General features: G+C 46.9%; 1 protein-coding gene across 1 annotated transcript; it reads left to right on the top strand.

The window, feature by feature from the left end:
• Positions 1 to 2,337: 2,337 nt before the first annotated feature.
• Positions 2,338 to 35,013, top strand: PSAT1 (phosphoserine aminotransferase 1). Its single transcript, XM_047831000.1, has 9 exons — positions 2,338 to 2,468; positions 7,703 to 7,763; positions 8,679 to 8,748; positions 11,264 to 11,469; positions 12,282 to 12,454; positions 14,640 to 14,809; positions 22,205 to 22,333; positions 32,804 to 32,941; positions 33,875 to 35,013. Exons 1-9 carry the CDS (start codon positions 2,409 to 2,411, stop codon positions 33,978 to 33,980), a joined length of 1,113 nt encoding a protein of 370 aa, XP_047686956.1. The 5' UTR covers positions 2,338 to 2,408; the 3' UTR covers positions 33,981 to 35,013.
• The last annotated feature ends 27,754 nt before the right edge of the window (positions 35,014 to 62,767 follow it).

Genomic DNA, 62,767 nt, shown 5'->3' with positions numbered 1-62,767 from the left:
GGAGATCCTTCCTGTCCGTGTCTCCACCATCTCCGGGGACCGTAGAGTCTCTGATTTCAGCCTGTGGAGTGGGGAAAAGAAGTGCAGAAACACACCATTTCCCCACCCCGGAAAGGGACATCCTCGGTTCCATTCCACTGATGGGACCCAGGCACGCGATCTGCCTGGACGCAAGGAGAGCTGGGAAATGAGGAGACTGGCTGGGCCGCCACTTCCTGGCGACGACTCTGTTCCATGGAAGGAAAGCAGGAACGTGTGGTGGGCCTGTGCAACTCCTGCACAAACGGGTGGGCACGTTCCAACTCACCACAATTTCACCACCACCTTTCTATTCCCAAGTGGCCCAGGATACACTGGAATTTGTGGTGCAGAATTAAGGTATTTGTGCCCAGCGTGTGAGGAAGAAACAGAAAGAAGTGGATTCTCTCTAGAATGAAAAAGAGATTCCCTTGGGCTGGGAGGAAGAGAGACAGAGAGAGAGAGCCAGACGTCAGCATTACCTGCTTGGGCAGAGGGTCTGTGTGCCTCAGTTCCCTGTAATATCATCTCAGAAACTGGAAAGCCCTAGAAAGAATGACCTCGTGGCCTGTCTCGGCCGATAGGATGATCGCCACCTCCAGCCCACCCGAATTTCCTGTGTTCCTTGTGGGACACAGACGTGGTTTAATTGACTGAAGCAGCCATATAAACCTGAATAGTGGAGACAACTCAGCCAAATTTGGGGGGATGGAGACCAAATGGCTGGGTGCTCCCCTCTCCATCCCACACCGTAGGGCGGTGTAAATCCCTGTGGTTAGGGACTCCAGGAAGGAGGAAGGCCAGCTCCCCCACTCCTTCAGTGGATTGGCTGCTCAGGGTCTACAGATAAGTCTTTATATAAAATAATGGATAAGTGACTATTCTTGCACATCTTAGTTTATGGACTCAGATTCACACCTTTTTACTCAGTTTTTCAATTTCTTAAATGAGGGTGCTGTGGAAGGCAGTGGCCTTGTTCATTTGAGCTTTTTCTAGAAATTTTGCCCTCCAACTCACAAATCCAAAGCAGGACCTCCACCCCCAGCCCCATCCCACCCACATACCACAAAAAACAAACAAAAGCCAAAAAAACCCCAGTCATTTTACAAGCCTTTTCAAATGGGGCGGTAGGTCCCCCTGTGGGTGGTGTTACAGGAAGCCCCAGTGTGTATTCCTGGAGCACTAATTTTGCTCAAAGATTTGGTAACATATTCTTTATATTCAAAGAAACTAGGTTAAATTATGGAGTAGAAAGCAGACTTCGCAGTTCAAAAAATAATGAAATTCCAGAATTCAAAGAAATGTCTTTCTTGTGGGGAAGGGGAGCCTCCCTGTTTCAGAACACCATGCGGGGCTCCACGGGAGTTCTTTTGAGAAGGATGCGTCTGTGGAAAAGTTTGAGCAGCGCTGGCCTGGCGCCCGGCTTGGCTTGGGCTGCAGACTGACTCTGGGCCTCTCCCTAGGCTTGCACTGACTCCCTAGTGGTTTCGCATTGCCGTTAATATCTCCTCACGTTTCTAAACCCACAGCTTGTCAGCACCGGTGCAACCTGAGAGCGAATGCCAGGTTCGTACTCGCTCTTTTCACAAAAGGAAATGGAGAATCAGCAACCTGAAAGGACTTGCCTGGGGGGGGGGGGGGGGTCCAGGTTTCCCAGGCCAGTTCTTCTCCTCGAGTGCTTGGCCGCTCCATCCTTTCATTCTGCAGGAACTCCTGGTCCATCTACCCATGCAAGGAATCTCATTCCCCCTCCCCCCCGCACTCCCCCTCCCGTCCGTCCATCCTTCACCCTGTAGTTCCATTCTTGAGAGCCCTGCCTCTCCAATGCGGCATCCGGGGCTGGTTGGGGGCGCTTAGAAAAGTTTCGTGAATTAGTAACCGCTGGTTCTGAAGCATGCATCAGAGCCCAGACCAGGGGTGGGTGAAGAAGTGGTTGGATTGGGGAAGGAGTTGCTCCACGTCTCCCAGTGCGACCAAGAGAGAGGGGCTGTGGTTGGAGGGCGGAAACGGTCCGGATCCAGGCCGCAGAAGCACGAACCCACGTTGGCAGGGGCAGCCCTTTCCCGCCGCCCACGATCCTAGGGCGGGCACTCTGCCGAGCTGGGCGGCTGGTGCAATCTCCCGCGCGCCTTGCACTGATCAGAAAGAGAGGAGCTGAGGCAGTAGACGAGAGGAGGAGCAACTGCTCCTGGGCCTCGGCTGAGGCGCATGACCAATGGGGATGCGAGCCCCGTAGCGCGAACCAATTAGCGCAGGGCCTGCGACAGCGCGGGCCAATGGGGGCGCCGACTGGGCGCTGGGAGGAGGCAGAAGGTCTGAGCCAGCAGTAGAGTTGCGCTGCCCACGCGGTCAGTTCTCTCGTTTTCCCTCGCCTCCTGCGCTGCAGCATCATGAGCGCCCGGAGGCAGGTGGTCAACTTCGGGCCCGGGCCTGCCAAGCTGCCGCGCTCGGTAAGTCCCCACGAGCGCGAGCCGAGAGTGCGGTGCGGGCGGGAGCGCGCGCGGTTGGCAGTGTATCTCTGAGGCGGGGCGCTCGGATCCCCTCTCCCGGCTCGGAGTCTTCCGAGCGTTCTGCAACAGAGTGCATGCCCAGTTCAGGATCCCTCGCAAGTGGGCTTCTGGCAGAATGCATCTGGGGGAAAGGAAACTCGGCGACTTGGTTCTACAGCTGTCCCTGGCGCCGACTGCCCTGGGCGCGGCGTGCACGACTCGGCTCGCCCGTGCGGCGCACCTGCAGACTCCGGTGCTGTGCCTTCTCCTGGGCTGGGCCCGGGGCGCGGCGGGAAGGCAAGAGCTCTCATCTCTGCGTTCGCGTTGCCCGGCCGGCATTGAGAGCCAGGCAGTGCCGAGTGGATCTGTGAATGGGATACTTTGAATGAATGGTGAATGAGGATCGCGTTAACTGGAGGGGATGGCAAACTGGAGTCCCGCGCATGACCCCTCCTCGTAAGGAGTGTTTGGTTTAGCCGGCACTTGGGAACGTTGCTTTTCAGAAATGTAAATCTGAAAGCCTTCAGTCCACCCTTTCCTTGTTCCCCTAGAGAAGCTGCCCCTCCCTCCCCCGCCACCTTTATTTCAGCTCTGTTCCACGCGTAGATTTTTTTTTTTTTTAAACTGGCTTGTTTCCTAAAAGCATTCGAGTATTCAAATTCTGTTAGGCTTTGGGCTGCTTGCCCAGTTAGCTTCACTTTGTTTTGGAGGAAATGGGATGATTGAATTCTCCCTGGGGCCACAACCAGACTTTTCAAGTCCAAGTGGAACTGACTCCCTGCCTTCCTAGGCACCACGCCAGCTTCCAGCTCCTCCCCCAACACCCATTCCTCCTTTCCCCATCACCCACCCCCCCACTCCCCAGTTGTGAAGAAGGCCGTTTGTGATTTGCCTTGATTGACAAACTGCTATCGCTGCTGTTATATTTTTATTTTTCTAACCAGAATGACTGATAATATGTTGTTGCAACATGAGGCATAGCCAAGTGCTTTACAATTATCTATTGTTGAACAGAGTAGAAATCTCCCCGGGATAGAGCCTCCTCTGTGTTATACGAACAGAGAATCTTACAATTTTAGAAGGGAAAGGATTTCTTGCATTTCTAGGGGCAGGGCTCGCGGTAGCTGAGAGAACAGGGCTTGTTTTTTCTCACCTATTACAGTCGGTTTTAGGCGAGATTCCTTCCCTGTCAGAGCTGTGCAAACGTTTCTTGTACCTGCCTCACCTTTGTCCCTTCTCTGTTTTGGAATCTTCTATTTGTTCCTTGTGCAATTTCTTTCTTTCTTTTTTTTTTTTTTTAAGTAATCTCTCCCCACCCCCATGGGGCTCGAACTCAGGCCCCCTGAGATCAAGAGTCCCGTGCTCTACCCATTGAGCGAGCTAGGCACCCCTCCTTGTGCAGTTTCTTTATGCATTTTTTAAAACGGCAGTTGTGATGATCAGTAACGTAATTATTGTTTTCCTGGGAAGATTTTTGCCCTCAGATGCCCTCTCTGGGTGGGGGAGGGGGTGGGTGGAAGGAAGTGGCAGATGTTGCTTTTTATGAGTTTTGATTTGATTGAATTGTTAGGATTAGAGAAGGTTTTCAAACTTTACTGTTGACTGTGACCACAATGAAAAATATATTTTACAAAATGACAAAATACATGCATATAATTATAATGAAAGCCTTATATTAAGGTCTTATGAAATATTTGGCCTAAATAACTACAACATATATAGTTTTGTATTCTATTCCACTGTAGTCTGTTCTATTTCATTTAAAAAATTAGTTGTGAGGAGCACCTGGGTGGCTCAGTCTGTTAAGTGTCTGACTCGTGATAGCCGCTTAGGTCATGATCTCACGGTTCGTGGGTTCAAGCCTGTGTTGGGCTCTGTGCTGACAGCACAGAGTCTGCTTGGGATTCTCGCTCTCCCTTTCTCTTTGGCCTTCCCCCGCTCGCTGTCTCTCTCTCAAAATAAATAAATAAACTTTAAAAAAGTTAGTTGTGACCCACAAAAGCGATTGTACTCTGCAGCTAAAGAAACTCCACTGGGGTAGAGGGGCATGATTTTTGGAGTAGAAGTCTTTTAAAACTCTTTGTAATGATTTGGGTTATAACCTCATTTTAGGGGATACTGTCTGTAAGAGAAGTCCAGTCTTTTTTTGTAGTTTGTCCAAGATTTTATTTAAATTCAGGTTAGTTAACATTTAGTGTAGTATTGGTTTCAGGAGTAGAATTTAGTGATTCATCATTTACATATAACACCCAGTGCTCATCGCAAGTGCCCTCCTTAATGCCCCTCACCCATTTAGCCCATCCCCCCCACCCAGCTCCCCTCCAGCAACCCTCAGTTTGTTCTCCATATTTAAGAGTCTCTTATGGTTTGCCTCCCTCTCTGTTTTTATCTTGTTTTATTTTTATTTCTCTTCTCCGGTGTTCATCTATTTTGTGAGAAGTCCAGTCTTAAACAGGAGTTCAAAGACGGATTCACTAAAGTTTATTTGTTCAGCCAGTGCTAATAAGCGTCTGGTAGTTTACAGAATAATGACAAATCCTTTTTTCTAATGCTAGCTTTTATGATTTCTTTCTTTTCTTTTTTGAAAGTAATCTCTATACCCAAAGTGGGGCTTGAACTCACGACCTGAAAATCAAGAGTGTCATGCTCGCTGACCAAGCTGCCAGGTGTCCCAACAATGACAAATTCTTGACACCCGCGCCCCCCTCCCCCCCTTGCCAAAGGAACCTTTTGTTTAATTCTTTATTGTTAAAATGTTGTTTTTTTCAGGGACATCAGGGTGGCTCAGTCCGTTGAGCATCGGACTCATGATTTCAGCTCAGGTCATCATTTCACGTTGGTGGGATGGAGCCCGGCATCAGACTCTGCGCTGAATGTGGAGACTGCTTAAGATTCTGTCTCCTGCTGCCCCAAACTCCTGCTTGTGCGCGTGCGCACTCTCTCTCTCAAAAAGTTTTTTTTTTTAGACAAATTACACTCCAGTTTAGATTGTTTTATGACCGTCCTGTTTTAGCCTCTGTCTTTGGAGGAAACCTCTGATGGCAGGATGCCTCTACAGAGGGCTTATCTCACCTGTGTAATGTATGTTTTCAGGGCATTTTTTCCCTTTCTTTGTACTTCATGACAGTTTGCACATACACAAAGGTAGAGAGGGAATAATACAGTGAAATCCATGGACCCATCTCTGAGGATTTTGAATTCTGTGGACGTTTTGCCAGTCTTGCTTGTTTCAGTACTCCCTCCTCCAGCACGCTCTTACTCCCCACCGGCTCTGGGATGATTTTAAAGCCAATTCCAGGGGCACCTGCGTGGTTAAGTCAGTAGAGCGTCTGACTTCAACTCAGGTCGTGATCTCATGGTTCTTGGTTGGATCCGAGCCCCATGTCGGGCTCCGTGCTGACAGCTCAGAGCCTGGAGCCTGCTTTGGATTCTGTGTCTCCCTGTCTCTCTGCCCCTACCCTTTGCTTGTGCTCTGTATCTCTCTCTCTCTCAAAAATAAATAAACATTAAAAAATAAAATAAAAAATAATAATAAAGCCAATTCCAGGAACGCCTGGGTGGCTCAGTCAGTAGAATGTCTGACTTCGGCTCAGGTCATGATTTCATGGTTCTAGGCTCCGAGCCCCATATCGGGCTCTGTGCTGACAGCTCAGAGTCTGGAGCCTGCTTCGGATTCTGTGTCTCCTTGTCTCTCTGCCCCTACCATTCACTTGCTCTCTCTAGCTCTCTCTCTCTCAAAAATAATTAAACATTAAAAAAAAAATAAACAATAAAGCCAATTCCAGATATCATGTCATTTCACACTTTAACATTCATTTCTGATAGGATTTTATCTTCCTTCTTTAAGAAAAATAAATAAAGGATTGGTGTTTTTTTGTTTTTTTTTTTTCTCAGTGTGTAGTTACTTGCATTTTACTTACTTTGGAGGAACAAAACATCAATGGGGCTCCCCCCCCCCCCCCGAGCTAGCTTTGTAAGGTTTGGTGAGCCGTGCCCCATTTCCTGACTCTTTGGGATTGGTGGTAAATTGGGTCTCCCCCGCCCAGTTGTCCCTGTAAGGTAGAATGTGGTTAAGGGACTGCAGTAATCTTAGTAGAGGGGTCAAAGGGCTGGCCAGGTGCATAGCCCTCAGAGCCTTGGCTGATATTACTCATCTGCACATCGGGGATAGGAATATCCCCCTCATGGCTCTGTCGGTATGTCGTTACCTCCCCTGCCCATTAATCTTTCACAACAGGTGTTTCTTTTTTTTTTTTTTTTAAATGTTCATTTATTTTGAGAGAGAGCACATGCTCCTAAGCAGGCTTCTCGGAGCCCAACAGGGGGCTGGATCTCAGGAACCGGTGAGATTAGGACCTGAGCCCAAATCAAGAGTCCAGCGCTTAACCAACAGCCACCCAGGAGCCCCTTCATTCACAGCAGGCTCTTCCTAATTCCCGCACACCCACCCTGTTCCATTTGAGCACCTTAGACTAAAAAGATGGAAAATTGAGTTATCAGTTTAATTTCAGCCTCACCGACTTTTTTTGTTTTTCCTTGAACCCAGAACTTTATGCATTTTGTTGTATTTCTGCTTTCAGAGTGAGAAATGTGATAGTGGAGGGGATATTTTCTAGCACGTCCGTCTTTTCCCAAAGGTCTTATCTTGACAGCTGAGGGTTGTCATCAGAAAAATTCTTGATTTGAACTTTATTTTTTGAATCCAGGTGAATTTTTATACCTAAATAAATTCATGCTTTTGGAAAAGCTGTATTTTTTTTTAGAGTTTATTTTTATTTATTTTGAGAGAGAGAGTATAGAGAGCGAGTGGGAGAGGGGCAGAGAGGAAGAGAGAATCCCAAGCAGGCTCAGTGCCATTAGTGTGGAACCCGATGCAGGGCTCGATCTCATGAACCATGAGATCTTGACCTGAGCTGAAAACAAGAGTCTGACACACAACTGATTGAGCCACCCAGGTGCCCCAGAAAAGCTGTATTTTAACATCAATCGCATCACATAATTTCACACTTAACTTGTGTGTAAATTGCATTAGCAGGGCTCTGTGGGCTGGATGGGAGGAAGGGGATTGGCCGTGGGCACGACAGAAGCTTCCGGACCTCACAGACCCTGTGGGTGGACTCCCTCTCTTTGATGTCCAGAGGGAGTGCTCTGCACAGAATATCCAAATCATTTTATTTTCTCTTGTTTTTTCCTAGGTATTGTTAGAGATACAAAAGGAATTATTAGACTACAAAGGAATTGGGATTAGTGTTCTTGGTAAGATTTACTTTTTGACTCTGAATATCCAGGTTCCAAAGGAAACTGATTAAAATGCATCAAGCCTCGAATTTTTTCCCCTCGGTCTTCCTTTAGGCCTTCGTAGATCTATTTTTAAGTTTTAGTAATTTTGGTCGCATGATTGATGGAAGCAGTTTTGAAATCAGTACCCATGTTGGTGAGGGGTTCTTGCCTCTCCGCTTACCCTTTCATGGTTGGTTTTTGCTGTTCATAGCATCGGAGATCACATGCCTCACCATGCTCTGAAACTTTATAGTATTGCCTCACATTCATTGTACAGCCTGGGCTATACTTACAAATGAACTCAATAAATGTTTAAAGGTCTACAAGCCTTTGCTCAAGATCTTGCGCGTTAATAATTTCATTAAGTTTCTCTTACATTATTGAGGAAGAGAACCTTGGAATTTAAAAATTTCCTTTTGAAAATTTAATGTCCTTTTTCTTGTTAGGTAATTCCAAAGGCCACATAGTATTAAGAGATCATAGGGTTAACTGCATGCTTGTTGCTATTACTTGGGTTTCTGTGAAATGAGAGCCGCAGTGCGGAAATTTGTGCTGCTGTTCTCGGTGGGGGGGGGGGGGTAGCCTTTGTACACGGGTTCGTGTTTGTGAGAAATCACAGGGACGGAAGGATGAATTAGTAAATGGCTCATTCAATGGGTATGCGACTTGAAAAATCATTCCGCTGTGGCTGTAAGGCTCAAATGTTTGCAATTGGAAAATCAGTTTGGATTTTTCCCCTAAACTAAGTGAGCCTTGGCCCACAATTTGCAAAATCACTGCAATTTCCCGTTATTATTTTATTTGCAAATTGTGCACTTGCTTCTAAAGTTCCTTCTGTTAATTTGGTTTTGAACTGGAACTGCGTTTTCTTGTTTTTCTTTCCTTCCACAGAAATGAGCCACAGGTCATCAGATTTTGCCAAGATTATTAACAACACAGAGAATCTTGTGCGGGAATTGTTGTAAGTTCAAAATTTTAAAGACCAAATTCGTTACTTTTGTTTGATAATCCACATACCTGGGTGTCTGTTATAGTATTTACTCTGCTGTGTGTTAAGAATATTTCATAATTAAAAATAATCTTTTAAAGATTCTTCCAAAGTCACTAAATTAGTACATCATGCTTTTTTTGTTTGTTTGCTCTCCTGTGTTTGTGCGTTTTTATTTTATGTGGTGTTTCCAAAGATTTGGAATCATTATACCTAAGAAAGATTTTTCAGGCTTAATAGGGATTTAGATAACAAAGAAATGGTCATCTTGGTTAGTTTACTGGCTCTTAAAAATGTGGGTCTCAGACCACCTGTCAGAATCACCTGGCTGCGGGGAGGTATTAAAAAATTTAAGTGCAGGGCCCCTCTCTAGCCCAGCTGAATCAGAATCTCTGTAGAAACTTCATCTTTTGCAAAATTTCTGGGTAATTTTAAGAGTTCTTCACTCCAGGAACTTCTCAGGTGGTTCCTCTTAGCTTATCTGTACCATTCTCCTTACCCAGAGGAAACCTTACTTGTAAATAGATTGCTGTTTAAATGAGAGATTTATATATTATCTATACATATTCACATAAACGTTATGAATATGGTAATCTTGGGTGGGGGGGGAATCCACATTTTCGTTCTGCTCATAGAACTGGTGCATGTTCATGGAAGAAAGTTTAGGGGGAAACCTGAATATCACAAATTAAACTAGAATTTAAACTACTGGATAGTTAAACTATGGATAGAATTAAACTATCCATAACCCTATCAGTCAGAGGTAATTATTATTAATAATTTAGGGTTCATGTTTGCATTATTCCGTTAACAAGATTGGAATTATATGGACTACTTCCTTTTAAATTGCCTTGATGAAACGCTTCAAGATGGGGCAGGCTTGGGGACACCTTTGTGAGGAGCCCCTAGAAGCCCAGTGCAATGCGAGTGGTCAGAACCAGTAATCGTTCGCGTGACTTCACTCACCGGGTCTGCCTGCTGGGTCCCGTGTCCTGTCCACAGCATAATCCTGTGCTTCATGGAACCTTGGCCCCAGAAGATGTGGGCTGTGAGCCTCCTGGGACTGGACTCTCAGTTCAGTTTATGGGCCTGTCCTTTATTCTAACCAAGTGCCTACCTTGTACCCCTGTCTGCTCTGTCTCTATCTGCTGTCCTTCCATCCAGGTGTTGGCCTTCTTATCTGTCTGGCATCTGAATAACCTAGACCTGGAACCCTCTCAGCTGCTGAGAACCTCATGTTTAGAACCTCTCAATGAGACCTGGCAGTAGGCACTGGATGATCACAGGCAGACATAGTTCAGGACCAGATATTTGCACAGCACCCATTCCCCAGGACCCTCTCAGGTTGCCCTGCCCTTTGGTTCTTACCTTGGTGCTGGACCTGTCTGTAGCCATCTGCCTTCCATATACCTGTTTCTAAGCTCTGACCTTACTCAAAGGTTTGGGTCCAGTTTCCATGGTCTAGTCCCTCTGGAGCTGGGCTTCTCTTACTGCCTAGAGCCATTCCAACCATCATCTTCATTTTCTATGCTGGAGTCCAGAAATTTCCCTGTTAGTCTTGTTTTTTTTTTTAATGTTTATTTATTTTTGAGTGAGAGACAGAGTGTGAGCTGGGCTGAGGAAGGGGCAGAGACAGAGGGGAAAACACAGAACTCAAAGTGGGCTCCAGGCTCTGCACCATCAGCACAGAGCCCAACGGAGGGCTCGAACTCACAAACTTTGAGATCATGACCTGAGCTGAAGTCGCACGCTTAACCAAATGAGCCACCCAGGCGCCCCCCTGTTAGTCTTGATGTATGTCCATATGTGATTACATGCTTAGGCCTAAAACGTTATCTACGATTCTTATCACCGTCCGAATGGTTCAGAGCATGGACCAGCACATATCTATTTTTAGGACTTCTGGTTGTAAGTGACAGATGCCCAGCTCTTAGCTTAAGTGAAAGAGGGGGTGTGTTACCGTGTGTAACTGTAAAGTGAAGGAGTGATTTAGGTGATGTTCAGGAAGGTCTTTATCTTCATCTTTTGGCTCTGCTTTTTTAGGTGTTGGCTTCACCAGGTGGCCACCAGGGGTTGTAGGATTAGCCGGTTTATCCTTTCCCTCAGTAGAAAGCGTTCCCCTTTTCCTGAAGTTTGAGCAAAGGTCTCAGAACCAAACCCCACTGGCCAGCTCGGGTCATGTGCTCTTCTGCTGGAGCGAGGGTTGGCCTCCCTTGAACCATGTAGTCTGAGAGTGGTAGGAAGATGACCAGCAGGGTGTTACTGACTTCCCTCCAAACATTCCCCATAGGCTTCCACACAAAGCCCGATAATGGTTGTCCAAGGAGGGAATATTAAGTGACTGGATTGGGGAAGGCAAAGCCGCGCGCGGGGAGACTTTACCATATTTCTTATAGTATATCCACCCCGGGTAAAGTGCTGGTAGAGAGCATCACTCATTCTTACACCCTGTGTGTCTCTGTTTACCGTCACATGTACTTCTGCCCAGAGCCGTTCCAGACAACTACAAGGTGATTTTTGTGCAAGGAGGTGGGTCTGGCCAGTTCAGTGCTGTCCCCTTAAACCTGATTGGCCTGAAAGCAGGAAGGTGTGCCGACTATGTGGTGACAGGATCTTGGTCAGCTAAGGCCGCCGAAGAAGCCAAGAAGTTTGGGACCGTGAATATCGTCCACCCCAAACTTGGGAGTTACACGAGTAAGTGCTGGGATCTGAGTTCAACAGTGATAATGAAATGCTGACAAATGCTGATGGGTGGGTAGTCCCTTCTTAGATATCAGGTTACCCCCGCCAAGGGCAACCAGCAGTTTTTAATTCCTTCTTCTGGTCAATAGTTGGATTGGTACCATTCAGACTGGATGGTTATACTTGTTAAGACTGTTCACTGGCTGCTACAGAAAGTATTCATAGGTTCTCTCACCTGAAAACCTAGAGGCCGATTGGCTTCAGGAATGGCTTGATCAAGGGCCCCAACAGTGCCTGCAGGTCCTGGTGTCTCCCCTCGTCTCCTCTGTGGTGGCTCCACAGTCGGAAAAGCTGTACTCCCTTTTAGAAGATGCTCCTGACCTTCTGTTCTCCCAAGTTTCAGTGCCTTTGCTCAAGCATTTCCAGTTAGAGTCTGACGTCTCCTGTGTTCCATTCCCAATCAGTCATGTGACTGCAAGTGGAATTGGCCACACTGGAGCTACGTGGGCTGAGCTGGGGAGGCTGGAGCCCCAAGAAGAAACTCCGTGCACATAGGATAGATGGATGCTGGGTAATGAGAAAAAACTCGACAAATACCCACCACACCATTCTTGAAGAGGAGTTACCCCCAATAACTGTCAAAGGGGTGGGATTGATAATCTTTTTAGGTTGTTGCTGGGGATTATAATGCAAGATGGATAGGGTGGTTTCACTTGGGAGGTCTTTGGGATGAGCCTTTCACTGCTAGGGGAAGTGTGTCAGTCCCATCTACACAAAGAAGGCAGAATGAAAGTCCAGAGTCTCCACCTTTTCTTCTGTGGTAGAAATTCCAGATCCAAGCACCTGGAAGCTGAGCCCCGATGCCTCCTATGTATATTACTGCGCCAACGAGACTGTGCACGGAGTGGAGTTTGACTTTATCCCAGATGTCGAGGGAGCAGTGCTGGTTTGTGACATGTCCTCAAACTTCCTATCCAAGCCAGTGGATGTTTCCAAGGTAGAGTGTAAAAGGGCCTGGCGGGCACCCCAGTGTCTCGGATTCTGTGAGAGCATTTTAACATACGTACCAGGACACGGAAAGGCCCAGAGCGTCTTGGGCCAGCAGAGACCCCGAAGCCAGGGCAGCTCACAGCGATGGGCCGACAGTTGCTTATTTCCTGTGGGTTGTCAGAATGCTTACGTCTTGATGTTACCCCGTGTTAATGATTGCTTCACAGGGTCACACTGGAGTCCTCGGGGAGTTTATCTGCCTTCGAGGGTCCCTCTTAGGAAGTGTTTGGGCCAACGCAGTGGAAGTAGCTTGCTGTCTTCCAGGGAAAATGCAGATTATCCAAGCTCAGGGGATGTGTGAAGGAGCTGCACCTGGCCGTGAGCCCACCTCAACTCCCAGAGCATCAACAGGGCATATAGCCTTTCCTAGTGGCACACCAGGGTGGACGGGGAAGCACAGCACTCAGCTGAATGCAACCAGCGGGTGCAAAAAGTAAAGCATTTACTTTTTTTTTTTAATGTTTATTTATTTTTGAGAGAAAGAGGGAGACAGAGTGCTAACCAGGGAGGCGCAGAGAGAGAGATACACACAGAATCCGAAGCATTCTGAACTGTCAGTACAGAGCTCAGCGCGGATCTTGAACTCAAAAACCGCGAGATCACGACCTGAGCCGAAGTCAGATGCTCAATTGACTGAGCCACCTAGGTGCCCTGCATTTCCTTTTTTTTTTTTTTTTTAAATGCTTATTTTATTTTTGAGAGGGAGAGAGACAGAACGTGAACGGGAGAGGGCAGAGAGAGAGACGGAGACACAGAATCTGAAGCAGGCTCCAGGCTTTGAGCTGTTAGCACAGAGCCCAATGGGGGCTCGAACCCATGAACCATGAAATCATGACCTGAGCCAAAGTTGGAAGCTCAGCCAACTGAGCCACCCGGGCGCCCCCTTTAAAGCATTTAAAAACAAACTCACTAAATGGTAGCCTGCCTTTAAAAAAAAAAATTACGGTAAAATATACATAACATAAAATTTACCACCTTAACCATTTCTGAGTATGTAGTTCAGTGGCATTAAGTACATTCACACTGTTGTGCAAACAGCATCACCATCTGTCTCTAGAACTTTTTATCTTCCCAAGCTGGAACTCTGCTCAGTCGTCCCCCAGGCCCTGGTAGCCACCACCCTCTGTGAATTGGACTCTTCCGGGTCCCTCATAGAAGGGAATTCAGGCAATATTTGTCATTTTGTGCCAAGTTCATTTCACTTAATGTCCTCGGGGGTCATGCACGCGGTAGCAGGGGTCGCACCTTCATTCCTTTTTAAGGCTGAATAATCTTCCGTTGTGCGGTTATACCACATTCTGTGAATAATCCACTTTTTATGACCAGTTGCTGCGCACTGGCAATTCTAAACAGTGTCACCTATAAAGTACTCCCTATCAGGCCTGGCTGTCTTCCCTCCTTATACTTGGGATGCCGTTTGATATTTATAAAGCGTTCAAAGCGTTCATGGGAGGATGTGGGAGAGGGTTCTGGATCTTACATGACAAAATTTTCTGAAGTTCCTTTAAACATCTGTTGCCTAAACTTTCTTCTCTGTCAGGCAGCTTGTCTATTATTTCTCAACATCTTCCGATTGTCCTTTTATACAAACACGAATGCATTCAAAACTGTGTTTCTTTTGGTTATCAAGAACAGTTAGCCCCATTTTTTAATACTTTTTTAAAAAAGGTTTCTTTATTTATTTGAGAGAGACAGAGGCAGTGTGAGTGGGGAAGGAAAGGGAGAGACTCCCAAGCGAGAGCCTGACGGGGAGGTTGAACTCATGGGACTGTGAGATCATGCCCTGAGCTGAAACCAAGGGTTGGGACACTCAACCGACTGAGCCACCCAGGCCCATTTTAAATATTGGTTTGGGTGTAGAAAGGACATATATACAGTGATAGGAATATGTATAAGGTCTTTGTAGTGATTGGTTCGGGCTGGCCCCTTGCTGGTGAGTGGGACCAGGGACATGTGTAACCTGCAGGCCTCTGAACTCTCCCAGGCAGAGATGCCTTTAGAGGATAGAATGCACTTTGAGCAAGATTAGGATAGAATCACTTCCTCATACTTTAGAAAGACATTGGGAAATTTGAATACAGTTATGAAAAATGACCAAGTGTATCTAAAACAGCATGCCTTCTCTTTTTCAGTTTGGTGTCATTTTTGCGGGTGCCCAGAAGAACGTAGGCTCTGCCGGGGTCACGGTGGTGATCGTCCGTGATGACCTGCTGGGGTTCGCCCTCCGGGAGTGCCCATCAGTCCTGGACTACAAAGTGCAGGCTGGAAACGGCTCCCTGTACAACACGCCTCCGTGCTTCAGGTTAGCTCCGGGGCATGGCTCGGGGGCCTCGGGGACTGACGGAGGAGGTCTCACTCTTTCCCATCAAAGCGGAGGGAGGTAGCTTTCTGAAGTAGAGCACGTTTTCATTCGCCAGTGACCTAATGGCTCAGACATCCTATCAGGATTCTTTGCCCAGCTCACCTCTCCCTGTTTTCCCCTGTGCACTGTTAGATCAGTTTTCCTTGCCCTTTTTAGGTCTTGATAGCCTTAGGAGTTTACCATTAACCCAAAAGCTCTCTGCAAATGAGTGGCAGGTGTGGATCTCAAACATGAAGCTTTGGAAGCTTCCATGAAACTTTGGAAAAGGACTTTCAAAGGCCAGGCCTCCCCGGCTTTCTTTTCTTTCCCTGCTGGGCCTGCACAAAGCTGACCACCAGGCAGCGAACATACTGGCTTGGGCTTTTCACCCAGTCTGTGCTTGTCCGGTACGCCTGGCTTCCTATTAACCAAGTGAGAAAAGTGTATTAAAGCACATTCAGGGACAGCGAGGCTCCCCGGCCCCATGGTCTTTTAACGCCAAGCCTCAGATATTTTGTGAAAATCTTGTGACACCTAGGATTTAACAGTTGCCTGGGAGATTTTTACTACTTACTAGCTGTGTGATCTTGGGCAAGTCACTTAACCTGTCTGTGTAGCAGGTTCCCCCAGGAGTAATAATAGTACCCTGCTGATAGTGCTGTGAGGATTGATTGATTGATTGATTGACTTACTTACATACAAAACGCATTTGGTGGTTGGCACATGGTAATTTATAAATGTTAGCTGCTGTATTATTACTGTTTCTCTTGTTGCTGGTTCCCAGAGCTTTAGCAGGGGAGGGAAAAGCCAGAATTTATGGATTACCTTTCAGGCCATGTATGATATAGAATGGTGATACTTTATTTGTATGACCCTTTTAGTGCTCCCAAGCACCCGAGGAGGTAAATACTCTTTTTATTCCCATTTTGCAAGTAAAGAAGCAAAGGCCATACTTGTAGGTCATGGAACAGCTGGGATTGGAACCTGGATAGCCTGGTTCCAGAGCTTGGGTGGGTTCACCCTGTACCTTAAGTGTTCTCCACAGGTGAAATTACCAGTGTGTGTTTCTTTGTGTCTGAAGGATTCGTCTTAGGAGATCACTGTTGGAGTCCAGCTCTTCCGCTCATGGAATTTTCTGGGGGGAAAGTGCTTTCAGAAGAGCATGTGGAAAGGCAGGCTCAGGCTGGCACAGAGAGCATTTCCCTCTGAGTTGGGACTTTGTCTGAGTTCTTCCTGATAGAGGCTGCTTCTAGAAAATCTTCTACATAATTGGCTCTAGGAAGGAAAAGTTTTTTTTTCTCAAAGTTAGAATTCTTTTTTTTTTTTTTATTTTTAAAATTTTTAACACTTATTCCTTTTTGAGAGACAGGGAGACATAGCATGAGTGGGGGAAGGGCAGAGAGAGAAGGAGACACAGAATCCAAAGCAGGCTTCAGGCTATGAGCTGTCAGCGCAGAGGCCGATTGTGGGTCTGGAACCCATGAACCATGAGATCATGACTTGAGCTGAAGTCAGATGCTCAACCGACTGAGCCATCCAGGTGCCCCAGAATTCTTTTTTTTTTTAGGTTAATTTATTTATTTTGAGAGAGAGAGAGAGAGGGAGAGAGGGAGAGAGAGAGGGAGAATGAGCAGGGGAGAGGCAGAGAGTGGGGGGCGGGGGCAGAGGATCCAAAGCAGGCTCTGTGTTGACAGCAAACATCCGTATGCGGGGCTCGAACTCACGAACTGTGAGATTGTGACCTGAGCCAAAGTCAGACGCTTAACCGACTGAGCCACCCAGGTGCCCCTCAAAGTTAAAATTCTGATGGAAATTTCCACTGGATTTCTGCACCGCTGACAGGGGCACAGCAGCTAATTTGTGTCTCCTGTTTTCCTTGGGGAATGGGGTGTTCTAGTGGTTACTGTCCTGGTCACTTCTAAACCCCACTCTGTTTCACCCTGGTTGAAAATGTTTCTGAAATGCCTGTTAAGGGTGGGGACAAGTGGGGCTGAATCTCTTGTCCATCGGTCCTGTTTCTGGGGTTCCAGGCAGTTCCAGGCGCCAGTGATCACTGGCCAAGTTGGAAACAAGTTGGAAGTGCCGAGTGGTGAGGATGCAGGTGCAGGGGAGCCTGGGGAAGGGGCTTAGGTGCCAGGCTGCACAGTGACAGGTGGTGTTTGTCCTCCCTGTTAGAAGGTGGGGCCAAGGCCTGGCTCACCATCAGGTGGGTCTTTCAGGGTGAGACAGAGACCACCGTGGGCTCCAGGAGGAGGTGGGGGGAACACTGTCCTGAAATGTGGTCTGAAAGCTGGCAAGTTCAGATCACAGCACAGCCCGGAGGGGTGGGGGAGGGGGGTGGGGGGGCACGCTCTCTGGCACCTTCTCTGGTAACTAAGAGTTACCGGAAGCAAATTCTAAAACATACAATGAATATGTTAAAATGCTGTTTGTTTGTTAACATTAGGGTGAAAAGTCAGTGGGAACAGTGAGAAAGCAGGTCAGTCTGTCTAATAAATATGACAAAATGATAGGAGACAACAGTGTGTGGAGTCAGACCCAGAGACACAGAGAAGGACTCTTCAGTGACTCTCATGTAGGGTCCCTCCCCTACCAGCTCGTGTGCAGGCCTCAGCCTGGGCCTTGACCAGTCAGCTCAGCTGGTCACCTGGTCACCTGGAGGAGGGTTACATCGGGTGGAGGAGGGCCGTCACTGCCTCCCCAGAGCTTTCCTGCCTCAGGAGAGGGGGCTGAACCAGAAACAAGGGCAGAAAAGGGGCAAAACTTTTCCCCCCGGGGCAGATCAGAACAGTGCTGAGACCATCGAGGGGCAGAATCGTTAATATTCGATTAGAATAGTGTAAACGTAGCAGAGAAAGACCGGTTTCAAATGTGTTCTGACCAAGACCCCCTGGAAGTTGCCGTCCTTTCTCTTACCCCGAAAGAAGAGAACAGGAGAGAAGTAAAAGTCCGTTCAATTGACCAATTACCGTAAATCTATGGCTTGGAAAAGCAACTTAGTTCATTTGTTGGGACTTACAACCTTCAAGGTTAGAAACTTTTAGCTCCCGCAGTGAGAACAAACCCCAAGTTAGAGATAAGATTTATGCCAGATGCCCTCCCCAATCCTTGAATGTGAGTCGATAAGACAGGCAGAAGACTCCTGAGCTTTGAATCACACAGAAGTCCTTGAAAAGGCCCCAGGTTGTTTGAAAAGAAGCCTTTTTTTTTTTTCCTTTTAAAATCAGAGCTGGATGACCATTGGCTCTGGGCATTTTGTGTGAACTGGGCTGAGTAACGCTTCACATAGTTGCCTGTAGCCCTGAGCTGTGAATTAGGGTGGAATAAAGGATCGCGTAGGCCTTCTGTTTTAACCCTTTAGTACATCACACTAAGCCCAATGAATGCACAGGCAAGAAGGTACACACACTTCCCTCTGTACCCACAAATAGTTCTCTGACCCTGTAAGTATATATTTGTTTTTTCTCTGTAGTACGAGGTAAAGTAACTAATAAGAAAATAACCCCATTAATCAAGGCCGCCTCTCTTACCAGAGTAGGAGTGAGGGCCTGCCCAGGGCCTTAGCCTTGCTCCTCATGAGCCCCAGAAGCAGATGAGTTTCTGCAGTTAGAATCTTCAGAACAAACAGCCAGGGAGAGTTTTTCTGAGGATTTCTGGTGTGCTTTTCTAAGCCTTAGTGCACAGAGAGTATTTGTATTGCTTTAAAAAGTTAACATGTATTCTTTTTTAAAAATAATTTTATTTTTTTAAGTTAATTTATTTTCAGATCGGTAAAGGGCGTTGGGGGGGAGGGGCAGGCAAAGAGAGAGGAAGGGAGAGACGGAGAGAATCCCAAGCAGGCTTCACGCTGTAAGTGCAGAGCCCGGTGCGAAGCTTGAACCCACAAACTGAGATCATGACCTGAGCCGAAATCAAGAGTTGGCCACTTGACCAACTGAACCACCTAACGTGTTCCTAGCAAAGATTTCTGAAGTGAGCAGAACGGCCGGGGTAACCACTATTCACTGCTCGCTGTGGGTCCCGACAGACCCTTAACTGGGCGTATGCAGATATACAGAGCTGTATTTAGTTATGTGAGTGGGACTTTACCCTGTAGACTATTCTGTGAATTTCTTTTTTCTACCCCACAATCTGCCACGAACACTATGCTATGTGATATAAGCTCAAATACCTGCCTTTCCCCCCCTTTGAATTGCTGTATGGTGTTCCAGTGGTATTCCACAGAATGGATCTACTGTGATTTATTTAGTAACTTAATAGACAAGCTTCGATGGTAAACCTATGCTGTGTGATGCAGGTGGCATTTTAGAAGTGAAGGCATGAATCAGGCATGTTAAATTGATTAATGGGGAGAATTGAGACCGAACATTTAGGGTCCCTATAGTTTGAAGAGTTTGGACTGTGTGGGGCTAGAAGCTTGAGTTGATAATGAATCGGAAGCCACAGGGAGAACCCGCTTCCTTCCGAGCGGTCTGCCTCATGCTGAGGCTTCATAGACGAGGCTCCAGGTGCCGGCTCTGGGACAGCATGGAAGATGGGAGGGCTTTCTGCCGAGCACCTGCTCAGATCCCATTAAGATTAGCACTGAGTCTGAGCATGACCGCTATGGAGAGGGCAGTGTGTTGGTGCCGAGAACTGGCTGGGACTGTGGACCTTGCTGCAGCCTTGGATTGAGTAGCGAGAAAGCAGCTAGGGAATGCTAGGATAACAAAGCTATAGGTGAAAGTGAAATGTGGCCTTGGAAGGGTACGGTCAGTGAATAGGCACCAGTGGCTTTGCCTGGGTCATGGGGCGGGGTGTGCTTCTGTGGTTTGTGGGAGAGTGAGTTTGGGGTTAGAAGGGAGTTCTAGAGCGGGTCACCGAACAGAGGAGTGGGTGGGCAGTGTCATATCTGTGGTTTTTTTTTAATGTTTATATTATAATTTTTGAGAGAGAGCGGGGGGGGGGGGGAGGGCAGAGAGAGAAAGGGGCAGAGGATCCGAAGTGGGCTTCGTGCTGTCAGCAGCGAGCCCGATGTGGGGCTCGAACTCACAAACCATGAGACCATGACCTGAGCCGAAGTCGGCCGCTCAACTGGCTGAGCCACCCAGGCGCCCCCCTTTTTTTTTTCAGAGAGAGAGAGAGGCGGGCAGCGTCCTATCTGGAACACACACACATCCACAGAGGTGTGCTGTGAAGCTGCTCTAGCAGCCACACGGGCAGCTGTGTCTGAGCTTTGGTGCCAGCCTGGCTGCCCCACTAGCCAGTGAGGTAGTGGCTGAGGGTCCTGGAGCCCCTACGAAACCAGATGCCTTGGTTACTGCGAAAAAAGCCCAGGCTTTGGAGTCTGACTAGGCAGGGTTGCAATCCTGGCTTTATCAGCCACTACATGGGTGACATTAGCCAAATTAAATTCCCCAAACGTCAGTTTCCTCATCTGGAAAATGGGATGATGGTAGCTCCGATCTCAGGATTATTGTGATCCAGAAAAGAAGGAACAACTAGCAGGCTGCCTGGCCCCATAATAGATGTTGGAATACACTCCTCTGCCTTTCTTCTTTCCACTTTGTCCCTCTGCTTTCTCAGTCATTATCCACAGAGCTGCAGCTGAGGCTCTAAATTACTCAGGGGCTGTTCTCCACTCTATTCTCTCTTCCCTTTTTGCCTCTAGCTACTGTTTCTCATTCCTCAAGCTGGGGAAGCTTCTGGAGAGGCTATTACATGTCTGTGGGTGCAGGCTGCTGTCTGCCCACTGCCTACTGAGCAGCCCAGCATTGGCTTCTGCTAACTTCTGGGGATGGAAACACCGGGGTCCTCTACCTACCAGGTTGACACAGTGAATGAGCCAGTTAGTGCCTTGGGCTTCCTCTGGGACAAGCTTCTGGCCATTAGAGTGCTTTCCAGATCCAGTGATCTCCTTCTTCAACCTGTCACGGTGGTAACAGACCCGTGGTGTTAATGAACGAGGCAGCTCTTGTCCAGGGGTTAGCACCCCAGATCTTTGCTGGGCATTGACTCCTGGCCACTTGGTTTGCACAGATCCCTGTTGGGGACCTCTTTTCCACTCCTGGAGAGTGCACAGCCGAGAGCTGATCTGCATATTCCCAGCTCAAGTAGATGGTATCTCTTCCCTTGGAGACCTGTGCTCCTGCCCCCACAAACTTCCAGTGAGGTGCACACGGAGCTGTTTGCTCCTTTAAGAGATGGGCTTTCAGGGGCTCCTGGGTGGCTCAGGCATGGAGCCTGCTTGAGATTCTCTCTCTCTCTCTCTCTCTCTCTCTCTCTCTCTCTCTCTCTGTACCTCCTCTGGTGCACACACATGCTCTCTCTCTCAAAATAAATAAACTTAAAAAAAAGAGAGATGGGCTTTCAGAAGGCCACTGGGAAACCATCCACTGCTCTTCAACATGTGTGTTCAGTGCAGTTATAGGCACTTCGTAATGAAGATGCTGTTGACTACACTTGTGTCACCTACCTGCCACGTGCCAGACCCTGCACTAAGCACTTCACCCGATCTGTCTCCTAAGGTCCCCTCGAGCCCCGATGTCTCACAGGTGGCCGAGCTGACATTTTGGCTCAGAGAGGAACACTGCCAAGCTCCAGGAGGGGCTGGGGTGCAGTGGCTCCTCCTGGAACCAGGGACACAAATCCCACCCCACTTGCTCTCCGTTTCTGATCCTTGCTTCTTTCTGCTGGAAAGCAGATGAGTCTCTGTCACATGTTCTTACTCAAGTCTCACACTTTGACCAGCGCTAGGTCTGCCTCTTTGGCCTCACTCCCAGGTCAGAGAATCCCAGGGAGGGCTCTGATCGGCCCCGTTAGGTCCCCTGCCCAGCTCTGAGACCAGAGGACAAGGGACCGTGCTGGGTCTTCCTGTTGGGTGGGCGTGGGGTTAGGATGATTGGGACAGCTGAGATGCCAGGTGTCCAGCATAGGGTGGTAGGTATCCCTCTTTCCAGATGGGAAAGCCGGGGTTTGGATTTCCAAGGTGACTAATCCTGGGTAGTCTTAGTGGCAGCAGTGGGACCAGAGTCAAGACTGACTCGGAGCCCCTGCTCCTAGTGCCATACCACACTTCTCCCTCCAGGTGGGGGCCCCGGGCCCCCTATGTGGGCTCTGCTGTAGAGAAGGTGAACACTGTGCTTCAGGTCTTCCACAACCATAGAGTCCAGATCGTGGGCCCAGAGAAATACAAAATAAAGGAGTGAATGGTACAAATTATGGGAAGTATGGGCTCTGTGAGTGTAGGAAGTGAAAGGTTAACTGGGTGGTGGTGGGGAGGATGCTTGCTGCAAAACAACAGTTGGCTTGAATGTCTTTCCACCTTTGCAAAGCTGAACTAGATGGATTTTCTTTTTTTTTTAATCTTTACTTCAGCATCTATGTCATGGGCTTGGTCCTGGAGTGGATCAAGAACAACGGCGGTGCAGCAGCCATGGAGAACCTCAGCTCCGTCAAATCGCAGATGATTTATGACATCATTGATAATTCGCAAGGATTCTACGTGTAAGTTGATGGACTTTCTCTCACATCTTGCCTCTTGTGAATTTATTTTCTTTAATTAATTAAAAGGTTTCATTTATTTTTGAGAGCATGCAAACGGGGGAGGGGCAGAGAGAGAGGGGAACAGAGGATCCAGAGTGGGCTCTGTGCTGATGGCAGCGAGCCTGATGCGGGGCTCAAACTCATGGAATCGTGAGACTGTGACCTGAGCTGGAGTCGGACGCCAAACCGACTGAGCCACCTGGGTGCTCCTTGCCTCTTGTGAATTTTCACATGTGTATATGACGTGTGCCTTTGAGAAATGGACACGTTTCCCTTTCTTCATGTTGAAGTGCCAGTGAGCTGGGTGGTCATGGGCCCCAGCAGTTGGAGGCGGGTGGGTTTTCCCCTTGTACAGCCCCACCTGCGGAATCCCAGGCCTAGGGACCTGTTTCCTGGGGGGTGGTGATGTTTCTCACACCAAAGATCTCTCCTGGGGAAGAGTCTCAGTTCTTCCTGGGGCAGACCCCTTCTCCCACTGTCTGCATCCTTGGTACATCCCTTGGGAAAAATCACGCAGATTTGCTGGAAGCACTCCCCTTTATGTAGGGACTCCACTGGAGGCCCTTGGTATAAACACCTACTCCTGATCCCCTCAGCCGGGTCGCCTACCTTTTTAGAAGTTCACTGCTTCCGTTATTATGGGACAAATATTCCCATCCCAGGCCTGCAGTCTGTGAATGAGGAGACTTCTAGTTAAACATTTTTGTGACTGGGGAGCCTGGGTGGCTTAGTCGGTTGAGCACCAACTTCAGCTCAGGTCATGATCTCACGGTTTGTGGGTTTGAGCCCCGCATCGGGCTCTGTGCTGACAGCTCAGAGCCTGGAGCCTGCTTCAGATTCTGTCTCCCTCTTTCTCTGCCCCTCCCTCACTTGCACTCTGTCTCTCTCTCTCTCCCAAAAAAAAAAAAAAACAAAAACAAAAAGCAAAACAAACAACAAATTTAAAAAACCAAAAAAACATTTTGGTGACCAGAAGATTCATGAATGTGTGTTGACTACTGGACCCGCTCCTGTGAGGGACAGAGAAAACATATGGGCCTTGTATTCGTCTCCTAGAAGTGCTGGAACAAAGATTCACTAACTCAATGGTTTAATGCAACAGAAATCCATTCTCCATGTTCTGGAGGCCTGAGGTGCAAGGTGTCAGGAAGGCTTTGCTCCCCACAGAGACTCCAGGGAAGAACCATTCTTTGTGGCTCCAGGCATTCCGTGGCCTATGGTGCATCACCCCAGTCTCTGACCTCACCTTTGTTGTGTGTCCTCGCTTCTGGTTGCTGGATTTGGGGCCTGCCCAGATAATCCCAGATGCTTTCTGTCAACTAGAGACCGTTAACTTAATTACATCCTCAAAGACCCTTTTTCCAGGGGTTAGGACATGGATCTACCTTTTGGGGGGCCACTATCCAGTCCCCTACCATAGACCTCTCACCAGAATGCTGAATGTGAAGCACCTAGCACAGTGCCTGGCACACAGGGAGCTTAATAGATGGTGTTTTCATTTGCGTCCACCCGCCCCTTCCAGGTGGCATACAGGTGTAGGAGACTTTATGCTGCGTGTATGTACATGTACACACATACGTGTATGTTTGTGTGTACACATTTGTATGCATATACATAAACACATAAACACATACTCATTTACCAAGCCTGAGACCTCCTCAGTGACTGTTACTCTTTGGGTTCCATGATAGTAACTGACTGATAGGAACTAGAGAATGTATATTCTTCTTTGAGAATTCAGTGTGCCACGACAGATGGACAAGACGATGCTTTAGGCCTAACTTTTAATACTTCTCCCTGACCACCCATGGGTGGTGGGTGGGGGTGTACTTGTGGAGTAGGTAGGATAAAGCAGCATGCTACTACTCCCTCTGTCCTTAAAATGCTTTCGGCTTGTTCCTGTGAGTTCTTGGCATGCAGTGACCCTCTAGCCACAGGCCCTGGGGGAGTTGGGTTTGGATGGACGCCTTAGCCTTTAGGCTTCTCCCCCACATGTGGTGTGGGGAGAGGTGTGCATGTTGTGCTTTCTGTCTACTCTGGTTCTGCACAACAGCCAAGTACAGACTGGGGGCTTGGTAGATGATCCGAGGAGTTCACAGCCAAGGGGTCAGTGATAGTTACTATAAGCTTGGAGCAGTAAGATGATAATGCTTTGCCTGCAGGTGTAGGGGGGGTTTTGAATGAGCTTGATTGCACCTTGGGCATGAGTAGAGTTAGTCAGAGGAGGGCAAAAGTACTTTTAGGAATTTTTAGGAAGGCAGGGCCCAGCCCTGCAAAGGTACTGAGGGGAGAAAGTACATTGTGTTTGGGGAGCTAAGAGTGGGTTGCCTAGAGGGGATGGTTGTGCTGGAATGAGAAAGAAGGTCTGGAAAGGTCTGAAGACACACTTAGTCCACCTGTTTAGTCTTCCACACATCCACCTATCCACACATCCACACATCTACCCCCCCCCACCTACCCTTCTAACCACCCATCTGTCCACCCACCAACCCATCCATCCATCTATCCATCCCATCATGACCCACATGCCCATCCGTCCATCCTTCCATCATCCATCCACACACCTGTCCATCCATCCATCCATCCATCTATCCATCATCCATCCACACACATCCGTCCATCCATCCATCCCATCATGACCCACATGCCCGCGCATCCATCCATCCATCCAGTAAATTTTCCTGAGCACTTCTCTGGGCTAACCTTGTTCTAGGCCCTGGGATACACAGAAGAATAAGGTATCTTTCCTGACCCCCACAGTGCTCAGAACCTGAATGTGAGTGAAAGCACTTGGCTGTTGTGGAGGGGAGACCAAATTTTCTATTAGCTTTTGGCTCCATTTATTTCTAAGGAGATGTGTAGGCATGAAATGAGAAGACAGAAAGAATGATAATGCCTCTGGAAGAATCCAGAGAATTAGAAGCAAAACAAGGCATAGGAGAGAAACACTGAGAAACCCCAGAATTCCTTTTTCCCCCAAGGTTCTTATACTCCAAGCACGCAGCCTGGCATTTCCCAGAAGACAGCCTGCTGACGCCAACATGGCAGGCGGGTTGTCTCCTGAGGAATCAGGTCACTTTCCCACCTAACACTTTTCATTTACTTATGCACAACCTTGACCCGGAATTTTCATCTTCAGAGTAAACCTCTTTCTGGGAACTTCCATCCGCCCTGGGCTGCCTGCCCAGAAAATGTCATCCTGGCGCCTGACATTCTTGTGGGACCCTGTTACTGGAGTCAAGCGGCCTTTTGCTTGCTCCCCGCTCAGTGTTTGCAGTGGGTGCTTACTAGCTCTTCCTGTATTCACTTGGATTTTCAGGAACTTCTTCGCTTGTCTTTTCAGCTATAGACCTATGGCCCCCGAGGGAGGTGAGCAATTTTAAAGAAGAATACCAAATAGCCTAGAATTAGACTTTGTCACTTACCACCACCTCTAGCTCCTTATTTTTGTTCTCCCCTCCGCTTTGGCTTCCCCCAACTCATAAGGCAGCCCATTACTGAACATGGTTCTGGGCAGTTTCTAGGGGGTTGTACCAGCTCTGCCAGTGACCCTGGCATGGACTTCGACACTAGAAAAGTCAGCCTTCGAAGTCCCTGAGTTCATTACATAGTCTAACCATCCACATGGTGCTGGTTGATGCTGACTTGAACCCATGTGGACAGTGAACCCCTCTTTGCCACTTATTAGCAAATGACCTAACTGCTCCAGACTCTGTCTCCTTATCTGTACATTGGGTGTAATGATGGTATACTTTTTTTTTTAGTTTGTTTATTTTGAGAGAGACAGAGACAGTGCAGTGGGGGAGGGGCAGAGAGAGAATCCCAAGCAGGCTCCGCACTGTCAGTGCAGAACCTGACACGGGATTCAAACTCTTGAAACCATGAGATCGTGACCTGAGCCCAAACCAAGAGTTGGACACTTAACCAACTGAGTCTCCCAGGTGCCCTAATGGTACATACTTCTTATGACTGTTGTGAGAAGTAAATGAAAATCCATGTGAATAAAGAATATATAACAAGGGTTATAGCGTGGGTTACCTTATAGAAAGCCCTGGAAGAAGTACTTGGCACCTAGGGAAAATTCCTTAAGAGTTAGTTCCTGGGGCGCCTGGGTGGCACAGTCAGTTAAGCGTCCTATTTCGGCCCAGGTCGTGATCTCACTGTTCATGAATTTGAGCCCTGCGTTGGGCTCTGTGCTGACAGCTCAGAGCCTGGAGCCTTCTTCGGATTCTGTGTCTCCCTGTCTACCTCTGTCCCTCCTCTGCTTCTGCTCTCTTTCTCTCTCTCTCAAAAGTAAATATGTAAACATTAAAAAAATTAAAAATAAATTAAAAAATGTTAGTTCCTAATATTATTATTTTGTGTTACTATGGGAAGCCCTTAGAATGGTCCTGACACACAGTGCTCACTATATATTAGATACTAATTTTGATATTATAAAGATGTCCAAGTGAAGGCATCCGTATCCAGACCTGAGGTCCCCTTTCTTGTTACCTTCTTTTGGGGATCAGACCTTAGGAAAGAGGGGAGCATGGATGGGTCTAGTGATAACACTAGCATAAAACAAAGCAGGCAGAGCCCTGGTGCTTTCAGGTACACATTTTATGACCGCACAGCCCCGTGAAGCAGACAGTAAGCCTGTTTTCCAGAGGCACAGACAGGTGAAGGTGAAGGTGGCGGCTGGGAAGCGGGAGCAAGCCAGGATATGCACTTGAGGATATGCACATTAAGGACCCCAGGGGCGCTGGGGCCGGGGTCCTTAACTACTACACTAGGCAAACTACAAAACTCATAGACTGTGACTCTCTATTCGTAATGCAGGGATCAGTGGAAAACCTTAGAAATGATCAAGGTCAGAATTGTGATTAGTTACAGCTAAATATGTAAATGTCGATTACCTTGCTGTACTCCAGAAATAACAATGAAAAGCGTGATGAAGTAAAAAGATCCCATTTGTAGTAGCCACAAAAATGATAACATATCTACAAGTAAATCCAGATGCTCATCTGGGCAAGTTAATGCAAAAGGATTGCTGCAAATTTTAGAAAATAACATATTTACATTAATCAAATGTAATGTTAATGTACAGTCTCCTAAAACTCATCCATGTTAACCTAGTGTGGCAGTGGTAGGGACAGACAGTATTACCGTCTGTGGAAGAGTCAAGGCCAGAAGCTGTCCATGTTTGCTTGAGAATTGCATTTTATTTTTAAAAATTAATTAATTAATGAATTTTGAGAGAGAGAGAGAGAGAGAGAGCTTGGGCAGGGGAATGGCAGACAGAGAGAGAGAGAGAGAGAGATAGAGAGAATGAGAGAGAGAATCCTAAGTAGGCTCCACACCGTTAGCACAGAGCCAGATGTAGGGCTTCAACTCAAGAACCGTGAGATCGTGACCTGAGCCAAAGTCGGAAGCTTAACCAACTGAGCCACCCAGGTGCTCCTACTTGAGAATTGCATTTTCAATTAGAGAAGAATGTTCGAAACTTTCTAAAGTTTTGATATTTGAAGCATTGTAATCCATTTAGACAAATTGTAGAGTTAGATATTTGCATCATGCCATGCTCAAAAACAAGTTCTAATTAGTCAAAAGATCTAAATGCAAGAAACTGAAATAAAAATACCAGAAGAAAATATAGGAGAGAGTTTAAGTAGAGGGAGTATAGAAGGTCTTTCTAAACAAGTCATAAAACTCAGAAGCCATGAAATAAAAGACAATTAATTACGTGAAAATCTTTAAAATTTACACAGCTCATGACATCACAAATAGAGTGACAACAAAAACAAATGACAGACATGAGAAAAGATGTGTAGTAGCAAAAGATATAAGTGACTATCCTTGGCAAGAGCCCACAAGTGGAAAACGATAACCAAATACAAATGGGGTGGTTGCTAGTGGTTTGAGCCAGTGACCCAGAAGAAACCCAGCTGGCTAATGGGCAATGAATGCCAACCTCCTTAAGAAATGCAGATTATAATCAGGAGATTTTGTTTTTCCCCTCTGATCAGCAGAAATTAAAAAGATTGATAGCGTCAGGCAAGGGAATGCACTTGGTGTGTCAAGTATAAATTTGGATATTTCTGGAGTGACGTTTGCATCACCCATCAGAATTCAAAACTCTTGCTCTCTGCCCAAGGAGTTTTACGTCTAAGTAGATGCCTGTGTCCTTTCTCTTTGTGGATACAGAGGTGTGCCTAATTGTGGATACAGATACATGCCTAATTTGGTCCCTGCAAGTCCAGTGCTGTTAGGTGAAGATATGTAGACAACCAGCATGCCCATCAGGAGGGGTGTGACGAAAGAAGTTAGGGTCCATCCTAATCGGGTAACGCGTGCGGTGAGAAGGGTGAGGGAGGTCTGTGTGAACAGACGTGGGAGGCTGGCCACGTTCTGTCATTGGGATAGGAGAAAAAAGTAAGTGTAGGAAAGGATGATGCATGTATTATTTCACTTAGAAAACCACAACATGTATATTTGTAAGCCCTGCATAGGTGTGTATATACACATATGAACGTACATATACATGTCTGCACACACATTTGTATGTTTAAAAAGATGCTGAGGAATGCACACCAGGTTATTGATGGTAGCCGTCTCGGGGAAGGGGATGGTAGATGTCTGCATTTTGACTCTAGATTTTCATAAGTTGTATAGAAATTTAAAATTAACTTTAAAATAATGTTTATTTTGAGAGACAGGGAGGGAGAAAGAGAGCGAGGCTGAGTGGGGGAGGTGCAGAGAGAGAGGGAGAGAGAATCCTAAACAGGCTCCAGTGCAGAGCCCAGCTTGGGTCTCGATCCCACTAACCATGAGATCACAACCTGAGCCAAAATCAAGAGTCGGGAAGCTTAACTGATTGAGCTACCCAGGCGCCCCTAAAGTTAGCTTCATTTAAAAAATCTGGCAGTAAAGAGAGGCCTCGTGATGGTGTTTTGCAGGCTTCTGTCCCACCGGGTGCGTTCTTTTCCTTGCTCCCTGTGCTTCTCAGCTTCCTCATAGAAGGACATCGCTGAAGCTCACGTCCTGTGCCCTGCCAACCCTCACCCCATCTGTGAAGTGGGTGATTGCTGAAGCAGTGCCTTTGCCCCACCCGGTCCGCTCCGGAACCTTGAGAAGTCCTTGTGTTCCTCAGGGGTCATTCTGGAGCTCTAATCCCAGAGACCCAAAGAGTTTCTCAGCCGCATGCATTTGAGGAAAACTGTATCCCTATCGGAAATGATCATGCGGGGAGCTTAAAATTCATATGAAATTCATGACAGGCTCCGGGAAGTTTAGTAGGAGTCAAGAAACTGGTTTAACCCTGTGACTGCAGGATTTGCTAAATTTATCAGGCCATGGAACTGCTTTTTCAGTAATCGCTCCCACATCCACTTTTACCATAGACATAGTGGGAAGCCCTGTTTAGAGTTTCTCCTTAAATCTTTGTAGTCCTGGGATTACCCGGCTGATTACACCCTGCCTACCAGGACCCACCCTAGCTGTCTCAGCCTTGACACCTTCTGCTAGCTTCCGAAATTCAGTAGTAACTCCCCAGATTGCACACGGGGGAGCAGTGGCCAAGTGCAGCCCACAACAGTGCTTTGTAAAGCTCACAGAGCGTTTATTTTACTTTATTTTATTTTATTTTATTTTTATTTTAATTTTACCATTTTTGACAGAAGGAGAGAGCATGAGCGGGGGAGGGACAGGGAAAGAAGGAGAATCTCAGGCAGGCTCTGTGTCACCCGTGCAGAGCCCACGCGGGGCTCCAACTCCTAAAACTGCGAGATCATGACCTGAGCCGAAATTAAGAGTCGGAGGCCCAACCGACTGAGCCACCCAGGGGCACCTCGCAGAGTGTTTAAAACACAACTTAAGCCGATATCGGAATACAGGAAGATCTTTAAAAATCCAGATTTCTTCATTTTTTAATTTTTTTGTGTTTATTTATTTTTGAGAGAGACAGACAGAACATGATTGGGGGAGAGGCAGGAGAGAGAGAGACACAGAATCCGAAGCAGGCTCCAGACTCTGAGCTGTCAGCACAGAACCTGACCAGAGCTTGAACCCATGAACCGTGAGATCATGACCTGAGCCAAAGCTGGACGCTCAACCGACTCCAGATTTCTTATTTCATAACCCATGTGTCCCTGACAGTGGAGTGGGGCTGGTGGGGGGGACTTCGGTCAGGAGGACCATGTGTTTCAAGAAGAAGAAGGAGCATATTTCCCTGGGGAGGCAAAGAACAGGGCAGTCACATTTGTTAGGTAACAAAGGGAGTTTGTGCTGGTGTGGCCTATGGACCTGTTCTCATTTATATGACAGCGGGGCCCCTGTTGGCATTTGAGTTTACCCCCCATGCTTGAGGCTCCCCAGTGCCCCTGCCTTAGTCACAGGCCCTCATTCTTCCAAGCAGGAAACCTCTTTGTAAGAGCTTTCTAGCAGGTCTCTCTCTCCACCTTCTGGTGTTCCCACTCTGTTCTCCTCTGCGAGCCATTGTTCTTTTTAATTCCCTATACGGCCATCACACCAGATGGGGGCAGTGAATCCCCTTTAATCTTTGCTTCCCTTCTTGAGCCTTACGCCAGAGACCCTCTTGGGCTCGAGGGAACGACTTGTGTGCCAATGCATGGCTCTCCTGCTGCCATCTGCTTTCACGATAGAATGGGGTAGATTTGGGGTGGGGGTGAACTGTAAATAAGATATTTCATTCTTCCTCCTTTTAATATTTTTCTCTTCTTAAATTAGACGTGCTTTGTGCTATAATTGGACCCTCCTGTTGGGAGCCTGAGGCAGCAGAATATCAAGAGGGTAGCCAATGAATTTTTAATTTAAATGTCAGCCATGAAACCTACCACCTAGTGAAAGGGGGGTGCGTGGAATTCGGGCTCAAAGCCTATTACCGGATATTTGGTTTCCCTCCTTGGCGTCTCTTCTGCCTGTGGGTGTGCACTTGACTCTTATTAACTTTAACAGGAATTATGTATGTGCCCTTAGGGGAGAGCATAACTTTTAACAGGGGCCTCCTCACACTGCTTTTATTTGCTGTTTAATTTTAATGAATCACACCCTGTGGAAGTGTAAGAACAAAACAGGATGAGCTTGAAAATGGAGAAGGGGTTATTACATATTTGACTCTTCTTTATTTTGGGTTTAGATGTCAGCTCTTCCATTTGTCTCCTTTGATTGTCAATGGGACTTAATCTTGGCTGCTTGTTTTTCAAATCAGAAACCGAAGTCAAATTTCTAACCTTTCCTAGATAAAAATTCACACATCATTTCATTTTTGAGAGTTTGTATAAGTCTTGAGCAAGGTGCTGGGAATAAAAAGATGAATTTGTTGAATTTAACTGATACTTATATAGTTTAATATGTTCCAGGCACTATTTTGGATTGTATCAGTTACCTGTTTTGGCATCCCAGATCAGGCAAGACAGTTGTTAAAGCAACGGCCATTTTCTTTGCTCATGACTTTGGGTCAGTAGGTTGGGCTGGGCTTAGCTGGGTGGTTCTTCGGCCACTCTCACTTGGGACGTTTATTCATTCAAGGTCATCTGGTCATTCACCTGGAGCCAGTGGTCTACAATGACCTCACTCACATGTATAGGAGTTGGTGCTGGCTGTTACCTGGGCCTCTTTCCAGCAGGCTAGCTCAGGCTTGCTAATATGGTGGCTATGTTTTAAGAGGACAGCTATGGAGGCCGCATTCCCCTTGCAAGTTGCACAGCAACACTTCCGTTGCAGTCTCTTGGTCAAAGCAAGTCACAAGGCCAGCCCAGATTCAAAAGGTGTGGAGAGCTAGACCCCGTTCTTGCTGGGAGAGCTCTAGAGAATTTGTGGCCATTTAAAAATATACCTCAATATACCTCAAAAACTCCCTATAAGTCGTGGCTCTATTAATCCTCATGTCAACCTTAGAAGGTATGTTCCATTACTCTTCCCACTATTCAATAAATGAGGAAAGTGAGGCACAACAGAGAGGTTTAGTAACTTACTCAAGGTCACATGGCTTGGGACAATCAGTGTTGACAAGTGATTCGAAAGCTGTTCATTATTAAGTTTTTCAGCCACTCTTAGGACTGACATATTTTTTCTTTCTAGCCTTGTAGAGAAACAATGTCACATTGTCATGTGGCTGCCATATGTTAGAAGCTCCATGTATGTTGTGCCACTGAACTATCACAACTAATCTGAAATGGAGGTGTTATTTCCATTATTTAGGTGAGAAAACTGAGGCTCATGGAAAGTAAGTACAAGTCATACAAGGCAGTGCTAACTCACTGTTCCATATGCAAGAATGATCTCCTTAAGTAAAAGTTATAAAATGTCCTGGGGCAGACTTTTTAAGTCTTCTATTGTAATGACAAAATGTTTAAAACAATTTTTCTGTTGATTGTTAATGGCTGTCGCACATTTTGGAAAAGTAACTGGAATAATAAACATGCTTTTCAGATGTCCGGTGGAGCCCCAGAATAGAAGCAAGATGAATATTCCATTCCGCATTGGCAATGCCAAAGGAGATGATGCTTTAGAAAAAAGATTTCTCGATAAAGCTCTCGAACTCAATATGATCTCCTTGAAAGGGCATAGGTGAGTATGCTTCCAGATCAGAAGCTCAGGTCACTGGTGTAATGTTCCTTTTTTTTTTTTTTTTTTTTTTGAAAATTTTTATTTATTTATTTTTTTAAGTTTATTCATTTATTATTTCTGAGAGAGAGAGAGAGAGTGAGCACGCGCGGGGGAGGGGCAGAGAGGGAAACACACACAGAATCGGAAACAGGCTCTAGGCTCTAGGCTCTGAGCTGTCAGCACAGAGCCGGATGCGGGGCTCCAACTCACAAATGGGAAGATCATGACCTGAGCCGAAGTTGGATGCTTCACCAACTGAGCCACACAGGTACCCCGTAGATTTTATTTTTAAGTGATCTCCACACCCAACACAGGGCTGAGATCAAGAGTCGCATGCTCTACTGGCTGAGCCAGCCAGGCGCCCCTCCCCTCTTGCTTATAGAGCCCTTAGCATGATTCCCTGGCTGGGTGCATGGTGGAGCCACATCTATAGGCTTTTGTCAACATTACTTTTGAAAATGTGTTAGATGACCTTTATGGCACAGAGGTTGCCGTCTCATGTCTGGTGAGAAAGGATCACTCTTGCTCCTGCTGGGCATCAGAAAGTCCTGCATGCTGTATGAAAAAATGTGTCCTCACCACATGGGAGGTGAGACATCTGTCCTGCAGTGGTTGCTAGCCCCCTCCTCCCTACCCGGCAGGCCCATGGATAGCTGAGTTAATCTAGGTCATGTGTGAGCCTGATGGTCCTTCACTGCATTTGGGAGAATTTCCTAATGATGAGAGGTTTGAAGCTCCTGGCCATCTGTGAGGCTTTCAGATGACAGGTTGGGCATGCTGGCCTCAGGTGCTGCGTCGGTCTCAGGAGCCGGTGACTGGGAACTGGAAAGACGGTTGTCTTGATGCTAAATTGGATGCTTTTGTTCTTCATGGTGGCATCTTTGGTCCCTCTAGGTCTGTGGGAGGCATCCGGGCGTCTCTGTATAACGCCGTCACGATTGAGGATGTGCAGAAGCTGGCTGCCTTCATGAAGAACTTTCTGGAGATGCATCAGCTGTGAACACATCTTAACCAGTGTGTACTCTGCCCTTGAACAGTGTACAAAATTGAAAGTAACTCGGCAATGACGACAGAAACTTAGCAGACACGGTATTTTTCTCGGGTGAACATGCTTATCATAGATCTCGTTTTTCAAAGAACAGCAACATGTCCACAGCTGTGCAAAGCTGGGGAGACTTAACGGCCACCACCTTAATTCTGACTTGAACTGGAAGCATTTTAAAAACCTTTTGCTTTCCTAGTGAGTTCCAGCTGATTTTGTCCTTGCTGCTACTTTTCCTGGCTAGATCTCAGTATTCAAACTCGCCTGTGGACTCAATTATGCAAATTGAAGTTACTTTCTCTGAAACACAAAAACAAGGCATGGAGGCTGGGTGGGGACCTCTAGGTGCTGAATCTTGATCCTTTACAGAATGACACAGAGGGGTGTCCTGGGTTCTGCACCTGTTACTTCCAAGTCCACACTGACCAGGTAGTGAGTGTTTAGGGGTTCTAGGCTAAAAGGCAAACTGGGGATCTTTCTTTATACTGTTATTCTCATAAAGAGATAAAAGTGATATACTGTATGTTTATATAGCAAGGTGTGTTTTTTAATACCCAATAGTTTATATTCTATGCAACATGTTTCTAATAATATGGTTCCTAGTGATGCACGTAGAGACCTTAGAATCATCGATCTCACATAGTATGCGTTACGCTTGCAACGGTATGTCCCTCCCCTCTCTCTTCCCTCTTAAAAAAACTGCTTTGCAAGATTTCAAAGTTCCCAAATTCCCTTTTACGTTCCTTTTAGTGGGGAGAAGAGAAGGTTGCTTGGTGGCTTTGCTCTTCATTTTTCAGGGAGGCTGTTAAATTAAAATTCTCTGTTAAACTCCCTTCTCCTTTGTTCACTTTACGGTTCTCTTTAGAGTGTTGGACCAGTGATGCTGTGAGTTCCGGAAGATCTTTGCTGGAGTCTTTTCCCCTATTGTTTATCCGTTGTCAGTATTTTCTCATGACTATGTGGAGGACATTAAAGTCTTAAAACATCTAAACCTTTGTCAGTGAATTTCTTTACCTGCTTTTTATTTATTGATTTTTTTTCAAGCCCCCCAACTTGGGGCTCAAACTTACAACCCGGAGAGCCAGCCAGGCGCCCCCACTTTACCTGCTTTTTAGGCGCATTGTTCTGTTAAAAAATTTATGATGGAAAAACTTGTGTGTGAAAGTAGCATCGGATGAGGGTAATTTAGTTCCACCAATGGTATGTAGGTGTAAGACCTGAGACCTGGGTGCGTCCATTTTTTTTTTTTTTTTTTTTTAATGATTCCATGCACTGGTGGCTTTCCATTGGCTTTTGGAATGGACGTTATCAGGAAACCACCTTACAGCACAGCTCTTGGTATAAAGGTCTATGAACTCTGTCACATGGAGGCCAGAAACATGCCAGCAGGACTGTTCTGAGTGATCTATGTTTCATTGGTTTGTGTAATAGGGACTCCTGATCTCTTATCCCAGCTCTGCACCAATAGGTTGGGTTATTGAGGTTCCCTGGTCAGGGCTAAGCTTCCCTGGTCTTAGTTCTTTCAGCTGTAAAAAGAAGGATTGAAATAATTCCCCCACTTGTCCCAGAGATGTTTAAGAGCTTAAAACGAGAGCTCAATGCAAGATACGAATAATAACTATAAGAAATGTTTAAATAGTGAGAGCCAGCCAGCCCATGGAGGCCACTCAGGTATTCACATGGAATAGTGCTCAGCGTCTGCCTCACCTTCTTCATACTTTCACGATGGTAAGTTCCTGTGGTTTGTACCAATCCCGAGTCTCCCAAATGCCACTCCTTCTCTTTTTTTAATGTTTTATTTTTTGAGAGAGTGCGAGCGGGGGAGGGGCAGAGGGAGGGCGACACAGGATCCGAAGTGGGTTCTGCACCAACCGGTTGACAGCAGAGAGCCCAATGTGGGGTTTGAACTCACGAACCGTGAGACCACAACCTGAGCCAAAGTCAGATGCTCAACTGACAGAGTCACCCATGTGCCCCTCATGGCCACTTCTATCCACTCCTGTTGCTGTGGCCTTCTCTGCTGTCTGCCCTTGGCGGATTACTTCTGCAGCCTCCTCTCTCCCAGCCCCCACCCCTGCACAGCCAGCTGGAGTATTACCTCCCCTCATGCTCCTCCCTGGTAGGTAAATAAAAAAAAACCAGGGTTCTCAGTCTGGCGTTGTAACTCTGCAGCATCTGGCCTGGCCTCGTCTTTCTTACAGTTATGGTTCTTGGAATGGTCCGTGCATTCGTTCTCCCACGCTGTGACACATACACAGTGGCCTAGAGTTCCTGCCTTATTTGTGCCTCCATTGGAACAATGCTCCTTTCCTTTGTTCTCACAAGGGTGACCCTTTATCCCATCACACACCTGCATTCTCTCCTGAGACATCTGCTTATCTCCCTTTCCCCATAGAGCACTGTGGAAGGAGCCTTGTCTCTACTTCCAGCACCGGCATCCTTCCCCTTAGGAGGGACCCAACAACGGTCTGTTTAAGGAATGAAAAGTCTTAATGAAGGTCATATCGGTCTTCCTGAGTTTCACAAACTGAACCTGGAGTAAAGGCAAAGGTACAATCTTACATACATGGATTATTTTTAAAGCTTAGGGTACAACATCCATTTTCCGCTAAACTGATCCAGTAGGTATGCGGTTGAATGGGGAGATTTAAAATCTTGGAGGGCTCCCAGACCCATTCTTCTAAATCTGTGAACGCTTTTGGGAAATGGTCACAACAGCATTGTGTGAGTGCCAAAGGGAGCGACTTGTTGGGACTCCGATTGCTGGGAGGTGTGTGTCCAGTGAAAACCTTGCCCTTTGTATTGTCTCAAGTGAATGAACTGATGCCAACCTGCTTAGCACGTGGAGAGCGGTGGAAGGGGATGCAGGCTCCCGGGTCAGCAGGCTGCAGGAACCAGAACCGGCTGGTCTTCCCTCTAAGATTAAAAGCAAAGCAGATAAAACGAGTGTCTTTCAGACCTTGGTCAATCTGTAAGGCATAGTGGCCTCACATTCCTCCGGATGCTCCAAATTCTACTCACTCCAAACTGAACTTGGAGTTTGACTTTTCTCCTTCAAAATTCTTGCCCATACATAAATCATTCTAATGCCACTTGAGTGGGAAAAAACAAAATCGTTCCCATGTTCTTCGTGTTTATCTCCGCACACTATTTGGTCTCCAACACTGTGGTTCTGTTCTTCGCACGAGAAACAAAATTCGTGTTCTGTCCCGGTCTTCATTCCCCCGCTACTGTATGTTTATCTGAATGTTCAATGCCGCTTCATCACAATGTAGCTGATCCTGGAAGGTTTGACAAGCCCTTTGGTGAACTATGCGGTGTAACAAATAATAATTCTCTCGCCCCCACCTCCTTTGGAGGTGAAAGCGCCACTAAGGCCCATGAAATGGACGAGACCCACTGATAGATGAGATGTTCATTTCTGCCGAAGGCATTAGCTGGTCTGGCCTCGTATCACTTCATGATTAATGTTTGTTGTAATGTGTTCTTTGGAAGGAAAATAAAATGAGGAAGAATTTTCTCACATTTGATCAGAATGAACATAATTAAAAAGTGAAATGCTACTGGGTTTGGGAAGAAATCAATCACTTTAATTGGAAAGAAGATTCCTTGCCTCTGTCGGTAATTGGACTCTTGGTAATTTAGAATTGGAATCCATGACAGTTTGTGATAAATTGGCTCCTTTTGGGCCTAAAGAAGGTAAGAAGTTCTAATTACCTCTGGATTATTCCAGAGTGGATGGAAAAGCTTGATAAAAGAGAGATATTGGGGAAGAGGTAGAAAAGCCAGCAGTGAGCAAAGGTTTATTGAATTTCTTCTTAAGAAGGTAAAGGATAAAATCGTTTATTTGATGTGATAAAAACAACAGCATGGTATTTGTGGCATTTGACATCCCAGAGATGTAAATTGGATTTTCTAGGAAAATAGGGACCTGGGCATATTAGAAAAACTCTGCGTGCACAGAAGTTCTGCAATTAGGCTATAGTATTTAGTGCATGAGAATATTGACAACCTTGGACCCCACTGGGGGATGTATGGAATTTGTACTTGGAGTGTTTAAGCATATTAGCAATTAGCACTAAGTTTAAGGAAGTCCCATGCATTTTATTCAAATGAAACATACTTTGTGGTACTAGAAATGTAGACAGGGCCATAATTAATGAAGCTGCTGACCCGGTCACTGTTGGTATCCTATCCTTGTTTCTATACAGATTGCCTAATGGTGCCTGAGAAATAGACTGGAGTTTAGGTTGCTGCACTGGGTGATGAGTTTATTTTGAATTTTGTGGTTTGTTTTATATATCTATATAGTTGTAGAGGTATAGATGTAGATAGATATAATTTCAAACAGTCAAGTTGAAAGATTAGTACAAAGAACTCTTGTGTTACCTAGATTCACCAATTATTAACATTTAGCTTCATTTGCTTTGTCATTCCCCCTCTCTCCATAGATACATTCCCCCCCCCCTCCCCAAACCATTTAAGGATAAATTGGAGACATTGTGCCCCTTTACCTCCAACTGGTGATGATTTCTTAAGAACAGCAACATTCTCTATCCCCACAGTGGGATGATCTGAATCAGAAATGTAACATTGAGACCGTTGACTCATCCATAGTCCATATTTCAAATTTTGCCAGTTATTCTAGTCACATTCTTCATAGCTATTTCTTTTAGCCCGAGAAACAGCCCACAATCATGCACTGTACTTAGTTGTCATGTCTGTTTCAGTTAAATATGGAACAGTTGTTTGGTCTGGCCTCTTTGTTCTTCATGCTATTGAGTGTGAAGAGTGTAAGCTGTGTGTAGTGTAAAATGATAGTGTCAGTTTGAGTTTGTCCTGTTTCCTCGTGATTGTTTTGGCAGAAGTGATACAATGTCCTCCGTGCGTCCTCGCCAGAGGCACCTGCTGTCTATCTGCCTCACCGGTGTCTTGCTTAAGGTGGTGCCATGAGGTTTCTCCACTGCCAAGTTACCATTTGTCCCTTTGTGGTTAGTAAGTAGTTTATGGAGAGTTATTTCGACTATTCTGCTCTTCATGATGGAAAAGGTAAAGTGATTTATTGCTGATGTTCCACCAGTAATTCTACAACCTACTCCTCTCTCTCGCAAAGGGAAAAACAAAACAAAACACTAAAATATAAGCAAAGGTGTGCAAAAGAAAGTATACTGGCAAGTCAGAGGCCAACAGCTGGGGATATATATCCCAGGAGCCCTGAAGAGTAACAAATGTATTTTGGAAATGTGAATAGTATGGGTAAAGTGTGCTTTTTGGGGAACCAGGAAAGAAGGGGAAAAAATCTTATCAGGATATCAGGGCCAACTTGTGGAACTTTTCTTCTCTGTCCAGTCAAGTTTGTTTATATCTCAATATTTTTAGAAATACAGGGCTTTGGCAACACAGACCTTTAATCTAATAGCCGGGTCATGAACCACACAGCTTCATTATACTTTGAAAGATACCATATAACAACCTAAAGTTAAGGTTGCTTCTGAAGATTCTGGCCTAGCAGAAGAGCCCCCAAGAGAAAAATAAAATCTCGGCTTCCATCTAGACAGGTAAAAAGCCGGAAGCATCTTAAGTGACTGAGAAATAAAACTTGAAGCTGAAATGTAAGAAACATAAGAGGTTATAGGTCATTCTGGGAGGAAAAATAATGATCTTATCCAGCAGAGTAGAAGGCTGCTGCCGGCTAAATATTTTTTCCTGTTCCCTTCCCCCGCTTGAAAAATACACTTTCTTTAGGGTGAAAGTCCAGGGGTTGAAGCAGAAATCCTTAGGAGTTCTTAAGAAATGACAGGTAAGCAAGTTAATAACCTCAGGTAGCAACCATTCTATAAAATACACTGGGGGAAATATTTCTGAATTTTTGATGCATTTAAATCTAGGGTGGGGCACCTGGGTGGCTCAGTTGGTTGAGCATCCAACTCTTGGTTTCAGCTCAGGTCATGATCTCATGGTTCATGAGTTTGACCCTCCAACGGGTTCTACGCTGATAGCTTGGAGTCTGTTTGCAATTCTCTCTCTCCCCTTCTCTGCGCCTTCCTGCTTGTGCTCTCTCTCTCTCTTAAAATAAATAAACTTAAAAAAAATAAATCTAGGATAATCTTACACACTTTCTAAAGAAATGTGCTCAAATGAAGGCTCCAGTTGACTATCACCCAGTCATTTTCCCCTTAAGACATTTCCCATCTCCTGGTAGCACATTGGTCAGTGGGTATGTAATTCAGTGTCTTCCATGAGCATTCTTCGGGATACAGGGGCAAGCCAAATAATCAAGGTATTGTATCATTTAGGATTTTGTTGGTCACAATAGATAGAAAAATTGATCTAAACTGGCAAAAAAAAAAAAAAAAAAAAAAAAAGCAGGGAAGGAATCCATTGGTTAACATAACTGAAACATTCAAGGGCAAGGCCCACCAGGTCTGGTTTGCTCCAGAGGCCCATGATGTGTAGCCTTTGGGTTCACCTTTCTAGGACCTTTAGACCTTCCTGCTTTGCTTCATGATAATATTGTGGCAATGTGAGTTCCAGACATCGGCTCTTAGTACTTAGGTTGACCAGGGGATGACAACAGACCTGTGTTTCCGCCTCCCCAGTGAGAGTGTCCAGGCTCGCTCTGCTGGGGTTGTCCTAGTCAGGTTCTCATTCCTGAAGCAAATAGTAGGGTGGGTGGCCAACCACACCGAAACCATATGGAAGCCTGTGCGGTTTGGGAAATCAATTCTGCTTTCTGTTGCCTTCATAGAGCCCACAGCCTAGTAGGGGAGGCAGACAATAAATAAATAATTGGGTACAAGATATGAAGTAAAGGAATGGACCTGTGAGACTCTATGCCAGGGGGATGCAGTCTGGCTTGGGAAGTGGGGAGTGATGTTTGAATTGATATCTGAATGGGAGAGCAGGAGTTAAGAAAAGAGGTCAGGGAGAGACAAGAGCCATTTGGGCCTTTGGGGGGAACATTTATCATTTTATTTTCTTTTGGAAGAGTTGGTGCATGATGCCGCCATTCCTATGAGTGACCACATGAGGACGACTGCAGGAAAGCACCAGCTGACCACAGGTGACCACAACCACAGGGGGCGGGATGAGCACCCTGCATTGGCCACTGTGGTGCCTGGGGCGCTCCCTTTCCTGCAGGGGTCTGAGGGCCAGCAGGGCTGGGGCTTGGATGGTGACAGTGAACTATGTAGGACGGAAGTAGATAAGTAGGTAAACAACTATATAGCAGGAGAGTGTGTACTTGCTGGATTTCAACCCTGAGCGTGTCTTGTTCTTCTTAGCCTCTTCCCACTGTCAAGGGACCACCAAACCTTCCATATGTGATATCCAGTAAATGTTGACTAAACATAGGGATGACTATATTGACAGCCATTGGAAAATAACCTACGTTCATGCCTGATTGATACTGATAAGATTTCACCCCAGAACAAATTAGCAAACGCTTCCCTAGATTCTGAAGTGTCTTAGGCATTGATTCTCTACTAGAAGCTTCTGGAAGTTGAATCAACATCTGCCCGAGGTGTGCAGGGTGAGGGGCTCTAAGCATGGAGATACACGTTTGTGTTTTTCAGTTTTGGAAGCCCATACAGAGTGATAAATTCAGTTGTGTTTTGTTTGAACCATTTACTACTTATTATTAAATTAATGGCCACATTAAAAAATCATGAGAAGGAGCATTCTTGATTCTTGCCTTTTCTTGAAGGGGTAAAACATTCCGGCCTGGTGTGATGACAAACGTCTGGAACCAGTAGATGCTGCTTGTTATGGTGAGAAAGGCTCTAATTTGCCTTTCTTCTACCTTGCCCAGTTTTGGGGTCATATTTGTTACCCACCTGGCCTTGGGTGCTGGGTCTGCAAATAGCAAGGTTTAAGCTTTCTGATAGAAAACCATCCCAAGGCAAAAAGCATAAGACATCTTATCCTTGGTACCACCATTCTGGCCTCTTCCGCCATTTTTACCTTTGCAGAAGTACAAAAACAAGCTTTATAGCTGTGTGAAGGACTCTCAGAACTGAGCTAGAACAATCCCCAAACCAATTGGCATCGGTCTGTTGGCTCTGTGCAGCCTGAAAGCATGAAATCATCATTGCCAGTTATGCCCTCTTGTCATTCCCCTTCGTTCTACAGTTTCCTCTCATGGCCTGAAAGCCTGGCCCAGAACTGACCCTCTCCAGCTTGGTCTCCTTTTAGTACCTGAAGTGTCTTTCCTGTTTAGGTCTGAAGTCCAGGCCTTTAGAATTTTTTAAACGTCTTTATGTATTTGGAGAGAGAAAACCGAGAATGAGAAGGGAAGGGACAGAGTGAAAGCGAATAGAGGATCCGAAGTGAGTGGGTTCCATGCTGACAGCAGACGGACCCGGCGTGGGGCTTGAACCCATGAACCTGTGACATCATGACCTGAGCCGAAGTCAGATGCTTAACCAACTGAGCCACCCAGGTGCCCCCAGTCCTTTAGAAGTTTGAGTAAAAATCCCACACCCAAGTCATTCATCCATCCACCCAAGGCACTCACACTTACCTAGTCATTTAACGAAATGGGGAACAGCCTTGGCAAGATCATTATCCTGAAAGGATTTGGAGCCCGGTAGGAAAATGAAAATGTTTATGTGCAAAACCAAGTTGGGCTGCCACATAAAATACAAGAAGTCCAGTGAAACTTGCATGGTTTATTTGCTAAATCTGGTAACCCCACCACCTGGGAAAGTGTCAGGTGCAAGGGAACACATACAAGGGGGCTAGTGAAAGCTTCCTAGAACTTCCATGGAGGCCCACACATCAGGGGTTAGTAGGGAGAGGGCGGGGGTAGGGCAGTCTTCCATGAAGAGCATGATGTACTGCATGTGTGAAGACCGGGACTCAAGCCACCCCAGGGAACTCAGGGACATGAAGTTCAGGACATGGTGGGTGGAGGAGTTTTGTCATAGAAGGAAGACAGTGAGGCAACGAAGTCCTGCCATGGAATCTGGACTTGATCCTAAGCACAGACATTAGCCATTGTAGGCCATTAAGCAGCATAGTGATGCAAGATGTGCATTCGAGAAAGGTCCTGATCAGAGGGGGGAGTCTGGAGATGGGAGACGGTGGGTGATGGTGGTGGCTGTGGGGAGGAGAGGGGGATGGACGAGCTCCCACTGCATGTGGGAGGTGAGGGGAAGGGACGGTCAAGTGTGATGTGAAGAGTGGAAGATGGTCCTAACACTGGGATGGGGGATGCAGGGAGAAGGAGGTACCGTGCTGTCATTTGCCTGTTTGCTCCCTGCCTTTCCACTGCTGTGCTCGGGGCTGGGGCTGCTCCTGCAACCCATCTCTCGGATTGTCTCGCAACTCTTCCAGACAGGGTCAGCCGTGGAAAGCGTTGGCAGGGGCTTGGAGGGTGGGAGGAAGGTCGAAGACAGGGCATCTCTCCCTCGGGCCCTCTTCTCTCTTGGGGCACCTGCAGCTGGGCCTCTGAGTCCCCGCCCCACCAGGCAGCCATTCCCACTGCGCCTTCAGGTCCTTCCTGGCAGCCTGGCTCTGGCCTCGGCAACACCATCCGCTTCTTTGTCCCTCCAGCCATGAGGTGACTGTGGCTTCTGCTGCTGTGACTCTGGGCTGTCTTGCCGTTCCATCTGGCTTTTTAGATTTCCATCACTGGATGAAAGTTGCTCTATCAAACTGCTTGTCTTGGGGCTCCTTCCTTTCCCTTCCCTTGCCTCCCCTCTCTTCCGCTCCCCTTCCCTTCCCTCCCCTTCCCTCCCCTGCCTTGCCTTCCCTTCCCTTCCCTCCCCTGCCCTCCCCTGCCTTCCCTTCCCTTCCCTCCCCTCCCTTTCCCTCTCCTGCCTTCCCTCCCCTCCCCTCCCCTCCCCTTCCCCTTCCCTTCCCCTTCCCTTCCCCTTCCCTTCCCCTTCCCTCCCCTCCCCTCCCCTCCCTTCCCTTCCCTTCCCTTCCCTTCCCTCCCCTCCCCTTCCCTCCCCTGCCTTCCCTCCCCTCCCCTTCCCCTCCCCTTCCCCTTCCCTTCCCCTTCCCTTCCCCTTCCCTTCCCCTTCCCTTCCCCTTCCCTCCCCTTCCCTCCCCTCCCCTCCCTTCCCTTCCCTTCCCTTCCCTTCCCTTCCCTTCCCTTCCCTTCCCTTCCCTTCCCTTCCCTTCCCTTCCCTCCCCTCCCCTCCCCTCCCCTCTACTCCCCTCCCCTCTACTCCCCTTCCCTTCCCTTTCTTCAGTAGGCTTCACGCCCAGTGCAGAGCCCAACATAGGGCTTGAACTCACCAGCCCAGAGATCAGGACCTGAGCTGAGATCAGGAGTTGGATTGCTTGATCGACTGAGCCACCCAGGTGCCCCGGGGGGCTATTTTTCTGAGTGGCCACGGGGTAATATGGACATGGTAAGTTCGAGGGGCCTGCACGAGATATTTAAATGGAGCTGTTCAACAGGTGGTCACATCCACAGGTGGAAAGCTGCAGCAAGTGGTGACTGATGGAGATGGGTTTCCACGGTAGTTGAAGCCGGGGGAATGGGTGAGATCCTCTGAGAGGCAGCGTAGGGGAAGAAGGGCAGAGAGCCGCCTGAGACCAGGTCTCAGGGGACGACAGGGCAGGGTGAGAGAGAAAACCTTGGGGAGGGTTGGCCAGCACGGAAACCAAGGGAGGAAGATACTGTCCCGATAGAGACATTGTGTGAGATGGTAACTTTGCTTACAGGTCACATAGATGAGGCTTGAGAAGCACAGCTTTGAACCCATCTACCGAGAAATCACCAGGCGTCCAGGAGAGCGCATTCAGGCAAGTGGTGGGGCAGCAACGGCGGGTATCTGCTTAAAAAAACGCAAAAGCGGGGGCGCCTGGGTGGCGCAGTCGGTTAAGCGTCCGACTTCAGCCAGGTCACGATCTCGCGGTCCGTGAGTTCGAGCCCCGCGTCAGGCTCTGGGCTGATGGCTCAGGGCCTGGAGCCTGCTTCCGATTCTGTGTCTCCCTCTCTCTCTGCCCCTCCCCCATTCATGCTCTGTCTCTCTCTGTCCCAAAAATAAATAAATGTTGAAAAAAAAATTTTTTAAAAAATTAAAAAAAAAAACAAAACGCAAAAGCGGAGACACTTCAGTATGAGCCTCCAAGCCCTGAGGTTTCTCCCGAGAGGACGGCAGACTCACACCCCACGTCCCTCTCACTCTGGCCGTGAGCTCCTCCTGCACAATGAGAGGTACAATCACTGACGTGGCTGAAATGATCATTTTCGTCTCGTTTTTATTCAGAGCAGATCTAACAGAATTTGTATTAAGTATGCGAATTAAATGTCCATATAGTGGGACTTGACTGTATCCTCACGATCCCCCTTCCCTTCTCGGTTTTGACACCTGCCCTCTTTGGCTCTTCAGAGCTGGACCCTACTTCTTCAGTCCACTGTCAGTTCACTGTGCGTGGCTTCTTTCTTGCCCGCATGGTCCTCGTTGACATCTTGCTCTCTCCCCTGCCTCCTGGTGGTCTCACCCCTCCCTGGCAGCTGTTAGGTCCCTTGAGATTGGTTCACTATGGGCAAGGAACTGTCAACAGCATAGGTAGGGGGAGGTGATGGGGCAGCCAAGTGAGCCAGCCCTGAGTCTATGCACCGGCGGATGGGGGTCAAGGGCAACGGGAGAGAGAGCAGGTGGGCTGTGCTTCAGTTCTGAGACAGGTGTGCTTGGATCCACACCCAGCTTTGCCTTTTTTAAAAAAAAAAAATTTTTTTTTAACATTTATTCATTTTTGAGAGAGAGACATAAACAGAGCATGAATGGGGAAGGGAAAGAGAGGGAGAGGGAGACACAGAACCAGAAGCAGGCCCCAGGCCCTGAGCTGTCAGCATAGAGCCTGATGCAGGGCTAGAACTCATGGACTGTGAGATCATGACCTGAGCCAAAGTCAGATGCTTAACTGACTAAGCCACCCAGGTGCCCCATAGCTTTGCCTTTCTTTATTGTCTCTTTGTTTAAAAAATTTTTTTAAGTTCATTTATTTATTTATTTTGACAGCGAGAGTGAGAGAGAGAGAGAGAGAGAGAGCGAGAGCACGGGAGGGGCAGAGAGACTCCTAAGCAGGCTCCGTGTTGAATCCAAAGTCACTGTGGAGCCTGATGCGGAGCTCGAACCCATGCCATGAACCGGGAGATCATGACCTGAGCCGAAGTCTGACGTTTAACTGACTGAGACTCCCAGGCGCCCCTCTTCATTTTCTCTTTTGACCCCATCCGGCTTTCTGCTGCCCTTTTCCTTCAGGGGACGGAAGTCAGCACCAGCCCAAGTCTAGTCCCCAAACGCTTCCTACTTCTGAGCCCTAATGAGACTTGTGTACCTACCTCCTGCTTGGATTGCCCTGGCATTCTTTATAATGGGGCGAGTGATTCCTGCCCTAGGCTATCTTTCCTGGTATCTTTCCTTGTTCTTGTTGATACTGCTGGAGGAGGTCATCGAGAGGTCATGACCCCCAGTTGACCCGCAAGCTGGGTCTGGGCCAGCGGAGGCTCTTCACCCCACACCCTCCTGCCAGCCATTCCTACGGCGGCACACAGTCTTGGGAGAGCAATATGTCGCTGAGACCTTCTGAACCCTGTTAAGGCTTCAACATAAACTCTGAAGATTCTGGCAGAGACGCTCTTGCCTCGCGGCCGCCCGAGACCAGCTTCGTAAGTTCCCTTGCTTGTTAAGACCAACACCTGTCCGTCTGCAGCGGCCTGCCCCTGTCCTCTGTCTTCCCCGACCTCCATGGCCGCGCCCAGTATGCAAACCAACAGGTACTCTTTTTAAGTTTATTTTTTTATTTGAGAGAGAGAGAGAGAGAGAGAGAGAGAGAGAGAGCGAGCATGCACGCGTGAGAGTGCTCAAGCACGAACAGGGGAAGGGCAGAAAGAAGGGGAGAAAGAGAACCCCAGGCAGGCTCTGCACCCGCACAGAGCCCAGCTCGGGGCTTGAGCTCACAAACCATGAGATCATGACCTGAGCTGATCAAGAGTCTGATGCTTAAGAGACTCTTAAAAACTGAGAACAAACTGAGGGTTGATGGGCGGTGGGAGGGAGGGGAGGGTGGGTGATGGAAACCAATTTGACAATAAATTTCATATATTGAAAAAAAATTAAAAAGTAAAATAAAATGTGAAAAAAGAAAGAGTCTGATGCTTGATCGACTGAGCCACCAGCAACAGATAATCTTAATGCTTTGTTTTCTTCCAAGTATATACAAATCAAATCACGCTTTTGTGATCAAAACTATACAAAGAACCAAACATATACTTTCCATTTTATCCTTCAGGCATGGTTGGTGTTATACCGACCTGTTTCTTCACCCTCGTTTGTTCTTTGGATTCTTTTTTCATCAAAATCTGTTTTTCTTCAGACGATTGTCTACTAATTCATAAAAATCGTACGTGAATCTGGCTGTGCTCGGTATATTTTACTCTCAGTAGTCTTTGACCAGAGTGCTGCCTTTAAGATGCCCATGCAGGATTCACAACAACAGTAAAAGGCTTTTAAAAAGTAGTATCTTGGGGCGCCTGGGCAGCTCAGTGGGTTAAGCGTCCGACTCCGGCTCAGGTCATGATCTCGTGGTCCGTGAGTTCGAGCCCCGTGTCAGGCTCTGTGCTGACAGCTCGGAGCCTGGAGCCTGTTTCGGATCCTGTGTCTCCCTCTCTCTCTGCCCCTTTCCCCACTCACACTCTGTCTCTCTCTCTCTCAAAAATAAAGAAACATTAAAAAAAATAAAAACATAAAAAGTAGTATCTTACGTTTGCAGAGCAGCTTAAATATATTTTTTTAATTTTTAACTTTATTTTTGAGAGAGAAAGCATGTGAGCAGGGAGGGGCAAAGAGAGAGGGAGACACAGAATCTGAAGCAGGCTCCAGGCTCTGAGCTGTCAGCACAGAGCCCGATGCGGGGCTCGAACTCAAGAACTGTGAGATCATGACCTGAGCTGAAGTCAGACGCCCAACTGACTGAGTCACCCAGCACTCCTGTTTGCAGAACAGTTTATACAGCATATGGTACGCTGTTAATTATCCCTTAAAACCCAGTTTATCATGGCTGAGATTGCTCGCACAACTGTGGGATCAGCTCAGGACTGACTGTCAGTGGGGCTGGGGCCACGTGTCTGTCATCCCTCAGCAGATCTTGTGCTCACGGTGGTGGCGGGCTTCCAGGAGGCAGAGTAGACACTGCGTCTCAAGGCCTGGCTCTCAACTAGCACACCGTCGTCCCTGCTACATTCCACTGGCCATCGCCTGCAAAATGGTGAACCCAGATTCTAGGGTGGGGAAACTGCGTCTACCTCTCCATGGGAGAAGCTATAAAGTCACCTCGCCAAGGATGAGGATACAAGGAGATCACGTGGGCCATTTTTGCAATTTTGGAAGACAGCTGTTGCCTTCCTCAAAGAGGTGGTCAGGAACCTTCATTTTCCAGACCTCTCAGATTCCTAGAATTCTCCATCACTGGCTTGGTGGTCCCTTAAGATTCCCCATCACTTTGGGTGAGGGGGCGTTTTGAGACCGGTGTTGTCATTCCAAATGAGGAGTTCTGGGATTGACATCCTACCACTCCTCATACATTATTGAGAAGGTTCCCTCTGTGTATGAGCAATTATATTTCTGTGTATATTTTGAGAAATAAATTGTACAGGCCTCTTTTCTTTCACACCCCCTAGAGATGTTATAGAGGTAGTAAAAGTGTCCAAATTTGTGAGAAATTGGAATAATCAAGAGTTACCTGTATGGAATGCTATTAACGATAGCAATTCACGCTAGAGTACCTTTCATCTGAGACGCTCAGGGTCTGTTAACAGATTAAAAGTAGTAAAAGACACTGATCTAGAGAATTTTCATTATCTTGTGCTCTGCAAACTCAGATTTTCATTGGTTTGAATGGGCCTGAAAATACATTTTTATTACTAGGGGCCTAGAAGCCTCTAGCAGTGTTCTTAATAAAGCAAGGTGAGTTATAAGCAATCATCTGATGAAGGGTAAATGTACCATACTCCATTTTAAGAAAAATACAATATAAAAGTCTTACCATGGAAGAAAATCTTTATATGGTCTTTTAAGAAAACTTCAAGAAAAATGAAGACATGACACTATATTAAATTTAAAGCCAGTGACTTATAAGCAAAGAAAAGCAAAGATGGTCTGATTAAGGCTGTTGCATTGTTCTGGCATTTTTTATGTCTCCCCCATTTCTGTGGCCTTTTTAGATCATAAGATTTTAGGGCACAGAGAATGAGTCCATTTTGATGTAGTACTGAGCAAATGCACAGAGAGGTTCTCAATAAATAGGTATTAAATTCTCCGTCCAGAAAGGGCCTTGAGATACCTTCTCTTTACTCCCTGGTAGCACTATTTTAGCCAGCCCAGAAAAAGACTTTTTTTTTTCTTCTTTAAATCTCGAAATTCAGAGATTCCATGATAAGAATTTCCTTCTCCCCTTTGTTTCGTGCTCTGCTGAGGACATTGGTAGAGTGGTGTGAACCTGCCGTCCTGACACACGGCTTGGGCCGCTGTGCTGTGGCCCTGTGCCGAGGGGCCTTTCTGACAGGGGCTCTGGGCTCCAGTGTGCCTTGGTCACGTTCTCTGGCATAACATTGGGTGCCTGACCACTCTGACCTTCGGTATCATTTGCAGTCCGGAGGGGGGGGGGGGGGTGGGTGGATTCAGTGAGCTTGTGTGGTACCAGGTGACTGAGGCAGAGTAGGCATGGAATGAATCTTTTCCTCCTTTTAATGAGTGGCAGAGAAGAACTTGGCCCTAGGGATGGGCCACTTGGACTCTAGCTTGGTGCTTCTCAAACTTTAATATTGTCTGCATCTCCTGTAGATCTTGTGAAAATGCAGGATCTGATTCAGTAGTTCTCGTGTGGGGCCTGGATCTGTTCCCAGCAAGCTCCCAGGTGATGGTCCTGCTGCTGGATCGTGGACCATACTTGTAATGGCAAAGGTGAGGGGCTCTTGTCTTTGTCCCAGCACCAGATGTCTGCTGCTGAAAAAACTTCTGTGATGGGAAGTATTAGTTTTTTTAATGTTTAGTTATTTTTGAGAGAGAGAGAGAGAGCGAGCGAGCGAGCATGAGTGGGGGAGGGGCAGAGAGAGGGAGACACAGAATCCGAAGCAGGCTGCAGGTTCTGAGCTGTCAGCACAGAGCCCGACGCGGGGCTTGAACCCATGAACCGTGAGATCATGCCCTGAGCCAAAGTCGGACCCTTAACCGACTGGGCCACCCAGGTGTCCCTGTAATGGGATTTCTGAAACCTATTTCCCTCACAGGCAAGAGGCCTGTGCCACCAGGTCAAGGAGAGCAAAAGAGACCTGTAGGATGTGGGTCTGGTTTCCGGCACCTGGAATTGGAGGCAGAGAGTCTGGGTTTAAAAACTAGGAGCACCTGGGTGGCTTAGTTGGTTGAGCCTCTGACCTTCAGCTCAGGTCATGATCTCAGGGTTTGTGAGCTCGAGCCCCCCGCATCAGGCTCTGTGCTGACAGCTCAGAGCCTGCAGCCTGCTTCGAGTTCTGTGTCTCCCACTCTCTCTTCCCCTCCCCTGCTCGCGTTCTCTCTCTCTCTCAAAAATAAAAATAAACATTATAAAAATACAAATAAAAACTGGCTCTCATATCCCCTGGCTGTGTGTTCCTGGGTAAATTATTTAACCTTCTGTGTATCTCCATCAGCAGCATGGAGATAATCATAATCTCCCAGGGGCTATTACGGGGATTGAATGAGATAACAGCACAGGCACATAGTGAACACCCAGGTTGTGTTACCTTAGCTTTGATTTTTACCAGGAGACAAGTACTGTTAGAAGACGAGGTGTCAGCAGAACTAAGGAATCTGTAAGACAAACGTTCCTACAGAATGTGAGCCTTCTGGCCTCCTGCAGCTGAGACGCACAGCGGAGAAATTGGTGGCGTAAATAAGTCCACACCAGGGGCCTCTCGCCTCCAGCAGGCAGGGTCAAAGGTTGGCTTTCAGGGTCAGAAGGTCAGCCCCTGTCATTCCTGTTCTTTATTTCATTTCTTCCCCTTCTCCCCTGTGGGTGGATTCACCTTTTATTGCAAGAGAGAAGGAGCATGCATTAAAACAAACCTATGCTTACTTGGAAACTTCACGACTTTTTAAATTGAAAAAACTCCCGACCAAGAGAAAGGAGCCGATTTAGGACAGACTTTAATTGGCTATTAGCGCGCTTACTGGGCGGTGGAAATTGCCTGGCCTTTGGCTTCAGACCATGCCAGGCACCCACGGCAGGCATTAATAGCCTATTAATGCACACCCTGTCACTGCTTTATTTCCTAATTAATACTTCCTGCTTTAGGGGTAGGGGAACACAGCTATAAAATTGTTTTATCTATTGCTTCAGCAATGAGGGAGAGAAAGTGTTATTAGCACCTCATGCCTGTCACATTAATGGCTGGACTAGAAAATCAGAAGGATTAGTATGGGTTTTATTTTCTTAATCTTTACCTCAGGGTGGAGAAAGGTCAATCCCAAACCCGACCCCAAGCTTAGGTCAGGAAGCTAGAATTTTGACAGTGTAGGCAGCTCTCAGGTTCCTCATAGCGTCTTAGAAGTATGGGAAATAGAAAGGAATGATGCAGTGTGGGGCAGATTAGCCTCATTCTCTTTTGAGTCTTGAGAGGGAACGAGGAGGAAGAGGACTGCTCTGTGCATTTGGGCAGGTTGTGCACTCTACAACAACACTGATGTAGAACATTTGCTTGTGTTATTATGACAGCTTTCTGACAGATGGAAGTTGTGTCTTGAGGAAGTACTGTTTGCTCTTTTTCTTAGAGGATAGAGAAGCTCTCAATGGGTGCGATTTTATCCCCGAGGGGGTATTTGACAGTGTCCAGAGACATTTTTGGTTGTCACAAGTGGGTGGTGTGCTACTGGCATCTAGTCGGTAGGGGCCAAGGGTGCCGATAGACATCCTACAGCATACATGGCAACCGTTCCCACTCCCAACAAAGATCTAGCTCAAACTGTCACTAGAGCCAGGGTCAAGAAACTCTGGCCTGGAGGACGAAGGCAGTCTTCCCTGCCTCTCAGTCTGGCATCTTTTCCCCTGCTCGTTCTGGAGGAATAGCTGCTGGAGAGGGAGGGAGCCACTTCTGAGTCCACATCAGGTATATGTGCCCACTGGAGCCAACATGCCTGGAAGAGCCCCAGGCCCCTTGCCGGCAGGGCTGTGGCTCGGGATGACCGCCATGGTGGGGAAGACCTTCCTGCCTCTGGGCCCTCAGTGCATCAGGCCCACGTGGAGCTTCCTTCCGTCCCACGGGCCTTCAAGAGGAGCCGGCTTTCCTGGTCTCTTCAATGCTACCCAGCTGGCGATCCCCAGCCTCTCAAGAGGCGGCATGGTAGCCTCGAGTTTGCTTTCCATGCTGCCTCCTAGACCAGTTTTGAAAGGTTTTGTAGAGGCCGTTAGGGAGATACAGACAGAAACTTTTTTCAAGTTTATTTATTTACTTTCCGAGAGACAGAGTGTGAGAGCAGGGGAGGGGCAGAGAGAGAATGGGAGACAGAATCCCAAGCAGGCTCCACACTGTCAGCACAGAGCCCAGTGTGGGGCTCGAAGCCACAAACCGTGAGATCGTGACATGAACCAAAATCAAGAGTCAGATGTTTAACCAACTGGGCCACTCAGGCACCCCACCGGCAGAAATCTGAGGAAAAATAGAACTCCCAGACCAGTAAGTGGCTTCACGTTCCAGTTTTTCCACATGCTAGACATATGGCCTTAGGCACCTCACTGAACCCGTCTGTGCCTCAGTTTCTTCATCTGTGAAATGGGGCTGAGAATAATAGTGCCTTTTGTTTAGTTCAGTGCTTGTCATGTACCGGCTGTCCCATACTTCCTTCCATGTTCATTTTTGGGGCACCGTATTAGTTTGCTGGAGTTACCATAACAAAACACCACAGTCTGGGGTAGTATAAACAGTAGAGATTTATTTTTGCTCTGTTCTGGAGGCTGGAAGTCCAAGATCACGGTGTCAGCGAGGTTGTTTCCTTCTGATGGCTGTGAGAAGGATCTTTGCAGACTTCCCACCTTGGCTATTAGACAACCACCTTCTCCCTACATCCTCACATGGTCTTTTCTCTGTGGGCATCCCTGGATCCTAATCTCCTTATAAGGACACCAGTCAGACTGGACTAGTGGCCTAATTTTAACTTAATTACCGCCTTGAAGGCCCTGTTTCCGAATACAGTTCCATTCTGAAGTATGGGGTTAGGGCTTCATATGAGTCGGGGAGACACAATTCAGCCCACAACACCTGACAAGCACCTGGTAATAACACCAACATGGTCCTTAATGTTTAACTGTGACATCAACTGAAAAAGCCAGGATGGACCTTGAGAGCATCATGCTAAGTGAAAAAAGCCGGAGAAAGAAAAATACTGCATGTTTTCACTTACATGTGGAATCTAAGGAAACTGGGCTTCTACAGGCAGAGAACTGCCTGGTGGTTTTCAGAGGTAGGGGAGGGGCGAGGTGGGGGAAGGGCGTCAAAGGTATAAATATCCAGTTATAAAATAAGTCCTGGAGGGGCGCCCTGGTGGCTCAGTCGGTTAAATGTCTGACTTCAGCTCAGGTCATGATCTCATGGTTCATGAGCTTGAGTCCCCTGTCCAGCTCTGTGCTCACAGCTCAGAGCCTGGACCTGCTTCGGATTCTGTGTCTTCCTCTTTCTCTGCCCCTCCCCCACTCACACATTAAAAAAAAAAATTAAAATTCGTCCTGGGGATGTAATGGACAGCATGGTGACTGTAGCTCATACTGTGTTGTTTCTTTGGAAATCGCTAAGTAGAAAAGTGCTCCTCACAAGAAAATTGCAACCACGTGAGGTGATGGATTCTTTTAAAAGTTTATTTACTTAAGCACTGTCTACACCCAATGTGGGGCTTGAACTCGTGACCCTGAGATCAAGAGCCGGCCAGGCGCCCCAAGGCGATGGATGTTAACGAGACTTGGTGTGGTGGTCATTACACAAATACACATATATCAAATTACTATGTTGTATAACTTAAACTAATGTTATTCCTTAGTTATACCTCAATAACACTGGGGGGAAAGCCAGCATCTCAAGTGGAAAGCCTTATGTTTCAGGTGCGACCTCAGGCCCAGGTTTTATGTCTGCCTTAATGATATTCGTGTGTCAATAAATGACAGGTGCTTCCCTTACCAAACCTCCTGCTAGTTGTTTGAGAGATATGTCAGAGCCTCACTATTAGAGTGATCATATAACTTAGATTTTTTTGGACAGTCTTGATTTCAAAAATTCTGTGCTCGCGTCCATTTAAGAACACTTGTATTTTTTATAAAACAGCTTCCAAAATTTGGTTTAGGAATTATGGCCAAGGTGTCTAACATATCAAGATGGCCACTTGGAGGATGGGGAGGGAATGGGCAGGTGACAGGTGGGCGAGGTCAGCCAGAGGGAGGAGAGAAAAAAAAAGAGCGAGAAAATCTGTAACTCTAGAACAAATCCCCAAATACTAATAACGGTTTTCTATGGCATTGAGTACTAGCCTCTAGGTTATTCCTTAAATATCATACTAGTGGGAACATTTAATACAAAATTTCCTAGCTAAAATGGAAGTATTAAATTTTTTTAACATTTATTTATTTATTATTGAGAGACAGAGACAGAGCGTGAGCAGGGGAGGGGCAGAGAGAGGGGGAGACACAGAATCTGAAACAGGCTCCAGGCTCTGAGCTGTCAGCACAGAGCCCGACGCGGGGCTCGAACCCACAAACTGCGAGATCACGATCTGAGCCAAAGTCGGATGCTTAACCGACTGAGCCACCCAGGCACTGCCCCCCCCCAATTTTTTTAAAAGTTTATTTATTTATCTTGAGAAAGAAAGCACAAGCGGGGAGGGGAAGAGAATCCCAAGCAGGCTCTGTACTGTCAGTGTGGATCCCAATGTGGGACTTGAACTCTTGAACCGTGAGATCATGACCTAAGCCAAAGTCAAGAGCCAGATGCTTAACTGAGCCACCCAGGCACCCCAGATGGAAGCAAGAGCAAAGAGTGATGCTAACATGAATAAAGCCCTTTGAAAAGGAACCAAAGTAATGTAGAAAGTATCACCTTTCCTCTCACTCTTTATCACTCACCCAGCATGGTTCTATCTGTCCCGACTCCTGGAATTCTCTCTGAATCCTGACAGTATTGCAATGAGCCTCTTCATACTCGCACACACATTGTGTATCCGTGCACACTGCGTGCAAATGATTATGGCTGGGCTCTTGGACCTCATCTAGGAGCTACTGCACGAGGGGATCCAATCGATACCCATTACGGCATCCTCAAGGGTCTTTGGCAAGGCCCTATGGATTATTTTGCTGAAGCCATTTGTTAATTTGTCAGCAGACCCTGAATGGACAAGTGCAGTGTACTTGTCAGCCGGGAAAAAGCCCCTTCAAAAATCAACAGCCACAACCAAAGTCATCTCAGTGTGAAGGCTGATTAGAACATGGCTTGTATCTCGGACAATGAGCTCTATTTATGATGGTCTCCCTGTCGTTAAGTACCTCTGCTACAAGAGGAAACTGGGGCTATTAAGTCTTCCAGACAGAACCAGGGGGAAGAGCCATCATTTCTTGTATAAGCAGAAGGGAAGGTTCTGCTCAATAAAGATCAATTAAACATCTCTGTTAAAAGGTTGCTTGGGAGTCGGTGCCAGTAGAAACTCAATTGTATGAAGCCACATGCCCTCCTTGCCACCCGCCCTCCCACCTCTGTGTCTTGCACTGGGGGGACATCTTAAGAGGTTGTTGGCTGTTGTAAGCTGTATAAGGGGACAGAGGCCCTCACACTCGTGGCTGAATGGTCTGTGATGTTGAGTGACTTTTCATGCCTTTGGGCAGGGGCATCCCCAGAGGACGACAGGCACATGACGTGCTTTTCGGGCTTCAGCCAAGTATCAGTCATCCTGATGTAGGAGTGAAAAGTAGGTGCCCTGAAAGATTACTTGGTGGCCAGAGCTACTAGTAACCAGGACGTAGGAAGAGATCTGGAGGCCCTTGGGGTCCATTACCCGAAGAACATAGTCCAAAGCCCCCCACCATCTCTAACATTTTACCCTTACAACCTCATTCTAGTTCTTTAAAATACTGTGCACTTCTTTTCTCTGGCTTAGATGGTGGCCTCTCAGGTAAATCCCATCTTTTTTTGATGGGAATTAACTGTCCTGCTTTCCAAGCCCCTGTACGATTTTCTTACATTTCAGTTATAATGCCTCCCTGGCAGTTATTTTTTCAAACATCTGTCCCTCACTCATCCAAGATGTAAACTTCATCCCTGATCTCCCATCCACCTCCCAATACCTGGTTTGATGCTTTGCATATGACAGGTGTGTTGAAAGAAGCCTGCAAGTTGATCTTGGATAAACATCATTGCAGTAGGCATCTTTTTTTTTTTTTATGTTTGTTTATTCATGTTGAGAGAGAGAGAGAGAGAGAGCGAGAGAGCTGTGCCCAAGTTGGGAGGGGCACAGAGAAGGAAAGACAGAATCCGAAGCAGGCTCCACACCATCAGAGCAGAGCCCCATGCAGGGCTCGAACTCACAAACTGTGAGATGGATGACCTGAGCTCAGATCAAGAGTCAGACGCTTAACTGACTGAGCCACCCAGGCACCCCTTGCAGTAGGCATCTTTAACTAGACTCCTGGAAGGTGGGCAGTGCACACAGGCCTGCATCACAGGAGGCAGGCATGATGGATGAATATGGCTATAAAGGACACATCCACCTATATTTAAACCCAGAAATTGTTGGACTTAAAAATCTCTAACAGTCATGGAGGCACCAAAGCCCTGGGCCTCTCTGTAATAGGTTTCTATTGCTGTGTAACAAATGAGCACAAAGTTGGCAGTTTTCCGTACATCGCTTTATTGTCTCACAGTTTCTGGAGGTCAGAAGCCCAGGCATGTCGTGGCTGGATCTCTGCTCTGCTGGAGTCTCACCCAGTTGAAGTCAAGGTGTTGGCTGGGGTTCGGTGCTCACCTGGGTTCCCGCGTCCTCTTCCAAACTCACTAGTCATTGGAAGAACTCGTTTCCTTATGGTTGTAGGACTGAGGACACCTAACCTGGCTGCCTATCAGCTGGGGAACTCTCAGCTGCTATAGGTCACCCACTTTTCCTGCCTCGTGGCCCTCTCTATCTCTAACGCCAAAAATAGAGACTCTTCCCTCAAGTCATATCTTCCTCTCATGTTGGTTCTGACTCCATGACTTCTGGATTCAGGGTTAAAGGACTTAATTGATTTGATCAGGCTCACTAGGGTGATTTCCTTCTTTGTTTTTGTTTTTGTTTTATTTATTTATTTTGAGAGAGACAGAGGCAGTGCGATTGGGGGAGGGGCAGAGAGAGAGAGAGAGAGAGAGAGAGAGAGAGTGCTCACGTGAGAGAGAGCGAATACCAAGCAGGACCTGCACCATCACCATCAGCTCAGGGCCCGATGTTGGCTCAAATCCATGAAATTGTGAGATCATGATCTGAGCTGAAACCTAGAGCCAGGACCTTCACCGACTGGGCCGCCCAGGCACTCCAGATGATTTCCATATCTTAAGGTATGGATTAACCGATTTGGGGCCTTAATTACATCTGCAAAATTGCTGCAGAGAGGCACTTAAATTCCTGTGTAATCGGATAATTGGAAGAAGGTGTGTATTCAGGGAGCTGGAAAACTCGGGGGCCATCGTAGAATTCTGCCTAACGCACTTACCAACAGGCGGAAGTGAAAGCTTTGCCTATTGGCCTGTGCCTGACCTACGTATGTCTTCCCCTATGTCATGAGTTGCGATGACAGAGTTGGTCACAAACCTGCATCTGACATTAGAAGTGCTGCTCCCTGAAGAGGGAGGGAAGACACAACTTTGACTATACCTCTTGATGTAGGTGATGCCTCATGGTGTTGGGGAGATTTTCACTGGATCAGTCGCCCAATTGAGAAGCAACCTTAGTACGGTGACAAACAGCAAGCATTAATGGCTCTTCTTAACGACACCATGAACGTCTGAGATAAGGACTAGCAAACTAGAGCCAGCCACCTGTTGTTTGTAAATTAAATATTGGACCACAGCCACGCCATTCATTTATGAAATTTCTCTGGCTACTTTTGCATTACCATGACAACTGAATGGTTGTGAGAGAGACCATATGTTCCACAAAGCCAAAAATACTCTCTGGCCCTTTACCTTGCTGACCCCTGGTCTGAGACCATTCCCGTAATTTTCTGAGGATAAGAATCACCTGGATCATTTGTTAAAACCACGGTTTCTTGGTATTTGAGGAGTCAGAATCTCCAGGGCAGGGGGTTCAGGAAACTGTAGTGGATAAGCTTTCCAGGTGATTCTTATCACCAGAGAAATACTGGTCTCAGGTGCGCTTTCTTGCCTGGTAAGGGAGGAGCTTTTAAAAGAGGTGGTGTAGGGGCATCTCAGTGGTCCAGTTGGTTGAGCCTCTGACTTTGGCTCGCGTTGTGGTCTCGAGGTTCGTGGGTTGAAGCCCACAGCGGGCTTTGTGCTGGCGGTATGGAGCCTGCTTGAGATTCTCTCCTTCTCTCCCACATGCTCACGCTCTGTCAGAAGAAGTAAATAAAAAAACCCAAAGAGGCGGCATTGCCCTCAGGAGCACAGACATCCAGTTTCTGTTGTCTAGGACCGTGGCTCTGCCTCTCACCTAACCTGCCGTTTCAGGTAAGTTACTTTAAATTCTCAGTTTCTTAGGCTGGGAAAGAAAATAATCATTACTCATTGTATATGTGCACAGTGCCTAATACAATGCTCAGTAGTGGTCAGGAGCAGCACTGTGTGGATACCAGATGACCCCACCGTGGAAACAGTTCGTAATTAAAGCGGGCCCAGCAGTAGTCCATGGTGCACGGACATCTGCCTCAAAAAGAAAAACTCCCTTAAAGGAATCTTCCATGGCTTTATGGAAGCATGAGGCCCTTTAGAAAATTCACAGTGCCCTGCGTATCCCTGAATATTGCAAGAGGTCATAGTTGATTATTTTAAGATATAACTGTGTTTACAAAAAAAAGAGGTTTCTGACACTTGGCAGGAAACTTGAGTTTCCCCCCCCCTAGTTTTGAAGTTAATGCTTTCAAAAATCATTGCCTGATGAGATCATGCAAATTCAGCCTTCTGTATAGCTGTTGACGGAAAGTTTTTAGATAAATTGCTATGTCTTTGCCACATAAATTCTTGCAAGATACAAGCCTCCAGTCATACTTCAGGTTGCTGGGGAGTTTCGTATTTTACTAAAAAGGGGAGAAAAATCAATCTTGAATCTTTTAGTCCAGTGACCAAGGAATCTCTCCATTGATTTTGTTCAGTTACCCAGGTGGTGTGCAATTTACCCGGATTTTTTCTGATTTAAAGTTTATTTTTTCTGGGAAGTATTAATCTGAGTGTTATATGGATAACACTGTAATACCAGATTCTCTTTAAAGCCACTTTACACAGCTTATGTAAACATCCTAGGGTAGAGTTCCTCGTAAGAGTTTTCTCAAATTCGGAACTTGGATTTGCTGCATGTTATTTCTCTTTTCAACAGAAGAGGGAGGCAAAGACTTGGCTAAACAGTATACTTGAACCCCCAGGTTAGAGAGGAATGAGTTGTTTTTCTTCTTAAAGGAGCAGGTAAACAAGAACAGGAAGAATTCTGCCAGCTGTGATACAGCCTCCGTGAATGGAAACACACACATTTAGCAAGCCAGAGTATTTTTCCGGTTTCTTATTTATTTACTTCAGTTTTAAAAGAGTACCATTGGGAACAGAAAAATCAAATCCTCAGAAGGCAGAGGGGGAGAGATAGACTTCATTTTTATCAAGTGCAGTGTTGGGATCTTGCAATACCCTAAAACGGCGCTGGACAGAAAGGGCCGTTCAGGGGCTGCCTGAACTAACTCCCTAAGCAAACTTCCAGGTCACCAGGCCACCTGGCTGAGCTTTTAGGTTTGCGGCTGATGGTGCTATATTATCCCTTTTGCTAACGTCTAAGAGAAACACTGGACGTGCTGACCACCAGTAGTGGCTTGCGTTCCTGTTAGCTTTTTCTAACTCAGATTCTCTTAGATTAAGGTCTCCTGGGCAGTGCACCCCTTCCCCCAGGCTTGCAAAAACTTTCTATGGCTCGCACCTGGTCCCAACCCACAGCCATGGACCTGCTTGTAAGCCCTCATGAAAGGTTGCTCCTGGTGGTGCGGCCATCTTGACTGGAGGGTGCCTTCATCTTCTATGGGCTTCTGCCTGCTGTGGTTGCTAAGGGAGCAAGGTGGATGCAGAGCCTTATTTGATGGAAGATGTGAATATCTGGGTTACGTTTTGCTTCAGAGATTCACTTCTCTTTGATACGAGAACAGTATCATTTTTTTCGTGTGTGCCCAGTGCCATGGAAACACTAGGGGGTGGGAATCATTGGAGTCAGCTGAACTGGGTTGAGCTCTATGCCACTTAGCAGTGCGCCCTTGGATGGGTGTCTTAACCTTTCTAGTCTTGCATCTGTAGAATGGGAATTAGAATACCTATCTTGTTTTCCTCCAAGATTATTGTAAAGAATTGGTGAAATAGGTATGTGAAAATACTTTTGCAATGACCGCGTGCTCTGTATTGTGTGTGTGGCAGATAGCATCCAGCTTGAATTTAAATGGGACTCGGGGGGCATCTGGGTGGCTCATTTGGTTGAGTGTCCGACTTCAGCTCAGGTCACAATCTTGTGGTTCTGTGTCTCCCTCTCTCTGCTCCTCCCTTGCTTGCACACTCTTGTGCTCATGCTTTCACTTGCTCTCAAATAAGCATTAAAAAATTAAAAAAAACAAACAAACATAGGTTTCAGAGCTCTGAGAGTTAACTGGAAAAGCCAGGACTGGGGTGAGGCCAGCAGGGTGGCTAGGGTGCTAAATTTAAGCAAGCAGCCCCTCATGGGGGCGTTTGCTGACTGAGCTGGCAAGATCCCGAGAGCCAATGCTTCCTTAAACTCTGCACCCTACCTGCCTTACCCAAATTCCTGTCTGAGTGTTAGTAAGAGACAGAGCTGTTAAAAGCATGAATATAATACATGTTCATTGTAACAAAGTCCATTAGTACTAATCTAACTTTGCAGAGGTAACCACTGGGACAATTTCTGGAATGTCTTTCCTTGGTCCTTTCTTAAACCTGCAGCCTTCGACTAGGCTCCTTATTCTCACCTCATAGGCAGCACAGAAACAGGCAAAAGAAACACAAGCCTGATTCCCAAACCTCACTGGTGTTCTAGATCTTGGTCATGGGTTTATTGGCAGACTCCGTGGAGGGGTTACATGGGACTTGACCAAGCGGTGGATGCTTACATCCTACTTCAGCCAGATTTTTCTCCTCCCATGGTCCAGATTTTAAGCAGTTGGAGACAATTCAGCCAACTGAGGGCTCTTAGCACTTGTCTTTGTCTCCCAGGTAAGTTCTAAAATGGATCCGTGTAGTAAGAAACCACTCCGCTTTAGGAATGGGGGTGGGGGAAATGTCAGTACTACAACAGGCTTTGTTCCTGACGTATACCATATGTACCTCTTTCTTTCCTCCTCCACCATCCTCCATTTGGAAATGGGATCACATTATGCCTAATGTCTCCTGATTGTATAACTGAACCCACGTTTGTCCACGCATGCAGCAAAAGCCAATCACTGAGACATGAAGTACACAGTGAGGAAGGGGTTTATTCAAGAGGTAGCCACAGGAGGGGACAGGATGGTAAGCCTCAAATCCACCTCTGGGAAGGGGAAGAGTCCGGGATCTTTTTTTTTTTTTTTTTTTTTTTTTTTGAGAGAGAGTGAGAAAGAGGCAGAGTGTGAGCAGGGGAGGGGTAGTGAGAGGGGGAGAATCCAAAGCAGTCTCCAGGTTCTGAGCTGTCAGCACAGAGCTCAATGTGGGGTTTGAACCCACCAACCTCGAGATCATGACCTGAGCCGAAGTTGGGTGCTGAACCAGCTGAGCCACCCAGGTGCCCCTCGTGATCTTTAAAGGGATGTGGAAAAGGGTCTGGGTGAAGGGGATAGGAGCTGTGTGACTCAAAATCAGATAAGGGAAGTTACTAAGTAGGGGAGGGTTTTTCATTTTGTTGTGCTCAAAGAGGAGGTCAGTGGTCCTGACTGGTTCTGGCCAGCTTCTTGAAACCTGGAGTATCTGCAAAAACGATTAACATTTGACTATCATGGTGTCAGGCAAGAATCTGGGAGAAACGTGTAGTATGCTGCATTCCTAGAATGAGCAGATTGGGGTAAAAGCGTGGGGCTGTGCCTACCTGCCGTGTTAACTCTTTGGTTACCGGTTTCGACAGACTGGTTTTACTGAATGCACCTTGGATCTTCCATAGCAGTACTGTTGAGCTAACCATCTCGTTTTTAATAGCCCCCTGTCATCCTACCATAGAAATGTCACAACTCTTTCTATACCTGGTATTCTTCGGCGTGCTAACTAAGGATCTGTAGTGAACATCCTCCCACACTTTTCACTCACACGCTCTGATATTTAATTTGGGTCAAAGAGGATCTGCTTTCTGACAGCAGTGTATGGGAGACCATGATGAGCATAGAATGGGATCTGTCCCTGGTATTTGTCTTCCTGACCCACCTGTATCGGATGGTTGTCATTTATAGTTTAGGGGCTGTAATGAAAACCTTAGAAGTAGTCTTTTTGTTTAAAAAAAAAAAAAATCCTGGTGGGGCACTCAGTCTGATAAGCGTCCCTTTTCTGCTCAGGCCATGATCTCATGGTTGGTGAG

This window comes from Prionailurus viverrinus, chromosome D4 (genome assembly GCF_022837055.1).
Source record: "Prionailurus viverrinus isolate Anna chromosome D4, UM_Priviv_1.0, whole genome shotgun sequence".
Classification (NCBI taxonomy): Eukaryota; Metazoa; Chordata; class Mammalia; order Carnivora; family Felidae; genus Prionailurus; species Prionailurus viverrinus.
This window is presented reverse-complemented; position numbering and strand designations above follow the sequence as displayed.

Bases quoted from the DNA above. Each gene is read 5' to 3' on its own strand.
- PSAT1 (XM_047831000.1), top strand. From the start codon at position 2,409: ATGAGCGCCCGGAGGCAGGTGGTCAACTTCGGGCCCGGGCCTGCCAAG. The intron at 12,455-14,639 runs GTAGAGTGTAAA...TCTCTTTTTCAG, and splicing joins AGCCAGTGGATGTTTCCAAG to TTTGGTGTCATTTTTGCGGG. The intron at 14,810-22,204 runs GTTAGCTCCGGG...TCTTTACTTCAG, and splicing joins AACACGCCTCCGTGCTTCAG to CATCTATGTCATGGGCTTGG.